Source organism: Passer domesticus, chromosome 3 (assembly GCF_036417665.1).
Source record: "Passer domesticus isolate bPasDom1 chromosome 3, bPasDom1.hap1, whole genome shotgun sequence".
Taxonomy (NCBI): Eukaryota; Metazoa; Chordata; class Aves; order Passeriformes; family Passeridae; genus Passer; species Passer domesticus.
The window spans coordinates 73,088,858-73,149,805 of record NC_087476.1 but is presented as its reverse complement, the minus strand read 5'-3'; the positions used below and the strand labels follow the sequence as shown (position 1 = coordinate 73,149,805).

Below are 60,948 nucleotides of genomic sequence, written 5' to 3'. Positions count from 1 at the left end.
TCAAAAAGTGTTGGGGGTTTTTTTCTGTCATACTGCTTTTCTGTTCTGTGATCTTAGGTCAGATTTATGCCGACAGGCAAATACACTGTCACTAACCCACGGAGGGACAGCTATCCTGCAGCAAACATCTTACACCCAATCTCAGTGCAGCTGAAGGACGCCTACTCTAATTTCAGGCTTTCGTGGTGAAAGGCGCTTCACCCGGCCTACCAAGCCCTCCCCTCAGCCCGCCCGCCGCGCTCTCGCGATACCGGGGGCGTGGCCGTGCCCGGGGCGGTACCGCCGGCGTTCGGGGGCGGCGCGGCGCCTCCACCCGCCCCCAGCGACTGCCGCCGCGCCGCCGCGGGCCGGGCTCGGCCGGGCGCTCCGAGCGGCTCCCGGGGCGCGCAGGGGGAGCGGCGTTCCGCCCCGCGAGCCGTCTCCTCGGCGCCGGCCTGCTCTCGGTCGCCGCGCTGCTCCGAGGCCCGGCCCGGGGAGGGGCTTTCCCGCGGCGCCCCGGCCGCGCTGCGCTGCCGCACGTCCGCGAGTCCCCGCTGCTCTTCCTCGCCGTGGCAGCGGCCTTGCCGGAGCCGGAGCCCCGCGGCAGGTCGGAGGTGAGCCGAGCCCCAGCCTCCGGCCGGCGGGGCGACACCGGCCCGACGCGGCCACCCGGCGGGGGTCCCTTCCGCGGGGAGGCGGGGGCGAACCGGGGCGGGCAGAGCTCCTCGTTCGTGGCTCTGTCCAAGGTCTCTTGGAATCGCTTCTCCTCCAGAGCGCTGGGCCAGCGCCTCGATGCTTTCGTTCTTTCCTAGATAACTTCAGTTATTTTCTGGTCAGATGTGGAGCTCCTCCTGTGGCTCCGCTCGGCTTTTTCATCACTCCTTGGATGGACAAGTGACAGTCAGCTCCCTCTTACGGTCGAGACAAAAGACTGTTTTTTAATGTGGTTGTAGAGGGAGTTCTGTCAGTCTGGCAGGTTCAGCAAATGCTGCACCTCGTTGTTTTGTGCTGTCTTTGCAGAATTTTGACCTTGAAGTAGAAAGGCCTCTGGGGCAGAAAACGTCAAACTACGGAAACAGCTGGACATTATTTTCTATTTTTTTTTCCCTAGGATCCATTCAGTTGTAGAACTTCTAACATTTAAGTGACATCTCAGTGGAGGGAATGCAGTTTGCTTTGATGCTAGCACGAGTTACATGCAGCTTTCTGGTTTCAGATAATTGTAGTGTCCTTTTGGAAGGAATGAGGGGATGAGAATCTTCCTCTTAAACATGAAGGTGTTCAGGCTTGTGGCTCATGTGATTTGCATGTCAAATTCAGTCAGCTGTATGCTTTGGAAGCCTTCAGCAAGGTTTGGAAGTTGCTGCTTTGCGCACAGAGACTTAGCACAGCTATTCAGAGGGCTGGAGTGTGGCAGGCATGCTCAGGCTGCCCGACTGGGAGCATGGAGGAAGGAGGGAATAGACTTTGAGAGCCTTGATCTTGGAGCAGTCTTTTCCATCTTCCCCTTGTCCGGTACTTCAGCCTTATCTTCTGTATGTAAGTGCTGTAAAGAGCTGAGTGTTTGTACTGTAACAAAACCTTCTTGAAAGTAAATGCATTTTTTTCAGGGAAAATGTGCCAAATTTGGTCCTAGAAACAAGCCATACATCAGGATCATGAATTAAAGTATTACCTTATTAGATGATTTGTTTTTATTTATAACTCCATCCCAATGCAAGCTGGAATGCAAGCAGTAGCTTCAAGTCCACATCCAGATTTGCACCTTTACTGTCTTTTGAAGTTGAGAGGATGAGGATGGGAGAACAAATAGTTTGCCCTAATTACCTCATATAAAGTTAAGCATCTTCAAGCATGCAAAAGCCTTCCTTTCCTTAACTTTTTTGGGTTTTTTAAAGTGAAACTAAAATCATTATTGGGTTTCATCCCTTCTGGGTGACTGTCAAGTTTGGCATGCAGGCAGGTAGAATGAAACTAAAGTTCTTTGTCAGTTCTGTTGAAAGAACACTGGCTTGATTAATTTGTTTAACTTTGAAAAAATGTAAGCCATTTTATTCTGACAAAGTTTTGAATCTTAGCACTGGTTTCTGTGACTATTAAAAAATACAAGTTACTGAACACAATTGAAGTTAAATTTGTACAGACTAGAGAGGATTTATAAGAATTACCAAATTAAAAAAAAATAGATTACTTCCAAGAAGGGAATATACTAAAATCTGAATTTTGCTTTATATTCTTAAGGTAGTACACAGACAAAGGAAGAATCCAAATACAACTGAAGACCATGGCAACACACTGGAGAAGAATCCTGACAGTATTTGTGATAGCTCAAGTACTATTTGTGGTAAATGCTTTTGAGGAAGAGGATGTACCCGAGGAATGGATTCTTCTTCATGTTGTCCAAGGTCAGATTGGAGCAGGAAACTACAGCTATTTGAGACTAAATCATGAGGGAAAGATTGTTCTTCAAATGCAGAGTTTAAAAGGTGACGCAGACTTGTACGTGTCTGATGTGACACTTCACCCCAGCTTTGACGAGTACGAGTTACAGTCTGTGACTTGCGGCCAGGACATCGTCCACGTGCCTGCACACTTTCGCCGCCCTGTGGGAATAGGGATTTATGGCCACCCCTCTCACCTGGAGAGCGAGTTTGAAATGAAGGTGTACTACGATCGAACAGTTGTACAGTACCCATTTGGAGAGGCTTCTTACAACCCTGAGGAGATGGAGGCAAACCAGAAATACTCACAGTCTACAGAAGATGAATCTCAGGATGAGGAGTCTGTTTTCTGGACTATACTTATTGGAATCTTGAAATTAATACTTGAAATCCTTTTTTAAATTGATACACACTGGACTTAAGTCACACTTTATCCTGTGAAATTGGTTTGAATGAATTGCTGTAATGCTCACTATGTTTCCTGAAGAGATATCCAGGTTACATTTCCAAAACCAGAAAGGAAGTGGGGAGAAAAAGCCATATTTAATTTTTTTATTGTAATTCCTCCCCAATATGTAAAATGAGCAACCAGGACAGTATTTGCAGTGCTCTTCAGAGATCAGGGCTTAAAAATGAATGTATAGTTGGGATCTAGTTAAATTCCCTTAAAATAGGTGCTTAGGAAAATCAATTCCAATTCAGTATTTTCTATTGTTTTTTTATAAAGAAAAATTAATAAACTACTGCACTTCAGCCCCCCTGTCAATTTCGAGCATATTTAAAAATAAAACCTGCTTGTTTTCTGAGCAAGCATCTTCAGTAAAACTGATCAGCAACATGTTTGAGTGTATTCATGAAGTTGAGAGCTAGCTTAGGGTGAAGGAAGGAGAAAACAATCAGCCACGTAAGGTAATAGATAGTCTGTTATTTTGACTGTGTGTGCTCTACATCACACCAGCCATCTGTCAAGCAGAGGTTGGTCCAGTCACTCATCACCACTACAAATTCATGACCTGAATCAAGTGCATGTTGCTTCTTTGCTATTAGTGCAGGGGGAGGGAGCCTTCAGCTGTTGTTACTTATCAATATGACATTTTCATCTCATTAAAAACAACGCAGCATATAGGTATCTCAAACTTGAGAGGTGCTTTCTTACACTTCCCTTGATAGCTTTTTGTGGGGTTTTTTTCAAGCACATATTTATCAATAAGGCTTGCACAGAAAGTTTCTGCTGAAAGGGATTTGCAGTATCTTGTAAGAAGGTAATCTCATACCTACTATTCCTTAGAAGTTACTTTTACCAGGAATACTTTTTGCTTTGGTTATTTCAGAATAATCAGTTGCTATGCAGATAAAGTACATTAAATTGCTCTGTAATTTTCTTTTCACAGAGCTTACTGATAAGTGCACTGAAATAAAAAAGTATGTTGCTATAATTTTATACAAATGCATGTATAATTTAAATTTCATTACCGAAAAACTTTTCTTTTTTGAGTGGTAATTTGGCTTGCCTCTCTCAACACCTGACAGGACATTAGTGACTTGTATCACAAAAAATCACTATATAGACAAAGTTTATTTAGTAAAAAGAAAAAAGTGGTATTGCTCCTCTTATAGAGTGGTTGATTAAATAGCACCAGAGTATCACTTTAATTTGTGCAGTTAAGTTTTGGACAGCAAATGTTTGGGGCTTTCTTAGCCCTCCTTGCTGTTTTTCCCCCTTCTTCCTCCTCTTCTGGGTACAGGAGGGTCTTTCTGACAACAATCACAAATCCAGCGACCTAAGAAAAGAAAGTTATCAATTATTGGGAAACTAAGTTTGTTACTATCTTACCTATTTAGGCAGCCCTTCACCATTCTGTTAGGTGCTTATCTATTTGCAGTATTTCCTTTAATGTGAACAACAAATGCTTTTAAAATTGAGCATCTTTTCTGTAAAGCAGCACATACAATTCATGCTCCCTTGCAGACTCATCATGTGTAACCACTGGCTACACCAATCTTCATGGACCTCAAGAAGTGCCAAGGAGGTGGTTATTAGGTAAGAGCTTTACAAACAGTGCTCGAGTTTGCCAGTCATATTTTTAGGTGAATGACTACAGTTCAAGGTTGTGAAGTTACCCAGTGCAGAAATCAATGGCAGCTGGTGAAGCATTTAACTTTTTATTACAACAGCTGGAATCAAAGGCTGTTTTGGTAATTTTGCAGATTTGTAGATATATAATCTATTTTGATTATATTCTTAGGTCAGCCTCAAAGTGAAATCAGCCACAGAACCTGTAGGAAAGTGACAGCTAGCTGCAGTGCTTCCCAAAATGGGGCAGTTCAGTGTGTTTTAAGTACTGTCAGGGAATACTGTCACTACCACTGAATACGTATTCATGAACTTACCATGAACATAGAATTACATGTAAAGCAACAGTACCACCTGCTATTTTCTTTCTACTGCCCCGAGTTGGCCACATGATGAGTGACTTGACAATTGAAAGCTACTGGCTTGCCTACCTACCTATGGAGGTACTTATGTTGCAGTTTTGATGTTTAAGAATAAAAAAGGGAATGAAAGGGCTTAAAGATATTTACAAATATTGAGATTACTATTTCTTTTAAAAGTTAAAACAGCACAATTAATGTGAAAGCTATACTCTAGCAATATGCAGCAATACAGTTTCTTTTACAGGTTTCTTCAATGAAAAGAGGTAATTATTGTCAGTATTCTGTGGATATGGAGAAAGCATAGTTCTGAGTGAGCCTGTTTGGGTTATGCTGTAAAAGCCAATTATATTTCCTGCACAGGAATTGCGAGGTTTAACTCTGCACAACCAAATATACAGAAATAAAGCTTAGTAAAAAAATTGGGTCCTGTAGTGTAAATGCTTTCCTATAGTGTTTCTTACCCTTCACACTTGTTTTAAACTATTCTTTCAAAAGAATATGTATTAATTCATTGTTCATGTATTAACTCTGAGAATCAGCCCAGGACTCACAGGAAGTGGGAAGGGAACAAGTAACTCTTACTTTATTACCTGAAGGGATAGCATCAAGCCCCACACAAAAAGTGTGATAACCACGGTCACATACATCACAGAACATCATTTCTTCTTCATGGTGAGGCTGCCCACATATAATGCACGTTTTACACTCCATACATTGCCAAGGGTAAGTCTTAATCATAGCAACAAGCTCCGGGGTCATATCAAGGCAAGAAGGGTGGCCTAGATTAAAATCAGTATTATTACTTTTATGCCTGAAATGAAATTTAAAAGTAGTTAGACTGTTTACTTTTACCAAATATGAAGCTTAGCTCACCTCCTGGTGAGATCCCACATTGTGAGCACAGAGAACACGAAAGAGAGATAGGGTTGTAACAAAGGAAAGAAAAGGCAACTGAACTTTTGCTACACATGGAGTATACTAAATATGTTCACAAACAGATCTGGATCCTAGGAATCGACTTAGTGGATGTAGATACTCACCACTGTTGTCACACTGGGAGCAATGTATAAGAGCTTCAGGTTTTCCTTTCTTGTTGGACTCCTTACCCTTCAGACAAATTCCACATATAGCATTTGGAATGACCTTTGGCTGGAAGGGTAGAAGAGGGCTATAAATTCATTCCAGAAGAATTTACAGATTCAACAGGAAATGTCATCTATCTCCTTAACTATTAAAATCAATAAACTATCTGTCAGGATGTGCGAACCCTAAAACATGTGACAATCAATGACAAGCAGCAGCACTGAAAAAATCATAGATTTATCTACATGAAATTTTGCATTTGTCATATATAGTGAGTTATATGTAAATCCAATTGGATCGAAAGCACGTACTTGCCTCTTCCTATTAATTCATCAGCTAACATTCTTCTCATGGCAAACTAAATGAGACATAGGGTGAAAAATTTCAGGAAGATTCTTCCAATATAGAATACTCTTTATGAACTTCTGTATGGATTTCCTGTTTATGAAGGAAATATATATATTTTTGCATTACATTTGTCCCTATATATAGAAAATTAATTATAAAAGCAATAAACTTGATATTTTCTATCTTCAGTTTCAAATTATCTGGTTAGTTATGCAGGGCTGTATTTCTTTTACCGTTCCTTCTTGTATCAAGTCATAATCATTTAAGAAACAAAAGCCTTGCATTTGACTAGAGATTTGCATTTATAATTTTTCTAAGTTATCAATCTAGAGTGTGTCTGGGTCCATGAGATCCATTTAAAGGGTAAGGGAAATAGTAGGCTGTTCAAATGTGGAATATCTGCCTGGGTATTCTGTGTGTCAACTCTGTAGCTACAACAAGAGTTTCATCCTGATGAGGCCTGAGGAAGAATTACAGCATTCTGAATTTCAGAAACATGGCAGTAGTTACACTGTTGAGCTTTGACTGCTGCATAATGAAATTAGTGAGAAATGTAGTCTACAATTAAAGTAGTACTCACTGATGTTAAACTGACTAGTGCCAGTTTTAAAAAACAGTGTATCTGCGAAGACCCAGCTAGCAGAGGAAGCTGAAGGCTCTAAAAAGCTTGTCAGTAAGAATACCAGTCAACTACCAACCACTCGCAGGGAGAAGAATGAGGTTTAATTTTACAACAAATTTAAAAAGTGAAAACACTAATTAAATAAATAAATAAAATTACAAAGATCTTTTGCAATACAACTTAGCTTCAAGTGTGTTTATTTCCCCAGGCAGTTTTTGACAGCACCTAGCAAGGTAATTAGTATTTTGATTCATTTTTAAAGTATCAGGATGCATTGCTTTAAGTTTTCTGAAGTTTTCAATGTGCTTTTCATGTCAAAACATGGCTACAGCCCGCTTCAAATTGTTCGGTCTAAGGAGTTTTATTCAAGAAAGCAAAACACCACACCAAATATTTAGAGGTAACTTCCTTCAAAAGATGACAGAGGCATTCAAAGACATTTTTTGCTTATTTATTTTAAAAAAGCAAAGTCAACCTGTTTTATACATAAATATAATAAAACAGTAAAAGAAGTCTAGCACACAAACATCTCTACAAAATAATAAATATAATGGAAGGAAAACCACGCATAAACTCTTTTACTGTTAACTATACTACGTGTCCTACATGTATACCTTTATACCCTGCTCCTCTCAACAAAAGTGGCACATGCTTAAACCTTGTCAGTGTGGCAGCATTTACCCTTCCATTGTTTAGGCTATTTTTTATTTTTAAATTGTACTGTCATCTAAGAAACCTAGCCTTTCTAGAATAGCAAGCAAATTTTTCTAATCAGACTTCTGGCTTGTTACAGATATGTATTTTACTCCCTTTAATACAAAACAACACACTCCCCAGTACTCCAGCCAAAGTGAGTTGCTTTTTGGACACATCCAGGCATTATAGGTGTGCGCAGTTCACATTCTGATACACATAAGTCTCAAGGTAGACATTGTTACAGATGCATTTATTAACAATGCTGCCATCTAGTCTTAGTTCACTAACCTGTTTTCATTAGAAACAGTGCATATTGAGCGGGGGGTGAGAATCACAGTCTTTTAAGAATGAAGTTCCAACAGTATGGAAGTATTTTTACAAAAACAAAACAAAATTTTTTTTTTTTTAAATCAAGATTATTCACATTTTAATCCAGTTCCATTCTACCACCATAAATGGCTTTTAGAAATACTATTAAAAATCTGTCAATTCCAAATGGGAAGTCACAATATCCTATCTAATTAGAAGTAAATTTTGCTTTCTATATCCCCATCTCATTGGGATAAGATACGAGAGAAAATAAATGCAGGGTCAAAATGACGACTGTGCTGTGTAGGTTTTCAGTTCCATGCTGCTGCACTGCAGCTCTCAAAGTAAGCTTTCCAACTACACCATTTTTATAACATCCTATTCTGAATGCAAAGTGTTACATTTTCATATACAGTGACCCAAAACAGAAGTGTTGCAAAATAAAGATACTGAATACATTTCAGTTTTATGTGCAAAAAAATCTCTTGTACTTTTAACAGTACCCTGTGTGTGCAATTGTAGCAGTCAGTCCTGCAGCAACAGACTCACTACTTGTAACATGACAAAATGTAAAATACATGCTAATCGTTCTTTGTTAAAGAACTGACAATAAAAAAGACGCCATATAATATACAGTATTTCTTCTACTTGAAAATAACTCAGTGGAAATGTATGGAATCCTGTAATACTCATAACGTGGCTATACATGTATATATGCTGATGCCATAGCAATTATCCCTCAATTTTAACTACATGTAACCAAAAGATTAGTGTTCTACAAAAATAGTCCAATATTAGAGAATAATATAGAACAAAAGTATTATAAAGATTTCACAGGGAAAACATTTTGAGTCAGTTAAGCCTTCGGCTCAAAGTGCCTTAACATGTAGGCACATATGTTAGGTATATTGTTATCTGATGTTTTCATAGACTCACAAACAAGAATCATTCCGTCTTGCCAGTTAAAACAGCTCATGTAATTTGTCTTATTGCAGTATTTCAAACGTTCCCACAAACAAGAAAGCCAATCCTCTCACCCTCCTAACACATCACCATCCCTGACCTAGCAACAGCTGGATGGTTGATGCAGGCAATCAGTGCCACATCTTTACAATTTGACATTGTAAAGATGTGGCACTGCAAGTTATAGTAAGACCTTGTTAGTGTCAGAATCAGTGATTTTGACCCAGTAAGTAATTGCTGTGGGAATCCGTTTTCAAAATGCAGTGCTGTATACTACTATGGCTCTTATACAATTTTAAGTTCCAACCAAAGTTCTGCTCCACCAGTTCTCTCTCAATGCATTCATAATTCATATGGCCATTAAATAGATTCAACTAACCAAACACTTGGGCATCTTGCAGGTAAGTGAAGCTTCTGTAAACTAGTGGCACACAATTTCTAATGTCAAGTTAAACAAAGTTAAAGCAAAATTTCAGCCTTCATCTTTGGATTTCATGTTCATGGGAATACTGAAATGCATTCTATTATCTACAACTTCTTGCAAAGTTACATATAAAAATATATATATATGTGGTAATCACATTCTAAATCTACACAGTTCACACATTTCCTAATAAATTCCTCAAAACAGAAAATGCAACTGGAGCTTGCTGTCTGTTATGAACTTGTACAGATACTGTATGTAGAGGAAATTTATCAAAGCTGTCCAATTGTTGCTGGCAATTAGCTTCGTATTGTAAGTTATAGTTTATTTACTATTAACTTGGTAAACAGAGATAGTAAATATTTATAAACATAGAATGCAAGCCATCAACAGCTCACTTTTGCTGACACAGATTCTCAGTATATACAAACTTGTCACTGACAAAAACGTTCCCTGTCCCGTAATTGCCAATAAGCATTCCTGACTGGTTAACACTCAACCCTATCATAACTTAGTGTTTTCCCTCTTTAAAGATCTATTCCTGCTCCCATTTTAGTCAATGGAAAATTCTCATTCCCCTCAGCGGAACAGGACTAGACAATTACCTGCTTTATATGTGTTACAGTTTATTCAGATTCTCTCTCAGTATGCAGAATAGTAACATCTAAACAATGCATGTCAATTCCCACTTCTTCTGAAAAGTATTTTTATAATAACTCTTGAAATTATTATATAGAAATACTGAAGACTGGGGTCTTAGGTTCGGCAATCACTACGTGATAGCTGAAATGCCTTAACATCCTCACCAAGTTTCTAGTTTAGATAAAAGCATATTGCCACAAACGTACTACATGGTATGAACTACACAAAAAGCTATTTTCCAAATACTATTACAGGAGTTACATAGTGTGGCCTATACAGCTGTAGTAAGCTTTTTGCCTTCCATCCTATACATCATAACATCGCAGGATAAAAGGCTGTATTTAAAATTAATGTTGTAACAATATGCTCAGCCATACAGCTGCACTTTATAGGACTGATCTCTTGGTATGCTGCCATACAAATAGGAAAAAAAGTAACAGTGAATGCTAGCTTCAAACTGGCACATATTTCTGACTGCTATGTTAAAGCAGACAGAAAGATGTTGAGTTCCAATGATAAATCCACAATGGATTCTTCTAGCGTTACTGCCTATGAATCTAAGAAGTTAACCCAACAGGAGGCCACTGTACAGCCAGGGTAAAGAAAAGCCCCACGCAAAATACAAGCAAAAAGGAAATAAGGAAGCAAACAGATGGAGCACACAACAGGAGAACAGCTGGTGAAGTACAGCAAGCAGAAGTTCCACATTATTAAAAAAACCAAATACTTCAGGAAGAAGATGGTGAGTAAAATTCAGTCAGGGGCTTTTTTCTTCTACCTTGTACCCAGGAACTGATTTGGGTAATACAGAACGTTTGGAACCATCTTTTCTTGGAGTAGCACTTTTGTCTCTTGTTTTTTGTCTTCCCTGAAAAGAATCCTCCTGGTTGTCTGTGACGCAATCACCTTCAGATACATTGCCAGATGAATTGTCCTATAATAAAAATACCATAGCTATATTTTTTTTTTTTTGATAGACAGACAAGTCTTTCCTATGCCCCTTAGAGTCAACTAAGGTAAGAGAAGGATATGTCATTCCTTCTGGAAGAGCACGGGGTTTATCACAATCTAGAACACCACTGTTCACAACACTCATCATCTGTTTTTTCTAGTTTAAGAGACTGGCATCAGCAGTCATATTTTTGCAGTTGGTCTTGGTACCAGTGTGAGGAGCACAACACTGTAATTCTCTGAAGTGTTTTCATTAGAAGTCAGCAAGAAATCAACTAAATGTAATATGCTGTTTACAATGTAAAGGGCCAGCAAAACGTTAAAAGTGCCCTTGTCATACATTTAAAGCATACAAGTACTGCCATGAATTAAACACATGAAGGTTTTTTTCTGCCACCCTCATCTACTGTTTTCACCAGGAGCACTCTAAGTATTTAATTTGGACTGCAGCAGAAGAATACCATCAATGGCAGAACATACTTCCATATTTAATACAGGACCAAACAACAGAATTTATTTTGCAGTAAAAGCTTTTTGCATTTTTTTTTTGAGGAATAAGGAGGCAAGAAAGAGGGGAAGAGGTTCAAAGATGGTGAGAGATCAATGTAGGCATAATTAAGAGCAGCAGCACAAGACTTTTCTCAGAAAAGTGTTAATAAAGGCTTCCAAAAAGCTCCAGAAGGAAGCAGTGTGATTACTCACATTTATTACAATAAAACCAAGAGGCCAAATAACAATGGTCCCCTACATTAAAACATACTCTGTAAAAACAGAATAGTAATCAGCCTGTGCCCTAGGATCTGAAATCAAAACAGACAAAACAGACATAGAGCAAATGGCGGAGTGTAACACAAAAGCAGATCGAACTATGTGGCAACAAGAAATGGTATATTTCACCAATATTTTAGGGGAAGGGTTATTTAGGTCAGACCCACTAAAACACTACAGAAAACTGCTACCAAATCCAACAATGGAGCGGGAGGAGGTGTGAAAAAGGAGAAGTTATAAAGCGTATTATGGCATTCACCAGGGAGATCTGACAAATGGTAGTAGGTAGGTAGTCCAAATCTGACCATGTCCCATCTCTGTGTTTTTTTCTGAACTATATGCCCCCCTCAATGACTACCTAGCTAAGAACCCCTGATCCCATAGCCAAAACCACTTCAGAGTAATCTAATTATCAATCTTCCATACTTCTCTATGCTATTCAAACTCAGAGACATTTTTCCTTCTGCATTCTGTCACAAAAAAAAAAAAAAGATTTCCGAGCCTCTGTGAAAAATCAAAAGGACAGTCTGCTTGGTCCAGTTACTTTTCTTTACCATTAATGAGATTGGAAGTCAATGGAAAAGGAAACTGGGAAAAAATGGTTAAAGACCAAATGACCAACTGTAAAAAAGCTGTAGTGTGATTAAACCGAAAATCTGAGCTGACATTTAGCATGCTATGCTTATATGATTTCTTCTTCTTAAAAAAAATGCAAGCAGAAACAGTGTATTAAACACCTCTCTTTCCTTTTGTTAACCTACAAGCTGACCTTTTCCTTTCTTCAATTATAAGTATCTTAAAAAATTCAAAGATCAATATTTACATGACAAAATTTAGAATTGTACATACCCATTGTCAAACATGTTCATCAATCATGCTAGAAATTGCTAAATGCACTGTGACATTGCACTGCTGTTAAAATTAGCGTTAAACTTCTGGAAAGAGATTGTCACCAACATACAAACTGTACCAATACAACAACGGTACTTAGCTAATTTGAATCTCAGCTGGCTCTTGAGCATTTAAAGCACTATCAAGGTACATACCTGAAAGGTTCCCTTAAGTTTCAGCTAGCAGTTAATTTTGAATTTGCATAAGTGGAGAGAACATAAATATTTTTTTAAAGATGTAAAGTAAAAAAACACAGTGCTTTCTACCTTCTTTTAAAATTGGAATGAAGTTACTGTTTCTATACTTAGCACTTGCTGCTTCCACATCACAAAAAAAAAAGTTATGAGGTTATCAGCACCTTTGTTCTGGGGACAGATTCTGTGGGACTTCCAACAGCAAAATATATTTTGACCTGAACTATAATATTCACTTCCCTCAGAAATGCCAGCAACTTCCCCTTGGGAAAAAGGCTATAATGAAGAGCTGCATTAGGAAGTGTCTTCAAAATTTCTTTAAACAAAACAAAACAAAGAAAATTTTAAAAAAGGAAGAAAAGGCCTGAAATGTCAAATATCTGTTCACCTTACTCTGAAAATGGACCAAAACCAGAAAGCAATAGAGAGCAATGTTATAAAATAAACAGAAGTACTAAAAAAAGTCTTCCCTTCATTTTGCAAATATTAAAAGATTCTAAGAAACTAATTAACCTAACAAAAGTCAAGGAACAGGATTTTTTTGTTCAAGAATACTTTCAATTTGTCTCACCGAATTGCCTTTGGTTTTTCTTTTTTCATCACCTCGCCCTTCCTCTGCATCATCTGAATCTCCATCACTGTCCAGTGTAAGCAGCTCCGGATCCAAAGGAGGTTCATAAAGAGCTGTGTTTAACGGCAAGTAACGAAGTTCATCTGGAGAATATCTGAAGTTAAATAAAATGCATTCATTCATGTGTACTTTATGCATAAGTATTAAGTCATACAGTACACAGGGACTTTAATAGGAAACAGTTTCCTTTTTTCAGGAAGGCAGATAAAAACATACAGCTCTGAAAACAAAGGAAACACACTCTCCTCCCAAATGCGATGCCATGTATACTACTTGTCTTCTTTGTAGAGCAGACACTCATGGAACATAATTTGCTAAGTTTTACCCAATCCATGTTACTATGCCAAACAGACCATACACTTTTTTAATCAATGTACAGTTCCCCACTAACCCAGAGCACACAAACATGTCCAAAGCAAACAACAGAGCTGTTTAGCTGATTACTGAGAACAAAAAAAATGCAAGAAAAGAAGAAAATGTAATTTCGGATGAATGTAAAGGTGTAGTCTCACTGCTTATAGCCAGATACAGCTCAACATGCATAATCCACCCTTATTTTTAACCTTAAACACTAAGAAAAAAGTGGAAGTCTTCTGACTGCTGAGGACAAGCATTGTAAGGAACAAGATATTATTGTGCTGCATATTATGAAAGGTCATGTCCTTCACTGAGATGGAAAAGCAGTTTCACTAGCAGCTTACAAGTGCAAAATAAACATAACATGAAGTAATTTTAAGTCAATTGATTTAATAAAATTGAAGTCCTTTAGGAACATCCTGTAACATGCAAATTTGGGGTGGGCGTATGAACACGCACTAGAATGAGCCAGGCACATGCAGAGGAAGAGCTTCTCTACAGAAAACCAAGCACATATAGCATGAATACCATCTCTATTGTACAACAATAAGACTTCAGAAAAATCTTCAAATCTTTACAGATTTGTTCAACGGTAGCATGCTGCTAGTAAAATCTTAAATTTAGGTCAACAGTCAAGTAACATGTTTTTCATGAAATGTAAAGGTCCAGTTTGCAATGTCTTTTTCTCTCACTTACAAATCCACCATCAAACTTAAACCACAAGACCAAACTATTAAAGAGTTTCTAAAAATTGAAAATAGAGCAGCAAGACTCGTGATCAGAAGCCAGCATAACAACACTTTGATACAAAAACATTAATTTTAGCACACATGCAGAGGTAGATGATAAGTAAACAGGAGGGTGGCAGGAGTGAAATCAATGTCCCTTTTTACCGTGGCAAATACTTGAGCAGGCCACATCTCAGGCACTGCAATAGATCAGCAGAGACAGTGCTCTTGCAGTCAGTACTGTTTTCTTAACAACAGCTGTCACACTATGCATCTTTGAAGACTATCAAGTGTCTAAAATTAAAATTAATTTGAAACCTTAAAGCAAAGACAGTGAAATGTTTTCCACCTGCTAGATGGAGACAAAAGAGATCAGTGCAACAGAATTGGCAGTTGGAATGCTTTTAAAATACCTTTTGTAGTACTCCTGGAACTGGCCGGGTATGAGAGCCACTGGATAAGGACTAACCTTTGTTCTCTCTGTAGGCAAGACTTTGTATTTTCCTTGAGGCACCTGGATAATCTACATTGTTTAATATAAAACAATGACATTTTTGTTTCACATACAAACAGTTAAGCCTTCCTCACCAAATACTCTTCCAAGTATTTTTTTAACTTGCTAGTTTTACTGAACTGGATCATCTACCAGAGTTCTCCCACGAGAAATCCAATGCATTAAAACTCTAAGACATACCAAAACAGTATCATGGATTAAATCCAATCCCTAAGTATCTAGTGGATTGAACAAAGATTAAGTAAGACCTCTTTAAACAGTACACTATGAAAAATAATATTGAAATTAAAATCTAGCAATTGAAACAGTAAACATTAACCTTTGTAACTGGCGTCTTTAGCAAGAACTATCACTGTTGTTCCATATTGCTTTAGAGTAGAAAGAACGTATTAACCTATTTCTGAAACCAATCTGTACTATAAAAAAATCCATTAATAATACAAATACATAATACAATGGAAAGGAGAAGCTTACACAATAAGCCTTCTTTTCTTACAAGGAAATAGAAGTAATTATCCACTATCTTGTCTCTAACAACATGGTCAATACCAGAAAAATGAAAACTTTCCATAATTGTCTGCCATGTAACAATTTGCAGAGAAAATTTTTGCTTTACTGCCTTTATAGAAGCAGAACAGCACTGCTTCAAAATGCCAGATAATTTTTTTTTGATCAAGCACAGAGGTATTTAACATATGCAATACAAAAATAATATAACACCCAACAAAAAGCAAGGGCATAGTATTGACAAGCACACTTTTAGGTGTAGAATAGTTTTCTTTTTTACTTCAGGTATTGTCAGGCAAAATTTTGGAGGTATTCAAAAGAAGAATTAGCCATTTATATGAATAAACAACAGTCTCAGTTTTATACTACTGCTATCAGAATAAAGACATGATAACAAAATAACAGTGAGATTTTTAGAGCTTTCTGAGACAAGTATTTTCAAGTTTAAAAAGTCTACAGGTTAAATATATTTAGATTATTATTTTTAGCAGTATTGCCCATTAATCACCCCCCTGAAAATAGTTAAAATGGTAACAAAACCAACTTCACTAAAACAAGTAAGGAGCTCCTTCCTCACAATTGGTAAGAAATTTAAATCTACCTACATGTGTCTGTAAATCAAAATAGGCTCTTCTTTCTTCCATCCGCTCTCGGTTTAAATTGCTGTTGAATTCTGCAGCTTTCTTGGCAGCTTTTTTAATATATTCTGGAACTTTACTGGCTTCTACCTTCTGTGTATTCTGCTGCTGCATTTGCTGGAATAAAAACAATTATATTAATTCACATACATTTGACTATCAGTTCGAGAAGAACCTTTTCTCACACTCCCATTGCAGATTTGGTTCACTTAAGTGGTAATTACTTACAGAATACTCTTTGTAATGATCTGTTATTCGCTGCCGTTCTTTCTCTTGCAGTATAACAGAATACTCAGCATGTTTGGCAGGGTATTCTTTAATCATAAGATCAATTACTTCATCACTACGCAAAGCTGTTAGACCTAAAATAAATAAAGTAGTAATGATGCTATCTGGCAAAAGTAACTGTAGGTTATTTATATCTCACAATGACCAACTCAAAGTTTTTGAGTATCTAAAGACAACAACCTGCTGTGCACAAGCTTTTCTTTTCCAAGTAGCAACAAACTTGTGCCATTTAGCTTTCAAGGCTGACTAGGACTTTGCGTGTACCCAAGGCTCGTGTCATTACTTACAGCTACAGACCCCTTCACATTGACTCAATCACCTACTTAAACTCACTGGTGAGGCAGAACCTTTGTTCTAGGTGGGACCGCGTGTACTGTTAGTTTCAGTTTCCAGTGCTGCTGAGGCTTCGTTACCCTGAAATTTCGTTTACTGAAATTAAGAGGTTTACATAAAGTCTCAACACAAATCACGAAGAATCATTAGGAGAGCAATTCAGAGCAGCAAGCTGCACATAAGACTCCTGACTCCCAATTAAAGCATTTAATGCTCAGAAGTCAGAATGCCTCCGTTTGCAGCTACAATGCAGATCTCCTTCCCTGAAAGTTCCTACACAACTAATCTCCAGACATGGACAATAACATAGAATGATTTATGTCACTACCACTGATTATAATTTTAAAAACAGGGGAAGTTAGCACACATCTCTAATGGATAGATTAGGTAACATTTTACCTCCATATATAAAAATTACATACAGTTCTCTTATGCATAGTTAAGTTAAAAAAAATAGACAGCTCACAGGTGAGAAATAAAGATGGTATACTAAAGATTGTTAGCATATAAAATGACATTACATTTTCACAGACCCATGATACACAGAAAAAAACCCATGGCAGCATAATTTAAACTCTAACATGTCCAAATCACATACATCAGAAGAGCAAGAAAAAAAAAACCCTTCAATATAAGCCTCAGAAATTACATCAATTCATTTCAAGTATATTCAAGTGATGTAAAACACACTCTTCTAATTTCTAACATAGAAGTTGAACCATTTAAGATACAGTGATGTCTGCTGGCCTCCAATGCAATGCAGCAAAATAAGACTAACATATATAGACACCCTGTATATATATATGCAATATATACCACCATGCATATATGTACATATAATGTATATATATGAGACCACACTATTATGGTGGTCTCTTTTCTAAGAGAAAAAGATTCTACAAGTTAATTTAGAATACAGCAAAATCCCCTCTAAGTAATTAGAATACATCCAGAATATATTTGTTAATAATATGTCTGGAATACTGAAACATTATGGCCAATTTACTAAGCCAAAAAAACCCCAGTTTTAATTTCAGAACTTTTGTTTCCAGTTGAGAGGGATGCAATTCTTTTCTAGCAAACTGAACCCCCCTTTTCAGAGTGCCATATTTTTTATACTGTAATAAGAAGTCTAACCATTTGTTTTCTTACCTAGTGTGCATTGAGTCTCTGTGATAACATTTAGTTCTCTGAGGTAGAGTTTCTCCTTGTGAGATAAATCTCGCCTTTCTAAATCTCAAAAAAAAAAACCAAAAAAAAACCAAAAAAGAAGAAATAAAAATGTGTGCAGTAACTGAAACCCCCCCATAAATACTGTCAAAGTATTTCAACAGTTTTGTTTCCAGGCAGCTAGAGCCTGTATTATATTGCTGTTCCAAAAAACATGACTTTATACATTAATTTTGAATTTAACAAACAATGTAGGGACATGGTAAATTTTCTTGACCTACAGTAGGACAAGACCCTGCCTATAGTTATGATTTACAGAAAAACTAAAGAAGCCTTATGTATAAGTTCAGATACAGAAAATTTTACCAAGCACTGAAAGTGCAGTATTTTTTCTTTTATCATGACTCTTAAAAATAAATTCCCCAAGGAAAGAGCCAGATTTGACAATTCTGAATAACAGAGGCTCAAATACTAGAACCTCCACAAACATCTTTTTTAGTATTTTCCACAGTGTAAGAATGTTGCCACAATTAGGAAACGGAATACAGAGATCCAGTTGTCTAGTAACAAATCATCAACAAATCACGAAAAATAAAATTGACATCAGTTTTCAAACTGTACTTGTTGATCTAACCCTCAAATCAGACTTGTTTGCAAATTTTCAGTGGCAATACCACAATGCCTTCTATTACTTTAAAAACCAGTGGATACATTATATTTCCAGTAATGAAAATATGAAGTACAAGTATAATCCAGGTCTACATTTCCTGGGTCCTTTTTTTTAACAGTTAGCTCATCCTATAACCAAAGAAGCACGGACTACATCCAAACTGTTCAAGGACACAAGCTTTTAGAACAAAAACTTTAAAAATAAATACCTGGATATTTTCTTTTAAAGGAAGTCACACCTAAATATTCACTGACTTGCTCCTGAAGCATATAGTATTCTCCTGTTTCATCAGGCGGCCATTTGTATTCTATCAAATTTTCAGCAGGAAAATAACTATACCTAAACATAAGAACAATGTTACAACAAATCACAACAATCCTTAATACTACTACTTACATCTCTAGAAATTCAGTAATTCCCATTTATATGTCAATGAACAGTAACTACAAAGTTGGACAAGCACTTTAAAACACTGCATCCTGTTAACCCATTTCAAGTCACTTTGTTGTACCCAACCTCACATATATTTCTCTAAATCTCCATTTATCAACATGCAAAGGGACAGAATCTGAAGACTCTGATATCCATCATAATGGAGAGGACACCAGAAAAAGCAACTACTACAGAGTCAAAATTCATTCAAGTATGCAATGTCTTAAAAACACATAAACTGTGCTTCTGATTGTAACTTTTTGTGGCATTCTAAAATAAAATGCCTTAAAATATGCTGGGAGCAATAGACACCTAGCTACTTATATGACATCACCTCAATTTGTAAAGACGTATGACGAATACACAAGTAATAAATAAAGAGCTAATACTTAAGCATGCTGAACAATAAAGTCAGACTTACAATAAAAAGTAGGAATTATAAAAAACAGTATTACCCAAGGTCTTGACTGGAAGTTTCACAGCTCCGAGAACTGTCCCCTGAGCCCATACGCCGTCTCTTGGATGGCTGGCTGCCATCATTGGAATTTTCTTCTGTGTCATCCTGAAATGAAAATAAATATTAAAAAAATTAGACTACTCCAAAGATAATGTAAAACACCAAAAACATTGCAAGGCAATCCACAATTTAAATATACCTGAACTTCTAAGCCATTCTATGATGGTCTTAAACAACTCACAAAACAGTCCACATAACAAGTTATTCTTTGTTATAAACTATCTGCATGACATGTGGTAGGCCAGTAGGAGAACTGGGCAGCTTCTCACCTGTGGCACTGGCAGAGCTCTGAACAGACAGAGCTGTAGCTCTGACCACCAAGTTCATAATTCCTGACGTAAACTACTTCTGGCACTTGACCAGACTAGCACTCCACACCAAAAGCAAGTGCAAAGCAAAAACCCCAACTCCTTGCTGACAGCTGATGCTTACAAAATCAGGGAAAATTATTACTGAAAAAAACACAGGAGTTTATGCGTATACAGTTAAAATAAAAGGACTATCATTGCAAGCAAGTAGCAAAGACCTGTGTCTTGAGATGAAAAAATATACAGAAGAAAAAACCCAAGTTGGTATTACAACAGATACAAAAGAGAATTAGGTTCTTACAGGGGAACATTCAGACAGGTGTCATTATTCAGATTTCATGTGATCAATATAAAGAAAGGGAATAAAGAATGAAGAGGAGGAAAAAAGACCAAAGCAAAACAGAGTTCTGTAAAATCTAGAAGACAGTGACTCAGTTTATGTTGCATTTTTCACTGCTCTGTTGTCCCATAATGCTGTGCAACTCCTACCTGCATCATTAACAATCTCAAAGCATATAGTGACCAACCCTGTCTGATCATAACTGAGATACAGAAAGCAGAAATCTTTAGGTGAATTGCCTACAGTGACCAGTAGTTGAGTCAAGAACAAAACAATTCTTCAAGTAATTGAATTTCTAAAGTGGAGCAGAGTGACAGAATTAATTTCTTAACTTCTGTGAAAAGTTTAAACAAGAGGAATTAACCTGTCAGAAATAAATGGCTCAAGCCCAACTATGCTTACACATTTAAAAATTACAACAATGATTATTAGGTCTACCTTTGCTAATGTCTTTCATCCAGGTTTTACTTAACATATGACTTGAAATATCAATTTAAAAATATTCCAGCAAACAAGAATACATTACTTTTACTAAGTAACATTTCACAATGTTATAATCAAGACAGGCCATAGATAAAAAGCATTTTTCTCTGGGAGTTTTGGCTTATTTCTTCTTCAACTTTTTACAAGTATTTTTCTTCTCTTTAAGGAGCAAGAACATCTTTCACACAGTAGTAAAAACTGAAAAGCAAATTTTAATGAAACTGTGTTTTCTTAGCCCAGCCATCCTCAAAAAAAAGCAGTATGCAGCATCTCCACCACATTGCCAGTAACGTCACTTCTTAGTATTGCTGAGACTCTCCTGCGTGAACTCAGACAAATGAAGCAACAGCCCCAGTCAAAACAACATTGCATTATTTTGTGACACAGCTGTCTCATCAGTAGTTCATTTCTACTTCCCACAAGAATATTCATGCGCTCCAAATTTTTTAACTGCTAGACAAACACCTGAACAGGGCCAAAGCAACGCTCTGGTATACCAAAACTTCCAAGAGACTTCAAAATGTCATTAAAAGACAGACCTCAACCTGACAGTTTGGTGGAAGTGCCGGATATCAGTTTCTCATTTCACTTTGTAATTTTTCATTGATTATACCCGCTACTGTTACAAAGTTTGAGTATCCACAACAAAGAGATCTCTATTTCCATACTTCTTCCTTATTTGCTTAAAATTTCACGAAATTCAATGACAGTTGTTTGTTGCAGACGACTTAGTATATGAAGGGAAAACATCTGCCATCTAAAGGCACAATGCTGTTCAACCACCTTTACTGTTCAAAAACAGAAAAAAAGGGGATAGCTCTGTGGCTCTCTTTACATGAAAAGTCAAGCACTGTCCAAAAAAGCCCCTTTCTCCCTGAAAACGCATGTTTCTGTAAAAAGATTGTTAGTCCTTACGAAACATGGTGACGTTACAAACTTCTGGTAAGTCTGTCACTGTAAGATCGACGTAACATTGCTTTACTAAGCGATCGAGAAGCCTGAACTGCCCGAGACGTATTTCAAAGGGCGACTGCCGATCTGCGCTGGGAGTCTTTGGCGCCACAAGTGCCCGCAATGCCTGGGATGCGCGGGAGCAGCGGGCAGGGCCAACGCGGAACTGTCCGCCGCCAGACCTAAACTTTCCCGGCAGCGGCGCTGCCGCCGTGAGGACTCAACGGCCGCGCCGCCCCCGGGAAGACGCAGAGGGACTTTTGGGAAGGAGGACGGCCCCGGGCACCCAGCCCCGGACCCGCGCTCAAAGTTCGGCCCAGGGCGCGGGAGGCCGCCCGCCGCAGCCCGGCTCCGCCAGCGGGCGCGAGGTGAGCCCGGGGCGGACGGGTCGGGTCGGGTCGGGTCGGGTGAGAGGCGCGGGGGCCGCGCGAGGCCTCCCGCCGGGGCGGCTGTTGCGCCGCAGCTCCGCGGCCGCCGCCACCCGCTCTCACCTTGAGGGACTGCGCGCCGGGCGTGGCCGGGTCGCTGTCGCAGAGCCGCGGGGACAGCACGGCCGCCATGGCCGCCGCCGGCTGAGCCAACAGGAGCGACGCCGCCGCCGCCGCCGCGCGACCGGGCCTAGCGCCGCGCCCGCCGGCCCCGCCCCCCCGCGCCCTGCGGGGAGCGGCAGCGGCCCCTACCGGCCAGCGCGCGCACGGGCGCGGCGGCTCCTGCTCCGCCCCCCTCCGGGCAGCCCGCGGCGACCCCGGCCCGCGCCGCCGGACCGGCGTCCGCACCGACCCGGCGCCGCCCCGCGGGACCAGCGCCGGGCATCCGTCGCCGCCGGTGCCGCCGCCGCGCCCTTCTCCTCCTCCTGCCGCCGCCGCTCGGGCGGCCGCGCGGCCCGGCCGCGAGCGCGGAGCCGAGCCGCCGCGGTAGCGCTTGGGCAGTAGCGCGGGACGGAGGGGCAGCATCCCCCCGGCAGGGTGGTCAGCGCCGAGCGCGGGAGCTGGCACCCTGCAGGGCCGGGCTGCTCCGCTCCGCCGGCAGGCTCCCGTCTCCGGGAACGTCAGCCGGGGACGAGCTACGTTTGTGAACCATCAGCCCCCGCAGGAGGGGGGTTCGGGGGGCGGGGGGCGCACTCGGAGGAGCCGCCACGAACGCGCTCGCCCCTGCGGCGGCGGGAGAGCGCGTGCGGCCGCTCCCCGCTGCTGCGCGGTCGCGCCGAGCCCGCTGCGCGCCGGACCGCGCCGCCTCCCGGTGCCGGTGCCGCCGGTACGGGCGGGCGGAGCTGAGGCGCAGCCCTCCCCCTCTCCCTCCCTCCCCGCCACGGGAACGACCCTCGTCCCGGGGAGCGGGGCGGCGCGCGCTCCCGCCCGCACGCAGCCGGGCCCCGTGGGCGCGCACGGCCCCGCGCCGGCGAACAAAGCACACGGCCGCGCCGCAGCCCCGGCACCGCCCCCGGCCAGGGACTCCCCCGGCCGAGCTTGTGCGCCCACCCGCGGCCCCGGCTGCTCACCGCCCCTCGAGGTTTGTCCGGCCGCGGCTCCAAAGGCGCTCAGACCAAAGCTGGCCACGGGGCGCTGGGAAGCACCGCCGCCCCGTCCCCGTTTGTTTTCAGCTCCCAACAATAGAACAGACGTGGCAAAGACACCAGCGCTAGATTTCCACGCACAGCAGATCCAAAAGCTGATGTCTACACACTTCACAGATCTGCGAGTCTCATTTAAAAAAAGACAATCGGTGCTGCCCTTGCCAGTTACTGACCAATTCTCAATAGCCTTACGATTGATGCCATCGTCCTCTTGCCACTGCCACCAGAAGCCCCTAGACCAAAGTGACCTAACTGGCTCAATTCAGTATTTGTCCACCAACCAGACCCTCGGCAATACTTAACCTAAGGTTGAGACCCGGGGAACCTAATAACTGAATTTACACTTCATTCAAGGCAAACAGCTGGAAATGTGCACAAGTTTCTAGGACTGCAAAACACAGCTTCCCTCCCAGCCAAGTTTCTAGGCAGACTAGCATTTTATATCATAGATAGCAACTATGAAAATGAAAAATGAACACTGCTTTTTCTTACAAAAAGCATACTTTTAAGAAAACTGATACCTGCAACTGCATATAAGCATTGGTGAACAGTCCTAGGCACTCAAGAGACACGCAACATTCAAAATTTTGCAATGTTTGGCCTTACACCAGCTGCTCCCACTTCCACAGCAGAGCACTACAACAGATGAAGCCCATATGTACTCAACCATAAACATTTCCAAAGCAGTTTTGTTTGTTGTTTTATTTTAAACAGAGCAAAACCGAGCTAAATTATCTCCTGTATGTCAGTTTGAATGTGTAAACACCAATAGGACAAATAAGAATATTAAAATTGTGATGTTTTGAAAATTTTCAAATATACCATGTATTATGATGCACTAATGCAGCTGTGACTTTCAGAGTTTTAGTCGTAATAACAAGCCATTACCAAAGCCAGTGCAATAAATGTATCAGTTTCACATTTAGCTGAAACCCAAGTGTCTCTTTGAGCATCCCAGAGGCATCTGCTGGCAACCTGAAGAGATAAAAGAGAAAAAGTTACAAGTGAATCTATATACTGGCAGTTTTATTATTTATTTTTAAAGAACACCCAACATTATCTAAATGCTAATTAATCATATTAGGAGAGTTACAACTATCAACAACAACCTAAAAGTTGAATAAAATTAACAATTCCTATTCAATGTTAAATACATGTTCTTGCTTCACAGTAAAGCTCCCACACAGATCAAAAAATCTCAGCACCAAATCCCCAATTCTCTCTTCACTTGTTACAATTTAACGTAAAGTAAGAGCACCCCTTCAAAAGCAACTGAATGTCAGTGTGAATAGACATCAGTTTTGGGAACATATACAACCAAGAAGTCACATCCCCCACTCCTCCACCTCCAGCTTACTCCAACCTACTTGTAAATTTATTGGACTCTCAGCCTTTTTGATAAAATTGTTTTCAAAGCTAAACTGTGTGAATTGGTGGCTGGAATAAACATATTCCTTGGGAGAAAAATGTTAACTTGGACCACTTCACCAATCTATCTGCACCTACAGCTCCTCAGTCAAAGCACCCCTTAAGAGACAGCGCACTCTGAGATGGCACCAGAAAAACACATAGATGCAGACACCTCACAAACTGGATTTGGTACTGAAGCTGAACCCTTCAAACATTGTTTCATGTAACTCACTAAACACAGGCTGGTTTCAATCAGACTTTAACAACTGATGATGAACACTCCAAAGCAGAAGTATTCTTTGACACTCTACTAGACAGATAAAAGCATTCTAAATGCCAATGGGAGCTCCAAGCTAGTTGGAATACTAAACTTACACACCAATACAGCAAAATCTAGAATCCTTTTATTTTAGGTGTTCCAAGTTCAGATGACTGGTGTTAATTTGAAGTCCCAGGAGCATGTCTGGTGGCAGCTGCAGTTACCATCCCTTTCCTTGCCACCCTTCTGTTCCATGACACCCCACACTATAACTGCATATCATTTTGCATGGAATGTGAGAACCCAAATGGAGATCCAAGTACACCGGACAAAGAAAAACAAAATTCACTGAACTCATGCAATTGTACTGGCACAGCAGGCAGTGGAAACAAGTGGGAGACAGGAAAGTGCAGTTGGAGATGTTCACCACTTACTGAACACATGAAGACAACAACCTTCAGAGAGTTAGGCAGAATCATAGCAGCACCTTGAATTGTCACCTCGGGATACTATTACCCATAAAGAACATAAAAGCTTCAGGAGCACCTCAAACAAGTCAAGCTGCTGAAAGTAAAAGAACACCTAGGAAATAACACACAGTTCTAAAAGTTGTTTTTAATTTTCAAAAGGTGTAACATATGTTTGCTTACAATCATTGCCTGATTTGCCTTTTCCACAATTAGCACTGATACCACATACTTATAACGGTCATAGTCCAATTCCTTCACAGCATTTAATATTTCTTCTGAGATTGAAGCACACAAGAAGGGACTAGAAGCTCCATCATATGTGGCTTCTTGTAGTTTATTCTATCAAAAACAATTTTGAAATATCTTAGTTTTCATACTAGTAGTCTTTTGCATAAAACACGCGTAACAGCCATTTTCATTACAAGAACATGAGAAGAACTGGTGAGTTGAATAGTCAGTACAGATGATGGTCTCAAACAGCAAAGGATGCACTTCCTTTATTCTGAAATGTTTTCTCTGTCTTTTCAAAAGGTGACACACAACCAATCTTCATTGGATTGGCCCAGCCAATCTCCATTTAACAATCAGGAGCGTACTCTTCATTGTTTGGGCTCAGTTCACTGGAAAACAGTGCTACAAATATCTGTTCCAAATACCCAAGATATGTCTTCCAGACAACAAAATTAAAAAGATCTGGTTATAACTGTTCAAAATACCACTAACAGCTTTGGATTGCCTCAACAAATTGTTTTCTTTCATATTTGCTTGATTTGTGTATGCACCAGTCTGACTGTCAAGGATACCAAGTAATTTTATGCAAGTCCTGTGGTATTAGCAGAATTAATAGAAATCCACAAATTTGATGTAATGATCTTTTGCTAACTGGACATTTTGTGGATTGTGGTACTTTGAACTGTGCTGTAGCTCAATTTGATTTAAAAAATACAAGGGTTTATGAAGCTTTAGCTCCACTTAAAGAGCACATGCTCAGCAGTGAACTTGCAGAGGCCTTTCTGCACTTTGCAAAACAGAGTACATTCATATTACATTCAGGTGCCAAAACTCAAAAGACTGCAGAGATTTATGTGTGTTTAAGTTTATGCAATATTCACTATTCCGTAAATACTTCTGCAAGACAAGCTGCTTTTGCAATGAGACAAGTAACTTAAATAATACTATACCGTTAGTATTGCTTGAGCTTTGTCTCTTAATAAACCATCCTGAACTTTAGTACGTGGCTCCAGTCTGTATGTGTTACGGTTTTTCGGCTTTGCCTTTCCTTCTGTTGGAGCCGTGCCTGAAGCATCCTGAGGTGTTTTTTTTCCTTTTGACTGTACAAAATAGTAAGAAAAAATCCATATCACATGTCAATATTTTAGAATTTAAAGACTCTAAATAATACTTTATGGTGTACAGCTAAGAGAAAAAAACCCCCAACAATTAGTCCAGGAATATGTTAACAAAAACCACAGAAAGCTAGAAGCTGGTTATCATCTTGTGGCTGTTTTAACACTACTGTTTTGCCTGAAATAGGAGAAATGGTTGACTTACACTCAATTTTAAATTCTTTTCCAGCAAAATCCAACTGAACTTTTCATTTAAGCTTGTCAATCAGATACACCATATTACCACCCTAAATCCATTCCCTTTTCGAAGGAAAAATACACAGATATTAATGTACCCATTCAAGACTGTTAGCCACAAGTTCAAGCTTCTCATTCAAATAGCCTACACAATACCCAAAATATAGACTTGGTTCATTTACTACTTCATCTCACTCATCCTTGCTCTTTGTTACTAAAAATAGTAGTTTATGTAATGATGATTTAATTTGCTCATTAAAAAAAAAAAAGGAAAAAGTAAGCTCCAGTGTGCAAAGCTTTGTAATTTTGCTTTGAATTTAAAACCAGATCTCTGAAGATCACGTTTTCTTCCCATCCAGCTGTGTACTCTATCTCTTCAACACACATCACAAAACTTGTCCCTCTATGAATGCAAGAAGTCTAATGTTGCAAAAAAAATGTCACTTGCTGTCCACCATGATGGCTTAACAGAACTGTAAAATAGTAACAAAGACAGAAACAGAAAAATACAAGGTACCAATGAGATCATAACAAATGCCACAGGCAATGGTCTTCCATACCAGCTACTTCCTAACAAACCACTTCCAAGTTTCACCGATTTTTTAGTCTCGGTTCCACTTCCTGACTACTGCTAGAACCTAACACTGAGAGAAAATCATTGCTTCCTTTCCAGGAGAGCAGAAAAGAACTCAGAGGTGAAATAACATCACAATGCAAGGCTTATGCTAAAAAGTACAGAAAAAAAGTGGATAATATGGATATATCCATATATTATATGGATAATATAAAAGTCTAATGAGAATTATTTTAGAAAATGCACTACTCAAGGGCTCACAACTCTTTCCATCTGAGGAGTTTTAAGAACCAGGGAAGAAATGCAGTTTCTTTATGAAATCACTGGCACATTAGTTCTGTCAACAACTGTGGACATTACCTAAAAGTGTTCTCTAATTCCTTAACAGCAGTGATGTTGGCAGCCTTAGTGCAAATTGCCTGATGGTGTTTGTTGAACTCTGAATAGCACTTACTCTAAATCACAAGGACCAAACACATTTGCACTTAGCCTGTGGATACTCATTATCTACTAACTGCAAACTCAGATCTCAAAAGACTAAAGCCCTGACATGTTCATCACAAGTCGCCTAACAGAAGAAAAGCCACCTCAAGTCTTGCAGCTGAGGTCTTCAAATGAGCATCTCCATCCATGTGAGTAATAATGAACTTGTGAAAAAGGGTGCAGTCCAAACAGCGATAATTTGCTGACATGGTTCAGCTTGAGCCACACTACCTTCAACCTCTATCACTAATGATGGAATAAAATTCATGGCTATAGCATACAACTTCTAACAATGGTGATACTTAAAAATTTACCTGCTATTTTTAGTGACAGGAGTTTTCATAATCACTTGCAAAAAGTCATTGCATTAACTAGTGAGGCAACTAAAAACCTTGATTTCTCTATAGATGTGGCTAGTAAATAAAACTTCTTCTGCTAAATAAACCTTTATCTGCTAAAACCCCAAGTTGTAGCACAATGTTGCAATTACGATTCTGTAAAATATTTGCACTCTCTGTGAATAAAACTCTCAGAAGTTCAAGAACTGACTAGATTTGAGCACTTGGCCAAAAATGCCTGTTCTTAGGCTACTCAACTTGAGTACACTGGCTTATCTTTGGGCATATGGAAGTATGGTAAGAGAAAAAAAAAAAAAGCATTTGCTATTTAAATGAAATTCTGTTTGTTAGTAAGTCCATTTTAACAACCAATAGGTTTCAGTTGTTAAAACAAACAGGAGAAAGTTCTTGTTTATTGCCTCAGAAGAGGGTATGGCTTCTAGTTTAGAGCAGCACCCCGCGTTGGAGAGTGCCCCATCAAAGGCAGGATGCCCCTTCTCTTTACCATCACAGCTGCTCGGCCTCCCAGCGCCTGAGCCAGCCCACCAGCCGCAGGGCACGAGTAACATCACACCTGACCAAGCAGAAAGAGCGCGAGTTATCCCAAACCGGCCGCTAAGCAAGAAGGAACAGCAATCCTAATACCAATTTTCACAAGATCACACGCGCCTTTTAACCCATCTTCTCCACGCCCCATCCTTCCCTCCCAGCTGAAGCGCCGCAGGCCCGGACCGCCACCCCCGCCTCAGTCGGGTACCACACATCCCCGCGCCGGAGCCGCTGCCCCGCTCCCGGCGGTGCCCCAGCCCCGTCCAGCTCAGCCCCCTGGAGCTGCCCCTGGCCCTGGCGGCCGCTCACCGTGTCTTTATCCTGGCGCTTTTTCCCTCCCTCCATGGCTGTGGCGGCCGTCCTGGTGGGCGGCGTGCGGCGGCCGGGGCCCCGCGCGCGAGCCGGCCCGCGCGGGCAGCGGTAACGGAGGCGGCGGCGGCCATGGCGGGAGCGGGGCCGGGCCGGGCCGGGCCGCGGGGAAGGGCCGGCGCTGCGGGCGGCGCGGCGGGGACGGGGGACGGGGGAGGGGGGTCAGCCCTGCCCTGCTTCTGCCAGTGCCAGCCTGCTCTCCCTGCTAAGGTCACCGCCCTGCCCCTGCCTGGCCCGTTTCACGTAAGTGATAGTAGTAAAGGACGGCAGCGGTCATGCAGGTTTTGGCCTTCTGTCTCTGACGCTGAAACGGCGAACGGGAAGAGGAAGAGACACAAATTAAGATGGACTGAATGATATGTCTCAGGAGCACTGCAGATTTTTAATTTTTTTTCTTCAAATAGCAGGTAGGTACTCCCGATGGCAGTTAATAGCAGTTTCCGATAGGAACTGTTACCTTTGCTTAGTGCTGATAGCTATATAAATATTTCCTCTCTCCTTGAAGCCATGAATTCAGAAAGTACATATGTGAGGGTCAATTCTGTCACCTAATCAGAGAGGAAAAATGTTTTTCATTCAAATTTAATGGCATATTTATCATTATTGTTAGTTGTGGTACTTCATTATCAAACAATTTCTTGTCTCTCTAATGAATGAAAAAGTGTGACTCTTTTAACTAAATCAGAAGCATTTTCATCCTTGTTAACATAGGCAGTTTTATCTGTGCAATTTTTAAAATTTAAATATGTGCTTCTGAATCAGTTCATTTTTTCTGTTTAGACTAATGTGCAAATAGCATGAATGCTTAAATTACACTAACATTGATAGAGAATTCACACGTTCTTCCCCTGCCTCCCTCCAAGGATCTTGCTGGTTTTAAGGACTGATGCTCTTGGTTTACTTGAAGTAGCATCAGTTTCTCTGCAAGCTCAGATTAGACAGAACATTTATGTACAAACTGGGATCTTTTGCTTCAGTCTATATTGTCATGGTTTCAGTAGATATAACCAATCTGAAATAAACCATCCTGACCCTGTGAAAACAGAGCAATGCTTTCCCTCAGCTTTATTAAGGTGATTCTGGTAGAGAGTTCCTTTCATCACATATGTGAATGAAACTTGCATTGCAAACCCAAACAGTTTGTTTACAGACACTGTATTACTGTCTGTGTAGCTGTGCTGATGGGTATGTTTTTTAATTTTTTTGTTTTTGTTTTTGTTCTCATGTTCTTTCTTTTTACAAGGATTCTTTTTGTGTATGTGTTTGTTCTAGATGGCATTGCCAGATTCGGTCACTACTTGCCTTTCTCAACCTGTGCATTATGCAATTTGTAAACTTGGATTTGAGAAGAAAGACACCTATGATATTAATAATATTTTATCTGGAAATGAGGAAGTATGTTGGCAAGCTGTTACAGAGCATGTGTGTTACCTTGAATCAGGTTGGTGTTTACCTGCTGTAGTAATGATGATGCATGTAAGACTGATGCAGAATTTCTGTATAGGCCATAGCAATCCTAGCTGAGTTGTGACAGTTTGTTACAGTACACTATTAGCTCTGCTTTAGATTAGAGTATGTAGAGTTCATATCTACAAAGAGCTTTAAATTTTTCATCTGTGTTTGGTATTTGGCTTTTGCTGGCTCCTAAGTTTTGTGTAATCTCTGCTACCTGAGTAGCTCCTACTTTGCCTTCATCTTGGTTTCCAGCTTAATGTGCCTGTAACATAAGGGGTTCAGTTCTGCTTTTCTCCAACCCCATAACTGTCTTGTTCTCTGTTCTTTATATTCCTTTTGTACTAAATTTAAAAGCCTGGGGCCATCAATATTGCTACTGTTTCTTCTGTTTGTGTTTCTCAACTTTAGGTTGTACAGAAGTATGGTCTTGTTTCCCTTCTATGTGGAATATTTTGTAGTTGGTTTTTAACCAAAACAAAGTATTTATGTCCTGATGAATTAATTGAATTTTAATTTGCCAAATTTCATCATGCAAACTCTGTTATTAATTTCCAGAGGTGGTAGAAATATCTTTCAGTAAACCATAAGAATTTATTTTCCTAGAAAAAATGTCCCACAAAAAAGAGGCAGTGGTACCACTCTGTAAGATACCACATCCATCTGCCTTCTTTAAAGAACATAAGTGGTGCAATTTGACTCTTGCTAAGCCTGCACTAACTTCCAGCTTGATATATGGAATTTCTGTAGAAATTCTAGTGGGTTCTTCACATTTCAACAAAAGCAGAACATGATGATCCTATTTACTTTCATATTTTCTTGTGTTAAGTTTTTATTGGGGTAGAATTTTTGGGTTTTTGTTCTATTCAGAGAAGGTGCTTGATCTTACCTAGTTTTGCATTGCTGTTTTACTTTTCAATACCTTTTCTGTGTGGTGTTTTGGACAGTAAATTGTATTGCATTCATTGTGCTAAAATAGTCAGGATAAAACTGTCTATGCAAAATATGTACACAAACTGCAGCAGGTTTTATCCCTAGTGAGGTTTAAAATATTAGACCTTCAGGAAGGTTGGTACCCTAATCACCTTCTGTTTTTCAATTTAAGATCAAAGCGTGGATTATATCAAAAGCATACGATCATTTGGACCAGTCTGTGAATCTGTTAATTCGTACTTCAAATCTCTGACCAAGGAGCAGTTTGTAATTCAGTATGTGTCATGTTTTCACTGGACAAACTGCACAGAGGTATGGAAATTTCTGTTAAGTTAGCATTTTGGCACCTGAACTCTTTGTGGAAGTTTAAGTGAGAACACATCCATGAGCCAAAATGCTTAGAATTTGTAACTAGTTGTCCTTATATGTTACCTCATGATAGATGGTTGCTTGTAATTTTTGTGACTTTGTAATTTGATTTTGTGTTAGACAACATGAGGAGCTTTGGGCCTGTTCTAACATTAGTTTGTAGGATTTTGTTTTTCTAATATTCTGTGCCTAATGTCAAGTTTTACCTTGTAAAGTTATTATGGAAAATTTTAAATATGTAAGGCACTAAATATCAAGAGGTACTCTAGGGAAATTTCTCTCCAGGTAACTACACTTTCATTTCTTTGGCATTGTTTTCTTTCTACATTTGCATAGCAACTATCACAGAGGAATATTTACGTTTCTCTTGAATATTGAACAACATTCTTCCTCTCCCCCATGTGCAGGTTTTTCTGGACATGTTTGATGTTTTGCAATCTACACAAGCTACAGAAGTTGCTCTTGGCTTAATGAAACTAACATCATGCTTGGAGCGAGCCTTGGGTGACGTAAGTGTCAGCATGAGGAGTCTATCTTGGCTTTATAAGATGGGAATGAGCTCTTGGATTTAATTGTACATTGAAAAAAGTGATATCACCCTGTTCTGTAGCAGTACACTAATAGCCCACATGCATTTTGAGTTGGACAGAGGTTCTTTCCTGGATCCAGTTGTGCTGATGGAAACATATGTGGGGCTCCTTCACCAGTGCTTGTGGAGTTGCTTGTTCATGTGCTGTTACTAACTAATTTAATTGGGAAAGAAAAATGTTTGATTGATCACTGTACACAGTAGGTCTTTATTAGTTTGATTTACTTACTGAAGTAGGATAGCATAGCTTCCACAGAAGATCTGATGAGCCCTTCTGTGAGGGTTGCATGCAGTTGGAAAAACAGTCTACTGTGTAACTGCTTTCCTAGGGAGAAACAGCTACTTAAACAGTTTTTGCTCCTGGGCTGTTTTACAGGCAGGTAAATTAAAATGGCTAGTTGATCAATATCTGTGGGGAGCTCTGGAGAAGGAAATTACAGAGAAAGAGCAGTGGGCTAATTCACAAACCAATTTGCCCAATTGTGGGGCATGGTAAATTTTTCAGTAAAACAAATCACCCAAGATTGGAAAAAAATGTCAGGTAGAGTACAAAGAATAGAAGGTGTGATAGCAGTTGAAACTTGAGATGCTAATATTGTGCAACAAGGATAAGATGCCATTTAAATAACAGTCTGAATCAGAAGATGAACCACAAATCTTCTCCCTTTCAGAGTGACAGACCCTATATATTTGTATTGTAAAATCAAAATACACTGTAGAGCTCTTGGTAGAGCTTATTCCCTTAACTAGGTGTTCTTGTTGTGCCTAATTGTTTTTTGTGGGATTTTTTTGAAGAGAAAAGCAGTATTAGTACAGACTCTGCGAAAAGCCTCACTATGGTCACATTAAGGAAAGTATCCACTCTTTCCTGATACGTTGTCTGAATTTTAATTTGTTGTGAAATTACAGAATTTAAAGTATTTTTAAGGATTTGGTGGGTTTTGTTTGATTAGTTTTTTTACAATAATGAAAATGCTTATTGGGTAAAACAGTCAAGGCATATATTTGAAATACAAAGAAGTATTCTAAATTATTTATTATCTGTTCTGCTCTTTTTTTCTTAATAGGTGTACTTACTTAAGGGTAACGATTGTCCTTTCCTTCTAAGAGACTTGCTTGCGTCTGAGCAGCTTGCAGATGTCTTTGGACAAGCTGTAGTAAGTACATAGTTTTGAAATAAGGAATAACTACTGGGCTGGTTTTCTTCCTACTGAATGTACCTCATGTTAATTTGCATTAAATTACACTGAATTTATACTACAAGAACTAAGAGCTAAACTTGATCTCATTTTTTTGCCTGTCATAACTGTTTGGGATGTCTAATAACTAGTTTGATTATATTCTATATTATATTCTATATCCTGTACAAGTAGGCTGAGAGATTCTCCTTCAGAGAATACTGGGAATTGCAAATTATGAGTTTCTGTTACTGTGACAAGTGGTGGCCAGTCATCTTGAGAGTAGACATTGTAGTTTCTCAATAACTTCTAAACTTTTTTGCCAGGGAAAGGTAATAAAAGTAAGAAGGGTAAGAAAGGCAAAAAATAATAGATTTCTTCATGCAGTAATTGCTTTGTTTATTAATAGATGAATGTACTAAGGGTATTCATTGGATCTCCACATGGTCTGAACCTTCGTAATGTTTTGTGGCATGGGTTTGTGTCACCACAAGAAATTCCTACCAAGTAAGTTACCAAAGGAAAAGAACACTCCTTTTCTTACCGGTCCGACTTGTGAGTTCTTGGAGGGTGGTTAGTAACCATTTACTTCTCTTATGGGGAAAAAAAATTCCTTGCTGCTTCTTCTGCTTCTTTTGGAAATGGATTTTCACAGAATATTCAGCCATTACAAAGATGGCCAGTATTAGGTCCAGCAGGTTTTGTACTATCAGGGAAAACACGAAAATTTAACTTTTTTTTTTTTTTTAAGTCAGGACAGTAAGGAGTAACTTGGAACAAAAGAGAGAGGAATAGGGTAGAAGGAGGAGCAACAGCAGCCAATGTACAATGCAGTGATGCTTTTTTATCTAATTCTACGCTTTTATTTTTTTTCATGCTTGTGAATGCAATTCATTATTCAGTGCTCCTACTGAGATGGGGAGTGTATTTTCTGGGTGTTCTTTAAAAAAGTGAAAGAACCCCTTTGTTCCTAACTCACAAATTTTTGTTCTTTGCCAAAAAGAATTCTTTTTAAATAAGCTTTTCTAATATATTGTGGTATTCTCCCTAGATACTGTGCTATGCTGCTCTTTTTAACTGCAGGATTGGGTCAATTGTTACAGACCTATCTTCTGCAAACAAAAGGTGTTTTAGTACATCGATCTTATTTGATCTTCAGTAGCTTAGAGGAGTTTGATGCATTTCCAGGCAAGTATTTAACCACTAGCAAATTTTTTTTATCCTGTATTTGCTATTGTTTCCTTTTCCAAAAGTGCTGTTGAAAATAATGCATTTCCCAGAGTTCAAAGATTAAATCTTAACCAGGATGCCTGTATACACTGTCATGAGGTGAACCAATCATGCTTGTGGGGCAGCTTCTTAATATGTAGACTCTGACTATTGAGTAAAGAACTACTGCATTCTAAAATAATTGTAACACATTGAAACATGAAATACGGATGCTTCTAGAAGACTTCAACTGTATGTTACATTTTTTGATTATGAGAATTAATTTCATGTAACAGTCAATCTAGTTTGCCTTTATGAAATCTAACTTCTTTCAGAATCAATGGATTACAGCTGCAAGGGTCCCAGCAGGAGTGCCCTCAGTCTTACAGGGAAGGTAGTGTTGAAACAGAGTAAAAGATGGTGACACATCTTTATTACAGTAATGCTCTTTTCAGGGAAGGATTTGGGAAGGATTTGAAGTGTCAGATTAAAATCTTCTCCCTGTCCACAGACCTTGTTTGGATTATTCCCACTATTTTAAGGCAGTAATAGCATATAGGGAATCTTGGTGTCAGTGGTGATCATGGTCAATTTGTTTTGCATAATCAGTGGAATGTCTGTCCAAGAAATTGAGACAGGGCTTTTGGGAACCAAATTAAGTTGATAACATTCCAATATCAATGTGGTAGAAATCCTATAGCTGTTGATTTGCTTTGAAAAAACACCTACTGCAATCAAGTTACACTTATCATTTCAAGTTTTCTCTTGGATAAGACATTTATAATGTGAATTTATAAGTGTGGCTTTCATTACATGGTAGCATTGAAGTATGAAGTGTTAGTTTATTATGCTGTATTTTCAACAAAGAAAATTGATAAAATAGGAACAACATGCTCATGTTCAAGTGTTCATTCTACTGTACTGATTTTGGCTGAAGAGAAATGATTCATTAATGTTATACTTTTTTAAAGTTATCTGAAGTATATGAAGAACAACTCAACAGAAGCTGGGTCCAGTTGCTATGTACTCTTTCAATAAAAAGCAAACATGACTTCTTTAACTGGTTTTATTCTCGAATTTTATATTATCACCACAAATGCAATCTTACATATTTAAATTCTGATCTTAAATATGGCTACTGTTGTGCTTGCATAGTTAAAATAAATTGGATGACTTTTAAATCTCCCTTTAAAAATATTTAAATAATATAATTTTAATGAAATAGTTAAAATTCATTTGTAAAATGTAGATTATATGTAATTTTTCAATGTTAGTTTTTTTAACTTGCAGATCTTAATAATGAAATCCTTTCCATAGCTGAAGAACTAGTAAAACTGTCCCATTTTGTATTAAAAATTATGGTACCATTTTGGATTGCTGCTTTAACAGCTTTCAAGCAAAGCAGGTAAGATTTTCTAATTTTTTTAATAGAATCTAAAACTATATATATTTTTTTTATTATTTTTATAACTGCATTTCCAGATTCCAAGCCTTTGTACTCAATTACTTTACAGCATATAATTATCCTTTGTTATGGTGATCTCTTGGAAAGTTTGAGTTATGGCTTTGTTTTGTGCCAACTAAGATTATAAACCGTATTTTGAAGCCCAAAAAGAGCTGTTGGAGATGTAGCAAAAAAGGAGAGGTTTACAAAGCAAGTGGAAATAAATCACCATATGTTAAATGACACATATTTTGGATTTTTAAAAAAAGTGTATTGTTTTGTTTTCCTCTCACATGCTCCATCCTTTTGTGAGTTATTATCATCTCTGAGCTTGAATTCAGTGGTCAGTTTCTATTTGACACAGGTAGTCATTTATTGTTTGTTTACAAAGTGCATTACAAAGTAATTTTGTCAGGTTGTTTGGTCCGAGACTGTAGATCTAAAATGGTTTATATTTATAAGGAATAAAAACACCCTTTGGATATCTCTGTTACTTTTTCAGGTATGCTGACAGTGTGATTCTCTTACTTCCTCAGCTGGAAGCTGGGCTTAGATTGCTTTTCACTACAACTAATAAATGTCCAAATAGGTTGCTAACAGCAGAGGTAAACTTTTGTCTAAAGTCAATTATGGTTTAGTGCTTACTATATTTGCAAAAGAGTTATTCTAGAAGTGTAGTGTCTGTAACAATTTACAGATTTACCCCACAGAATTTGTCAATTTTGGAACATTATTTACAAATCACCAGTTGAGATTCATTAATGCCTTTAATATTTTTTTAAATATCTGCCTCTAAAAAGTACTGAAAATGTAGTAGAAGATTAAAGTTCAGAAACAGTAGTTTAGGGTGAAAAGTGGGACATGGTATATTTGTTTTAAAAAACTCAACATAAAATCCCAAAGTGCCTTTTTTTCATTCATAAGGGGACTTTTTTGCTATTCATGCACCTCTGGTGTCCCATGCAAATGAATAAACTTAAGTTTTATATACATGACTGGTTAATTGATTTTGTTTGTAAACCAAATAATATTGTTTGTTTTTTGTTCTAGTCTTCTGCTCTCTACACCACTTTCGATGAGGTACTGTGATTTTTTTAAAATATATATCAGTGTCAAAATTTAAACCATGCATATTTCCTATTACTAAGAATTCACTTTCTTTTGTTGAATATGGTATTATTTCTAATTTTTTTTTCCAAATAAAAGATGGCAGGCAGTAAACACTTTAAATTTGGAATGCTCCAGCAAATATCAAAATTCATACAAATTGTAATGCAGAGACAATTTTTTCTAAATGTTTTTATCTTGAAATTCATCACTCCTCAGAAACAAACATTCTGCTATATTTCCTAGATTCAGTTATTCAAAATAAATACAAATAAATATTGCCAGCATAAATCCTCAATTTTACAAGTTGATTGGATTATTTCAAGTTGTTTGTCAGTAATAATTAGGCATCTTGATTCTAGAACGGCAGAAGTAATATCAGATTAGGAAAACTACTTTAGTTGGTGTTTCTTCTTTGATTGTATGTCTTCAATAATTTAATAAGTTTCTATTCAAATTTTTTCTAGATGCTAGCAAAGCATTTGGATAATGAAGAAGTCAACCATCTACCTGTAGTTCTTGAGGAGCCTGCCATGGAAAGTGTTTTGAAAGTGTTCTAGGGTTTTGTCATCATTGTCTTTTGATTGTTTGTTTCACTTAATAATAATCTTATGATATGCCTAATGCTCCCTTATTTCATATAGCTTATGTCCAGCAGCTTAGAACCTTAGAAGGTTGCTAGCTTTTTTTAGTGTTGAGGATAAAAAGTTATACCTGACAAGCTATATTGCATTAGGCTATGGGACTAGTTTTCTTTCTGAAATATAAGTGTCTCAGAGATATTTGTCTTTAGACTCCTGAAGTTCAGCTGAATGGAGCAGGAGAAGAACTGATGCCTCATGCAGGGAAATTTCAAAACTTATTTCTGATTGCTTGTGAGACAGGCCTTACACTCTCTGGGCAGATAGCACAAAAATGTGGCTCACACCTACCAGAGCACATTCTGCATCTTACTACCCAAAGAGATTGTGAGCAGGAAAACTAGGGGGGCTGAGTTTAGAGGTCTTTTGAGAGTATAGGGGACATCTGAGGTTACTGTCCTGTTGCCAGAGGCAGTGGGGCTGTGAAGGGCCTGGGACACAAAGCTGATGGAAATCTGTTGTTAACTGTCACAGTATAGAATGTATGTTACATGTTTAGTTTGCACTGGTTTTTTTTGTGAATGTCTGAACATCCATATAATTTAGACATGGTCACATACTTGTCTTTCAGAGATACTCTATACACTGAATATGTTCAATTCTGTATGAATGCACATAGAATAGAATTCTGTATAGTTGGTGTGTGCTTCCACAGGACTTCCTTTGGGATTTCTTGAACCACCAGGAGGGCCCACGTATAAGAGATCGTTTAAGCCATGGAGAGATCAATCTAGAAACATTTCCCAGAGAAATAGCTAACCAAATATTTGGATTTGCTATTACTATTCTCTGCAGATTCTCAGATAAGGATATATTTTCTCTTAAGGTAGGGACCAATATTTTGTTCTTAGATTTCTTTTTTTGGTTATTTTGGATATCAAATATGATTTTAGATAGAGTTTTATGACTGTTTCTTGACAACTGCTTTTTGCATAAATGAAATATTCCTCTAAGTAAAAAATTGTGAAAGTATCGTTTTGCCTAGTTGTGTAGTGAAATAAGTATAGAAAGTTTTCAAAAATGTTACCCTTTCTTGCTGTACCTTAATTTGTTGGCTTAACCAGTCCTTATTCAAAAGGTCAATCCATAAATTATAATGATTCCACTTAATTTTGTCAAATTGTATTGATGAACTAGCCTGTTTATCTGCAGAATTATCTGAAAGGTATGTAGAACATCTATGGCTCACCCACTGAGGTATATAGTGTGTAGTTACTGAGATTTTATTTTCCCGAGACACTGTAAGTAATAGTGCCTTGCTAATGGAAGTGTTATTTGTATCTATACTTACACTATGAATTTGTAAACACTTTTTGCCTAGCACTATGTTTCTCAAAATCAGAAATTATTTTGTTTGCTTTCCCCAGTTTCCTGTTTCTATTTGAGATTCCTTCTTTCAATATCATGCAGCAACCTATGAGATAAACCTTCCATTTATTAGTTGCAGCTTTTTTTTAGTTTCTCAAGATGTATTGTGTGCTGCTGCTTTATTAGAATACTTGGTTGCTTTTCTGTCAGCTGCTGTCAGGCTTCGTAGTTAAAATATGTGAAATTAAGCTTTAACCACTCACTGTGCTGATTACTTCTTTCAGCCCTTGGACATTTTGAAGTGTTTAACATCAGTGATATCAGTGCTATAGGTGGCATGCATAAAATGAAGTCTAAGTCTGTATATGATTAGGACAGCTTAGAGAAACTGTTGTGTATTGTCTGTGATATTGTAAATCAGGAACACATGGTCATAAAACCACTGATGAACTGTGCAAGTTGCTACCAGTCTCGATTTCATCCAATTTCCCGACTCAAGAAACAGGTAGGTACTTCCATCTGTGACACCACTGTGGTCTTTAAAATTGTCAATCCTCAAAAATTATCTAATTAGTTTCTTTATGCTTTGATTGTCCTAAAAAAGTTCAGATCTTACTTTCTTTTTTTCTGGTTTATTTTTCAAAATATAAAGGAAATCACAGTTGCTAAAATGAGATATAATTATGCACACTCCTGTTAATGCAATTAATACCATATTTGTGTTCTAGATCAGTAAATAGCTTTATTCTTACCTGAGTGTTTGCTTTTCTGTAGTTTTCTTAATCTCTGTATGCTTTTTTATGTCAGGAACACTGTTAGGTCCTGTCTCCAGTATTAGACTATTACTAAGTTTTTTTACAGCATTTTTTTTCAGAAGGTCAGCTGATTAATCTGCTTTCCAATGTCATAGTAGTTCTCTGCCAATCAGTTTAATGAACTGCTTCAGGATGCTTCTCTATTGATTTGAGATTGAAGTAGACATACCTAGTTCTTTTACTTTTCAACAGCATGCAAACTATTACAAAAGACATGTTAGTTAATTTTTTTATATTTTAAAAAAACATAGAATACTAAATTAGTTTGTTCAGATAATGTTTTAGCATGGAAGTGTACATCCAGACGTTTTGCCCTAACCTAACCCTTAACAAATGAAGTTGGCTTACACAGTTATGACTAGTGAACAAATAACTTACTGCCTGTTGCAGTTTTTTTCTAAATGGGCCACTAAGAAAAGTGTGTCAAAGTGTGTACAAAACATTTTTCATTATATGTTTTTGAGGTGCTGGAATGTATGAAGAGTATCTGTTTGTGGCCTGAATTGGAAACAGTGCCTGAGGAACAAGTACAAAATATTAAAGGGTATGTATGTGCTGTATAAGATCACCAGATATAAAAAAAGCAAATAATTTCTTATTCTGAAAAGGACTTGGTAACCAGTGGGAAACTTTATATAAGATATTAGTTAGAAAAAGAGTGTAGCATTCTATCATCATTTGAAAAGGAGGAAGTCATTAATATCATCACTGGAGGATATATCGAACTTGTTTAGAGCTGAGAGAAGAAAATTTAATGCATCTATCATATAATAAGTATACTGTGGGTTTTTTATGAATGGAGGATTAAGAGGGGTTCTGAATATTGCTAACAATGAGAAAAGGTTGCTTTAGTTGGAGAAAGAAAATCATGCTTGTAAGGTAGAGGGAAAAGAAATTACATGAGAGCATAATAGTGAATGCTGAATACACTACTATCCAAAAAAATCTGCATCTTGATCTATGCCATTTAAGAAATAATGAGTACTAAACCATTTTATAGTGTCAAATATTATTTTTTTCTCTCTTGTTTTTAAGGTTGGAAGGAAATGCTGAAGCTAATACTTTAATTTTGATGATATCTGAAATTATATCTCAGTTGCAGCATTATATGCCCCAGAATTGCTGTAGTTCAGATGATCCTATCAATGGTGTCCTAACAGAGAGGTGAGTTTGATGCCCTCCTGGTTCCTGCTGTCAGCTTCTACTTGCAGCCCAATGTAAGAATTCTCAAACCTAAATTATCCTGTCCCTGTTTGCAGGGAAATGCTTGAAATGTTGTATGCACTTATCTAGTGTTGTTGCTGATTTAATCTGAAAATTTTAGGATTGCAGCTGAACATCATCTTCAAAATAAGGACGTATATTTTGGAATTACAGTAGAGATATTACTTGGAAATTAGACTAAAAAAACCCCTTTTTTTCAGACCACAAAAGCAAAAGACTTTAAATATTTGTGTACTTACTAGATTAGGTTGGTTTTAGCCTGGTTTGTGCTAAAACTGCATCAGAAAATCATTTAGTGTGCTTGGTGTCACATCTATGTGTGGTGTTCAAAATGGCAATATGCTGCTATGTAATTCTATTCTTCCTGCTTTAATATAAAGATTCAGAAAGAGAAAATGTCTTGTTATACTTGGTGTCAGACTTGGAGGTATGTTAATTCCAATTATGTCTGATTTGGAATAATAATCAAAATAATTTGAGTTTTAATTGCCACTCTTAGAGCAGCTTTAAGAGTCCCATGACTGAATGAATATGTTGGAACAAAACACTCCTAATCAAACCCATTAGGCATGGGTGGCAGAGAGCAAAGAGGATTCTACGTGTTGCTTTACTTATATAATGTGTGGGTCTTCTGCTTCCTTCCCATCAGTCTGCAGATTTATTATTTGGGAGAAAGAAGCCTAATTATTGATGTGTGTGTTAGACCTTTTCTTAGAGTTTTCTGCCTTTATCACTCCAAGTCATTAATGTTTTGCTATCTCAGGGATAAACTGAGCATGAGGGAGATTAAGAAACACTTTTATAAGAACGGAGTGTTTCAAGTGATGTGTGACACATTAGTGTAGCAGATATGACAGCAGGAAGATATTTGTGAACTTCAACAAAGCATGATCTGGTGTGGTGTTGATTTAAAAAATGGCCTCACCACCTGCATTTTACGCAATGTTAAGTCTGCTTCTTGTTCTGCCCAAAAGAAAGACCACACACTAATGGGAGTACTAATTAATAGCATTTGTTTCAGTGAGTTTTATTATGGTTGAGGTTAATTCATTGTGAGTTGAGCTATGATGGGAGGCTTCAACCACAGCCCTGCTGTGATTTGATGTGTTCAGTGTATCATTTCAGCCAGGCAGTTTTGTTTATTGTGGTTGTGTTTCTTTGATCTGAAATGAGAAACATATTCATCATAACCAGTTTTGCATTTATATTCAATAAAGTGATATAAAACACAATCACTACTCCTACTACACAGATCCTTGCTTTTTTTCAGTCATGAGGTAAGGGCAGTTTGTTTCCAGGTTTTCTGAATTAAAACATGATGAGTCGAACCGTACTTAATATGAAATGTATCCGATGTTAAATCCAGCTAACAAAAGATTGACGTTAAAAAATCCTTTCCTGTTTTGGAGGCTGCTGGTCGAACTTTGTGATACACGCATTTGCACGCTGTATTCCCCACGACCTGTCCTGGAAGTAGTGGTGGTACTCCGCAAAATAAGCACGCAGTGCCATCAAGTGTCCCAACAGGTTATTGCCGGCGCTGGGCTGAGATACGCGCAGTGGCTTAACAAGACTCTGCGTTCTCGCCAGAGGCACAACTATCGGCGAATGCTGAACAGGTTGGCTGCTGGTTTTGCTTTACTCTGTGGTTAGATTTGTGAGAGAATGGCTGCACGCTGCTCTTGCTGCCTTTCCGTGGGTTCACTTGGAAGTTTAAAGTCAACAGTGTTCACGTGCTCTTGTTAACCATTTCAGAGTCAAGTGTCAACCAGAATTTCTATTAAGTAGCAATATTGAAATAACAAGAAAATCTCAAACTGGAGAATAATTTAAGGGACATTGCTAGATTATGCCACTGTAAATTGCAAGCTTTCAAATTAAGTATTGCTTCAATGTTAAATTGTATTTTTTTCTAATTTCTGGCTTTTCCTATTTAGATGTATAAATGCCATTCAAGTTTTATCTGACTGCAATAGGTTTAATGGATTTGAAGATTTTATCTACTTTATTTTACTGGTTTTTATCACTACACCTGAATCAGGTCTTTATAGATAGAAGAGATTTTAATATTCCATTATTTTTTTAGTAATCATAGGGGCTTTCCAGAGTTATAAGTATTGTGTTACTGGCAAGGTAATGTTCCTAAAAATGTTAACCATATTATTTAAGAAATATAGCTTAAACTGACACCTGATGATACACATTTGTGATTCAGTTGAACTGTAGTTTATTATCTATGGATTAATGGGTGCTCACAAGTTTTTCTTTGCAATCTTAGATGTTTGCCTTCTCTTCCCCCTTCATTTTCAGTTTATAGTCTTTTTATTTTTCTGGGATTTGCACTGCCTTTTGCTGAGGGACATTTCATAGTCTTTTTTCCTCCCTGACTCTGCAATATCCAGAAATTTAGATTGGGTGCAGAAGTCTTAATATTTTTTTAAATAATAATGATTTCTTCTTGATTTGGTTTTAGTTTGTTTTTTAAATATTTTTATTTTATTTCTAGCATTAAATTTTTGTCACCAGTGTTGCGGCTCATCTTACTATTGATTACACTGGAACTAATCGGCATTCATTCAGTTTGTAAGAAGAATCCTTTTGATTATCAGCAGTATCTAAAGTGAGTACATAAATTTACTTTATGAAAATAGGAATTGCCCTACAATTCCATTTTGATCTGTACTGTAGAAATTTTCATCATTATAGTCATAATTTTCCCTTGGACAATGTTCACTCAGGAGCTAAAATAACTTTCTTGAAGTGTAGATAGGGAATATTAATACGTAACAGTTGCATTCAGTATGTTGCTGACTTTACTCTTTGTGTGTTAATTAACAGCTGGTTGGATATCACATACATTGTGAAACATTTGATCAAGAAAGCAAAGGAAGCCATTTGGGGAAAACTCTTTCACACATTTGGTCACTGTGTTCGTTTTATGGTGGTGTTAATTGCAGTTCTGAAGATCTTCCCATCTTAGTGTGAGAGGGAGGGAGTGGTTCTCCAAAAGTAGAACAAACTTAATGTACTGATCATCCAATCCTCTTGAGGGAGATTTGGAAACTTGAAGATGTTTGCAGCTTTAAGTCAGGCATTGCAATTTTCTTCTCTTCTTTTTTTATTTTTTTTTTTTTCTTTTTAAATCCTTAAAGGAGTTTTTTCTCTAATGTTATTTCTCATAGGTTTTTGAAGTCAGTCTTGCAGTATACTGAGAACTTGGTGACATACACAAGCCCTGACAAAAACAAGTGGGATGAAACCGTGGAACTTACAAAGAAGACTTTGATAAAAATAAGGAAAATCAGTGACAGAAAGCTAATGTTGATGCATCTAGCTACATGAATGAAATAGGCTTACGATTGTCTGGGCATTGTTATATCTAAACAGTTACAGAGACTTCATAGACAAATTTCATAAGTTATTTTCAAATTTTGGATGCAAAATTTACTCTTTTTATCAGAAGGTATTTGCTGATACTGGAGATGAATTATCAAGGCTCCAGAGAATGGATTGTTTGTCAAATCCACTGAAAAAGATTTACTGTGAACTAAATCAGGATGATACAAGTTCTACTGTAAATATACTTTGTGTTTTGTACATTGATTTTTAAATTTTTTTTGTATTTTTTTTGTTTCTTACTGTACTGAAAAATACCTAAGAAAAAAGTGTGAATAAAAGCTCTGGAAATTTTTAAATCAGAAAAGTAATTTTTTATTTTGGAATACATCAGCTATTATGTCAGAAACTGTGATCAACAGGCTAAGAAATTAGGAACTTTTAACATAAAATAGTGCTCATTGGCATCTGTGGTTGTTATTAGTTGTAAACAGTCTGATCTTGCTCTGAACTCTGAGGCAGAGCAGGTAACACAGTAGCAGTTGTTGATAGATGAGGATTTAAAGGAACAGGATGGATACAGAAGGATACTTTTGCAGGGTGTTTGTTTTGTTAAATTTCATCTTCTCGTTCCAAAACATATTTAGTTAGTTAATTTCATACAGAATGAATGTGAACACAGGTGCCTATGCTCACAGACATGTATTCGCTGTGGTTTAGAAAGTTACCCTCTTATTGCTCACAATATTAATTTGAATATTTTAGTTTTTCAAAATAAATTCTCCCCCTTTTTCATCACCAAAGAGTAGAACTTCAAAGGAATGCATAGGCTGAAGAACAGATTCACAGAAGACCACCAGTATCTCTCCATTTGCTTTCTCCTATGGAGAGTAAAATCAGAGGGTAATGTCTGGAGAATGTTTGGCTCTACAAAGGATTCAAGTTACATTTTAATAAGCTTCTTTGCAGTGTTTCTTGACTGGAAATCACAGCTTGAGAATTACTTGTTTGTTTTGTTCATTGTAGGGGATGGATATAAACTAAGATCATCTTGCTTCCTTTGTGCTACTCTTGAAATATATTGTGTGTGTTTGAAATTTAGCTTTGTCACTTCCCAAAAATTCTTTTGTTGCCATGAAAATAAACTATGTCAAGAAGTTTGAATTAGATAAAATAGGTTAAATCTAGAAATGGAGAATAATTAGTCTAATGTAGTGTATAAGCCTAAAAGTTCAGCTTTTTTAAAAGCCTGAGTCAGCAGATCCTAATTGTATTTTTGGAGGCTTATTTTGTACCCACTGACTTTGCTTGGATATATTAACTTCTGCTAAGTGTGTCTTGGTAGTCACACTTACGATGACACATGCTTTGATGTTGATAAGTATTCTAAGACAAAAATAATTTAAGTTTTATATAGTCATTGTAGGAACAAGATCAAGAAATTACCACACAGTCATGTTTTGAAAGTACATGAATGGCTGGCACACTTTCTCCTTTTGAAAGTGCATTCATGTACTAAAAGGCACCTAATAGACTGCAGAAGTATATTTTCAACAACATAAGTTCTCTTTTTGTTGCTATATTTAAACTTTGGTTAAATGATCTTGCATTCAGTTTACTGCATTTGCTTTACCTAACATTGACAGTTTCTTCTTTCCTAATTAGTGCCACAGATTTGATTTGCTGCTCTAAGTTTGTGACAACAAGCATGAAGGATTTCTGGCAATTCTGTCAAAAATGCTTTTTCAGTTTGTTTTCCTACCTCTGAAGCTCTCTGATGGAAACACTGCTACCATCTATTGTTAAACAAATCTGCAACAGGCTGGGACAATCCAGTTAGTTATTCTGACTCGATGCTGTCATTTACCAGAAGGGCTTATGCATGCAGGGCTTATGGCTTATGACAGCCCTGCATGTCATTTGCATGCAGGGCTTACGGATTTTTCCTGCTGTTAAAAGACTTGTGGAATAGAGCTGTAGAATAAGTGTATATCCTACAATGCACATTGAAGAACAAATGGCAAGAGATGTTGTGGAGGTCATTTGGTTTGTCCTTTATCAGTTACTCATTTTTCCACTTCAGTTACTCATCTTTGCCATCTCTTTAGAATCACTTTTAGAATGTAAGAGTCTAAACTCTGAACAATCAGCATTCCTGAGAGCAAAAGAAGCTTGGAATTACTATGTATCTAGATATATCTAGAATTGTACCAAAAAATGTTTTCTTCCAAGTGTGGTATTTCATCCAAGTATTAGTTGGATCTGATTTAATTGTTGGCCTTGCTCCCCAGGGTCTGTGTTTTCCTTGAGGCATTCACACAGTAAATCTAAATATCTATAAATCTATATAAAGATTTGGAAGCTGCAGCACCCCATGAGGAAAAGTGTTGAATTATTTTGTTTACCTAGATAATGCTAATGAGGGAGTGATGACTCATAAGTTAGTCCAAGTTCAATTCATCAATTTATCAGAATATACCAAGTTGGAAGGGACCCATAATGATAGCTGAGTCCAAGGTTAACTCCAGGCCTTGCACAGAACCATCCCCACGAGTCACACCATGTACCTGAGAACACTGTCCAAAAGCTTCTTGAACTCTGTCAGGCTGGTTCTGTGACCACTTCCCTGGGGAGCCCATTCCGATACCCAAAAACCTGGATGGAGAACATTTTTCTAATATCCAGCCTAAACCTCTCCTGGCATAGCTTCAAGCCATTTCAGTGTTTGTGATTTTTGGTGCCTTCTAGGGAGCAACAGGATCGACTACAAGTTCTCTGAGGTGGGCATTGCACAATGAAATATCTTTTATGGTTAGACATCTGTGTGCGAAAACAAAGCTTGTTCTTTATGTTCTTTGTCATTCTCCAGGATGTGCTCTCCTCAATGGTGATAGGAAGGGTTAGAAACAGAACCATGTGTTCTTATTCAAACATAACACCAGCAACTAAAAGTAATTTAAACCTTAGGGTTGTCATCACTACTGCATTATACAGAAACGTTTACGTAAGAGATAGAGCCACAAATGTAATTTACTTCATCTTTTAATACATCCCATCTAGCGGTTTTCAAGCAGCCTGATGGCTTTTGAAGTGAACACATGGTGGCAGTGTTTGGTAATTCAAAATAGCACTCCATGCTGACATTCACTTTCTTATCTCTTTTCTTAGGCTGTGTATAAAAAAATAAACTTTTCTTCTGATTTCATCAGTTTTGTTTATATGTTTCTTTAATGTGTCTTCTGTAGAAACTTGTTTTCTCATTTGTTTCAGATCACTTTTGGAGAAATTGAATGCATCTGAAAAAAAAATTTTCGGCAAACATTTTAATAGTTAAATAGTGGTTCATCACATTTTCCACACTACTTGCTGAGGAGTTTTGGAATTTGTCAGAAGTCCATCAGCTTCCCCTCTCCTTATGTAATGTAAAAGAATGAGTTATTCAAATTTAATAAATAATTTAACAAAATATTGGTTTTTACATAAGTATTAATATTCCTAAAATAAAAAGTATGAGAGCACCAAAAAAGTTTTTTTTTTCTCAAAAGCAATATATATCTTTCAAACAAAAATCATAATTGTCAAGAAATATGTTTATAGGGAAAATTTCACTAAGGTCTCAGCCTTATTGCTGTGGTAATGATTTTTCAGTCTGTTGTAACTGAAATGTGCTACTCATATGCTGCCCTGTGAAGAAGAGCTACTTGAGCAATGCTTGTTGGGTGGCCTTAGAAAACCTTGTCCATGGTAGCAATTTCAAACCATACAGAGAGGTTGCAGTTAGAAAAGATTTTCATTCACATGATGTGATTTTTGTACACTGTGAAATCTTGTGTAGAAATGTTGGAACATCCCCAGCAGAGCTTTTTTTTGCCTACACTTCATAAGTGCATCTGGTCCATGTGTGGTGTATCACCTTTTTTTTCATAAACTGGTCAGCAGATGCAGAGCAGATTCCTGGCTGGTGTAAACAGTTCCTGTTCTATCTTCTTTGGGGCAGATCCTTTACTCTGGTAAGGATCCTCCCCACGCTGTTTCAGTTTCCCTTGAAGGGGGTTGGTTTCTAGCTGTACATCTTTTTTCAACCTGTGTATTTTCAGGGGACTGGAAGAAAGAGCCACACAGTTCCGATAAATTTGCCATATAACAGAATTTTGTGAATTTAGTGGTTTACATTGCAGGGAAGTGAGGATCATGTGTGGGACTTCACAGCTACAAAGCAAATAACTACATTCTTTAATATCTTTGTGTTTCTGGAAGAACTTTGCCTAGAGTAGAAATTAGTTTTCTTTTTGAGGTTTTTTCAGGACAGCACTGTAAGTTAGAACAACTGATATTTGCTTTTTAAAAAATTTCAAGGATCAATAAGGATCTCTTATTTAAGAAGTCTTTTAAGCCATATAGATTTTCAGACAGAAATTGAAAGGAAAATGCCTGTTGTTTGTCTTCCCTGGGCCTCAGGCAATAGGATATAAATATGGGTAGTGAATACTATGTGAGATCAAACTGGCATTTTTTCTGAAGGTGAGAATCCAAGACAATACATACAATTAAAGCCAACAGCCTTGCCTACCAAAAGGAGTCCATGCCTTCTGGCATTCTCCACTGAATACCTCCTCTGTTCCTCTCCCATGTATATGCATCTCACAGTTTCTCAAAAAAAAAAAAAGCATAGTAGAACCAGCCAGTGCCAGTTTGTTTCCAATGTTTTCTTTTCTCTTTAAGGGATTAGTTGTAGTAACAGATTTCATGTGCCAGAAAGTGGGTGAACATTAACTATTTTGTCATGCACTGATCCTTCCCACAGCCCTGCAAAATTTGAAATGCGGGAATGGTTATTCATTAACATTTCTTTGTGTCTACAGGAAGTACATTTACTATGTAAACATGTTTTATATAGAACATACAGCTGTTTTGAACGAGCACTCAATGAAACATAAGAGTACAGTGCCTACACTGCCACTTCAGAAACTCTGAGATACCACAGCATTGTGTTTTAGAAGAGTGAACACACAAACATTTGGTGGAAGTTTCTTTAAAAAGCCAAAAATCTTTGATTTGCTTGATTGTTTTTGTAGCTAAACTGTATCTGCACACTGAACTATTAATGTGCAATTTTTAGAAGTGGGGAGAAGGGGGGGAATGTGTTTCTTTGTGCTGATTTTTGTGGAGATCTCATTAAAGAAAGAATAATCAAGCACCATCAGATAGTCCATTTTTCATAGACTGTGGAGAATATTGCCACCAGAAAAAAAAAAAACTTATAGCATCCAGAAAATGTGCCTAGAATATCTAGAAGAATCACAGGCTGTTTGTTCTGAGAATGTCAATTGTAAATCTGTGAGGAACTTGACTAGTAAAGATACAACCGTGGGTAATAGGTGGAATTGTCCCAGATACACCTCTCTGCAAGCAGCTCCACTGGCTGAACTTGGCTTTAAGAGCATTTTATGGAATTGGGATGTTTTCTGAAATGGTGAGGAATGCTTCCGTTTCCCAGGCAGTTAGAGTGTTTTGGCTGTGCTGCTGCCTCTAGGTGGCTGAAGCTGTTTTGCCTGTTCAGATCTGCAGGATGGTGCATGAACCAAGGTACTTCCCAAGCTGTATATTGTAATCATGGGCTGTACACATCGGCCCTCCAACATCAAGGCCACCATTCCTGAAGGACTCTAAGGTCGAGAAGCACAGGTGTGCTGAAGAGAGGGGTTGTGAACAGCAGGCCAAGCACTTGGACAGCTCTCTCCTGCAGAGGACAGATGTTGAGGCACCAAGTTAGCCAATATTCGGACCATGGGTTGCTATACTGTGGGTTTGTTTGGCTTTTAGGTGTGAGAATCACTGAGGCTGGAAAGGACCTCTATGATCATTGAGTTCAACATTACCTTGTTCAACACTAAACCATATCTTCAAGTGCCACATCCACATATTTTATTTGAACAATTCCAGGGATGGTGAATCTATCACTTCCCTGGACAGCCTGTTACAATGCCTGACTATTTTGGTGAACAAGTCTTTCCTAATATCCAGCCTAAACCATCCCTGGTGCATCTTCAGGCCAATTTCTTTTTGTCTAATTGCTTGTTACTTGGGAGAGAAGATCAAGTCCCACCTGGTTACAATCTCCTTTCAGGTAGTTGCAGAGAGCAATAACGTTCCTCCTAATCCTTGCTCAGAAGAGCCCAAGATGGAAGAATGGAGTTCTGGTTGTCTAGCCAGTCCTACGTGCACCTTTTATTAAATGTTAGGAAGGGGAGGGTTTCTAGTCGTATTAAGGGGAAATAATACTGCCCTTAAACTGGCAGGATAGTACAGTGATAGGAGATGACAATTAGATGAGCTCATAAATTTTGAACTAATGGCATCTATGCAAAAGCAGAAGGATAATGCTTCACAGTTGATAAGAAAGAAGTGCAGGGAAAAAAAAAAGACAAAAAACTGCAGTTGACCCTTCAGGATATAATGCACTTGTGTCAACATGGACTCTGCCCAAATATTGTCCTGCTGTGGAAGCAGCTGGTTGCCCTGCCCACTGGTTTATATAGCGCCAAAGGGAAGGGGTAGGGAGAGATGATGTGAGGGAAGAGGGAGGAGAAAAAGAGGGAAGAGGGAAGATAAAGCAAACCCAGCTCACGTCTTCAACACCATGCTCTGAACAGAAAATGTTCTCCAGCTCACCCTCCCAGCACTCATTTCTTGATATTTAGGAACCTGCATCAGCAGAGAGTCTGCCTCAAAGTCACAGACACTGTGACAAGCTGCTTCCTTTACAAATATTTTTCTCTGGGAGGGTATGCACTGATGAGAAAGGAGCAGGGGAGAGAGTAATGGCTATTCCTTTCTGGCCTCTAATATTCAAGGTCTAATTTATAGTATTTCATGTAGCATGATGGTGTCATTTTAATGGTGTATTAACACTGAAGTCTGGAATATTTATTTGGTGTAGAAAATGCATCTGATACTAAATATACCTCTGGGGACATGGCTGTGGGATGATTACAGAACTGATGCCCATCTAATTGATAGCATTTCTCTGTCCTCCTGAGTCTTCTGCTGTAAAAGTGGGGCAGGGTGTTTTCTGGTTAAGAATAATGGTCTCTGTGCTACCCTTGGGGCCAGATGTGTCCCAGCACCTGTGCTCTGGATCCAGGATACAGAGCTTCTACACAATTATCTTTCAGTTTGGTGTTAATTTCTATTCAAATTAATCAGTAGTTACTTGACATGAGGAATTACATTGTGAGCTTTAAAGCTTTATTACACACCATTGTTGTTTCTTTATTTATAGTCTATTATTCATGCTAGAAATACTGAACAATTTAACCTGATTTTTAACGTTGGTTTCTTGGTTTTTTTTGCTTTAGTCTCCCATGTGATTTACATATGTATAATGAAGTAGGGTGGGGGGGATAAGGGAGGTTACTGTGGGACTGGATTTTTTTTGTTGTTGTTCATTATCTATACTGGGTAATATGAGATAGTGCCTAACAGAGTTTCTTAGCATCCCTTACTTTTACACAGGTGAACGTACTAAAGCAAGACAGACACTGATCTCAGGAAAGAGCAACCACATATGCAAATTCTTGTACTTGATTCATGGAGTTTAATTTAACATGAACTGTGTCAAACCTATGCTGTGGATATTTTGAGAGTTTGTTTTCATTAACATTCAAGCAAGGTGCTGTCCTGTCTGCGGGAACGACAGGCTGTGTGATGGAGGGAGTCCTGCAGCCCAGAATTTGCAGCCTAGTGATCTATAGCCGTGGCTTCTGCAGGCTCAGAGCAGAGTGGGTGTGAGCGTGAGTGCCCCAGCAGTGTACATCGGTGGGTCGGTGACAGTGGGGATTCTCTTGCCAACAGCCTTTCTGGATGGCAGGCATTGCAGCTGTTAGCAATCAAGAGGAAGCCTTTGTTTCCTTTTGACTTTTACAAACTGGCCTAATATAAGTTCTATTTATTCAGGTGTTTTTATACAAATTTTCCAAAGATATCGAGTTTGACCTTTGTGTACGTAGTTTCCCCTCCAATTAGTGAAAACCATTTAGAAATGTCAAGGATGGGACTAGAAGGGACCTCCTAGGTGCTGTCTGCTGTGGTTCAGTCAACCAGATTGCACATGATTTTTTTCAGCTCTGTCAAATACCAGAAATAATCTGTCTCTCCTACTCATCTGTTTGCTGTACTGCTGTACCAGAACTTTGTCCATGTTGCTTAGAAACCCCCTTCTAGTATCCAAGTTTCTTTTCACAGCCCATTCATATTAATTTGTTCTTGTGCCAATATTGTCCCCTAGTTGGGTGGCTCTGCTCTCTATCTAATGTTTGCATATCACTTCAATGTATTTATAATAAGGAACTGTATCCTTTCTCAGACTTCATTTTTTTTCATGTTAAACAAGCACAGCTTTTTTAGTGTCCACTCATAAAATAGGTTTGTTATTTCATGGACATGCCCAGTAACATTTCCCTGCACCTGCTCTTGTTTTAGTTCCTCATCTATAGGACCAGACTTGCCTAGGATTGAGGTCAGATTAACTGAAATAATTCCCGCTTTGGTGGCACATGCTCTCAATTCTAACATGACTTTTTCACATCCTAATCCCAGTTTCTAGTATTTATGTGATCTTTGTTTAACTCAATATACTTTTTGAGGTGAGCACTCATCCACATGCCACCCTCATAGAGTTGTCCATTTGGCCAGAGGTTTGACATTTCATGTCTATTTTATCTTGAAAGATATTACAGGTTTCATCTGAAATCCCAGTTAATGAGATTTTGAACCCAGTTCACTAGACTACCACAACCCACTGAAGCGCTCAAATTTCATCAGATTCCCAAATTTAATTCCTATCACTTTATTCCATAAGCAGAAGCACAAAATGAGGAGTTTCTGTTGTTTCTGTAAATGCCTGCAGAGTGTTTTTGATCTCAGCCCGGCATCCTTGTTGTGGGTGACATGGATGGGCGATGGAGCTTGCGTGCTGCTGCCATGGGCTAGTGCCCCAGGACAGGCAGGTGTTCCCACCTGAGACAGGATGTGCAGATACAGAGATGGGAGCTGGCTTCAAGAGAGATGGACACCCACCCTAGGCTCCAGCCCACTCCTGCAGCGGCATGTTTGAACAAGAAGAAAGAATGCGGTTGGCAATGGAATGAGTAAAGTTTTACAAGGAGAGCAGGTGTGCCTGCTTGAAAGATAAACTCTTCCCCCATGTGACGATAAGATAAATGATCCAAACTTGTGATTTAGTTAATGTTTCTGTCTTTAGCCTGCTGTGTACACAGCACCCTGCTGGATAAGCTGCCCAGAACTGCATGCCTCTGTATGCACAGAGATATAATAGTCTGCAATATCATTCTCTCACCCTGTGTCCTTAACTAAACAGCCTTTAATCATTATACATCGTTATTATACGTTCTTTATTATACAATGCAGCAGCTACCTTGCATTAAAAAAGCCAGCGCCTATATTAAATATCATCATTGGCTGTGTCCTGAGGATCTTGTTTCACTGCTATTTCAGGCTGTCACGGTTCTCCAGAGCAGTATTTAAACTATGTCTGAATTTAGGCAAATGTTTTTTGTTCATGTGCCTTGAGAATTAGAGCTAATCCATCTTTCTCACCAAGGGAAAATTCCTCCAGAGGCATCTTGCTCTTGTTTCACTGCTTATTGATTATCACTCCCAGTTTGCTTGTTACTGGCTGTGGTGTTCCAGCTGCATTTGAATGAGCAAAAGAAAAGCCAGCTGGTGCTCTGTTGTTCTGATTTTTATATCAGTATTTTGGTTTCAAAGACATTTATCTAATCTTATTAACTGGCTTTACCAAGAGGATTTCCTCACAGACTTAACTGGGAAAAAACAAATAGGCAGCAAGGGGGTGGTGGTGAAGGATGTGCACAGAAGCACATTCTTACCTACTGGGAGAAAAAATAAATCAGGTATGCCATTGACTCAGACAAAGGCAAAGCTCTTTATTTTCCCTCATGTGAATGGCCTGTAAGAAGACAAGGCGATGGGCATTTTCTTTCCGTGTAAGTGTAGTGAACAGGCCAGAAGGCACAACCTGCTCCAGGAAAAATGCAGGCAATGAGCCCATGCTCCCACTCAGAGGAATGAGGCCAGGGGACTGGGAAATGGAGACTGTGGCCATGTCCCCAGCATCTCTCTGTTCTCCCTTTTGGGTGAGAGCTCACTTGTTTTGTATGGAGCTTTCTTGCAAGAAAAGCATGACTAAAAGCCATGTGTGCAGAGTGCAAAAATGGAACAGATTTGGGGAAATTAGTTCTAATGGTGCCTACATATTTGGAATCTCTAAGTTTGAGGGTAGGAAGAATGAAGCCTAAGGTCCAAATTCCCAGTGAGACACATGGGTTAAGCAACGGTATTCATAAATTCAGAGTCATGTTCAACATAAAGTAAAATACAGTGAATATACAAGCATTACAAGAGTGTGTAGCAACAGGACAAGGGGGAATGGCTACCAGCTGAAACACAGTAGATTTAGAAGACAAACTGAGGGAGAGCGAGCTTCACTTTCTCATTAATAAAATGCAAACAATTGTACCTGTCCTTATGTTTTATAATCAGTATAGTCAAGGATCCTGGTGTTGGGCATGGGCTTTCTTGCTTCCCTTCCTTTCTTCTTTTCCTTATCACTCCCTGTTTTGCTGTGTACAAATCCCATGTTTACATTAAAAACTTCTGTTGATTCCTAAGGAATCTTTTTAGATTTACATGTGTTAGCCTTTAAGTTAAAAGCTCTGTTTGGGTTAGCACTGGTGGAGCATAAAGCATGGTCCTGGGCTGAGTCAAGAGAGTCGTCGAAGGCTTTTCTCCTGGGAACAAAAGGGAGTTTCCAGGGAGTTATTGCCCTAAAGTCCCATGAAGAGCAAGACTGGCAAGAGCTACTAGCTTTCCCTAGCTCTCTCTACATGCTGGGAATTGTCCACAAAGGAGACTGTATTATCCTGTCTAGAGGGAAAGCTGTGAAATGATGCATTCACATCCCATGCCCATCACAGGTATTGCCATCTATGACCAGGCACAAAAGCCTATCCAATCGATTCAGAAGTATTTGAGATCACCTGAAGATCAAGTCCATTCAGTCATCCTCACTGCTTAGAATGTCTGTCCAGCTCACCTTTAGGTGTGGCTGGGCAAATCTTATTGCAGCTTCCAGTCTGTTCCAGCCACCTTCAGCTTCCAGCCACCAAGACTGTGAGGCAGTGGATTGCACAGGCATAAGCTAGAAGTTCTGTGTTACACACTAGCCTCTCTGGGAGATGAAGGACGGCATGCTGGAGGGCACACACCTCCTTCCGGTCTGCAAAGCCATCCTGCCCTGTCACAGTAAGCTTGCCCTGCCTCTTGCTCAAGTGTTTTGTCAAATAACATATAGCAAGGAGTCCTGTCTGAGAGCACATCAGATAAAATGTCCTCAGTAAAGGAGCGAAATAGAGGGCATCAGTGTATCTGCCATGATGAAAAGCTACATGTTTTTCCCCAGTGAACAGATATCCAGTAGCACCTACATTTCTGTAATCTCAGCACCTGTCCCCATGGGGAGGCAAAATAAGTGTGTGCGTGGGGGTGAATTTAAAACAATGCTCTGAATCATCTCCTTAAACAGATGCCTTTGTTTGTCACAAAAGAACATCTCTTGGTTGCTCCACTCAACTCACCTCCAGAATCCTCTAAATGTAGGCAGAGCTCCAGAGAAAATAAGTCCATGCTGGAAGTTAACAGAGTAGCCACTCTGGATTATGTCCCTATTGCAGCCGTGCTCTGAGATAAGAACAGCTTCTTGGTACTCCAAGCCTTGCATTGCGCATCCCAAGTGGAGGATTTTATTTATTATGTGAATAGATTTTTTTCCTTCTCTACTCTAATTTAAAACATATTTAATCAAACAGGGATATTTTGAAAATCTCAAAATTTTCTCAGTGTAGTGATGACTTCTAATTTTAAGATGTGAGTCATTGTCCCCATGGTCTGAACCCAGACTATCAGATAGAGCCTAGCTGAATAAAGCAGCCAGTGGTCTTCTTTTTCCAACAAAATTCCATTCCCTGTGCTAATAACAAAGCTTGATTGTTCAATAAGTGAAGCTTTGATGGGGCATCCTCCAAGGATGTGATAAAGTCCATGTGAAATTTTTAGTTCATCACTAAGTAAGAAGCAATGTTTCCCACCTGTGAGAAATGTTTTTGTGTTTGTTCAGTATCAGTCAAAAGTGAGCCAAAATAGTCTTTAATCAGAATTTTAATCATGGGATCTCTCACAGCCCAGTATGGGGTCTCAGGAAAGGGTCTTGTCTTTGTGCTGTGAGCTGGGGACTCACGCTGCTGCACATCCAGCCCTTTCCAAAACAGTGTCCTCTGGAGCTGCAGACACAGTATAAGCATACAAAGGCACAGACAGGCTTTGTGCCAGATTCTAACATAGTGTTACAAACTGCTTAGAAGAACATGAGGGAAAGATCTGAAGAAATAGTAAGCATGCAAACACACACACACACACACACACACAATATGTCTTAATTTTATTTCTTATCCTTCAGAGGAGTTGGGAAGGGGTAAAATTCTCCAAGTTTTTAAACTTCTTTTCCATTTGGTAGCTGTCGTTCAGGATCATGGTTAGGTAAATTTGTTCTTTCTGTCCCTAGAGGGTCCCCTGATTCAACTGAAATCCTCCAAGAATGTGTCCCTCTTATTTCCTCTTTTTCACCTGGAGCTTATTATTTAGTTCCTCTTAAAGCAGTTTTACATCCTCCTTCTTACTGACAGTAGCACTGCTGTAAATTTGCCTCTGTATAGCTCTTGAACTGTTTCCTTGCTTAGGCAATCTCTAAATAGCCACACTTTTGGATCAGTGCATATTTAGTAAGTGACTGACAACAGCAGAGAAATGCTTCAGTTTCCAAAAGAAAAGAAAAGAGGGATATTCCATCACAATATTTTATGGCTTGAGAGGACCATATGAATTCCCTAACTCCTACCATAGTTCTTGAATTGCACATAGATAAATAGAAGTGTTATCTTGTGCCACCTGCAATGCTAAATTTTTTTTTTCCCCACTGATAAAAATAGATATAAATATATGTTACATATATAAATGTCACACTCACTTAGTGTAGAATGAAGCCCACAAGAAAGATTTCCCACTTCAAATTGCACTTCAAAAAATATCAGTTAATTTTTAATAAATTAAAAAATCTTAAATTTGAAGAGCTTTTATCTTGTAGTGTCCTAGTTTCTTAATTAATTGCCATATGGTACCAGGTGAAATGCTTTGTGGAAGAAATCTAAGTCTCCTGTGTCATTATTTTGCCCTTATTAATCAAATGTATGGCCCAACAGCTGTTGAGCATCCTGCATGCAACACTTCTTCTATATTTAATCATTGCAAAGTATCCACCTCCAGGCTTGAAACAACTACAGGAGTCAGAGCTTAGAAGGCGTTTTCAAGGTTTGCACACTAGACATATTTCTGTTCACACTTTTTGTGTGTATTTAATCAGTTTTGTGCAAGTATCCAAGCAAGGTGAGTGTAGTATATTTGTAAGGAATTAATTCAAAGTTTGCCAGTCACTTAGGAAACAGTGACAAGATGACTTTGCTACCAAAGTTTACAGGGATCTGTCTGTGTAGTAGTTTGGAAGAAGCACATGGTTATGACTCTTCCTTTTTTTTGCCATGAAATATTGTACAAAATGATGACTTGATATAGATGAATGCTTATGCTCCACAGCTGGGATGTGACTGATTTAATGAAGTGTTTTAATTAGTTCAAGTTCTGTGGACTTGACTGTATATCTAGACCCCATATTTAATCTCATCTAGCAAATAAGTATTGCCAGAATTCAAGTCCAGTTTCACTTATGAATAAATCTACCTTTGGTTCCAACTTAAATATCAAGTGTTGACTCAATTCTGAAGTTGACGATTCCTGTGAGTTTCTTTCTAAGCTGTGGATATTTATAGTGCCTTTCCTTTTCTGTTAAAGAGACCTAAAGCCACGCTAGTTTCCCCCATGTGTATTCCCTTCCTTTTTCTTCCGCTTGTTCTCTATTCCCACCCCTCCTGTCAAGCAGATACCACAGGAGTATGGGCTGTGGTCTCCACCGGAGGGAGTTGCAGGATGAGCTGGCTCCCACCCTGAAGCACCATCATCCTTCCCCTGGGGCTGGATCGGAGGAACAAGCCCTTCACCCTACCGCCCATGCTTCCTTTGGTTATTGAACTTGTGGGGAAGACAAAACCTGGAAACCAACTGGCCAAAGAACATACATTGTTGGATCAAAATTAATGAATAAGAGCAATAAATCTTTCCAGAATTTTTTCTTGGCTATATCTCTCAATGCATCTCTTCTCTGTATATCTCTAGAGATTTTCTTCATCCTTTAACCTCTTTTTTGATGCCAAGTAAATCATTGTCCCATCTCCTTCAGTTACTCCTTTGAAAAGCCATGTCTTAGGTTGGAAATGCAAGATGTGGCTGGGAGTGTGTATTCTATTGCCATCTGTTAGAGGTAGGGCAGTTATCTTCTGTTAATTGGGCCACCTGTTAAAACCAGGTGGGGCAGTCTCTTCCACAACCAGTACTTCCTCCAGAAAATATTTTCTGTTAATGGGTCACTGAGTCTCACTGCATGACTGATAAAATCACATCATCCCATTGTGAGATGCTCTGTCCAAGGGGAGGAGCCAAGCATTCCTACCTGGATATAATCTGAGATTTGGAAAACCAGAGTGAGTGTTTCCACTGGATTCACAGAGGAAGACCAGGCCCATCTATACCACCACTGGATCTTCAGAAGAAGACTTTACCCTTCTACAGGATCACTGCTTTAACAGAACCACACCTGATACCTCAGGAGGACTGCAGCCACCATTCAATCAGACTGCTACCACCACCGTGACCCACAGGGTTATTCTGACTCTGTCAGTGTTGTTTTGTATTACTGCATTTTTATTTTACTTTTATTTTTTCCCTAATAAAGAACTGTTATTCCTACTCCCATATCTTTGCCTGAGAGCCCCTTATAAAATTCAGATGGAGGAGGTTTACATTCTCCATCTCAAGGGAAGCTTCTGCCTTCCTTAGCAGACAACTGTCTTTTCAAACCAAGACATGCCATCATCTTGGGAGAATCTGAGGACAGCCATTTGCCATAAGGTGAGACAAGGACTATCACATGATGGATGGGTTAAGAGGCACTCAATCAAAACCTACCCTTGAGACAGTACCAGTCTTCTCAGGTTATAGCATCCTTCAGCTCTAACGCAGAAGCTGCAGCTTTAAGGTGTTTGTTGGAGCCAGTTTACCCAGCTGCCTGTAGGTGATGTTTTATACTCAAAGAGAAGTGGCTATTACTTCTCTAGGCAACTCTTGTCCATCATCAATGCGTTACCCAAGCATGGCTATCACCCTGAATGAGCATTGAGAAATTTGACCCTATTTTACTGAAGTATTTGCCTGCTGCTCTATATTTCCCAGCAGGTGGAAAACTACAGATGCAGTTTGCTTGAAGAAAACATGCAGGAACAAGCAGCTATTTTGCATAATAAGGACCCATCATTTCTGGAAATGACTGGTCACCTGAACTTGGTTTTACAGGTCACTAAAAGATGAAAAGGTTTATGTGCAAGGACGCACCTGGAATACAAGTGATTTTGAGTATGGTGGTGGATTTATGGCCTTCTGTGAAGAAAAAGATTAAACTGCATCTATTTATAGATGTGCACTCATAATTTGTATAAACCCAGATGTTAAAACACTTGCATATCCCTGCATAAATAAATAGCAAATAAGGACAAGATTTCTGAATTTAGGATGCCTTTTTAGTGCATGTTCTTGAAGGATTTTTCTTTTCTGAGTATAAAGCACAATTTCCTTTGAAAAAAAGAAAACCAACATGCACCATAAATGACAACTTGTTATGGATGTAAATATTAATTATACATTGAAATTCTGGAACTGTTTTTACTAGAAGCTTGTTAGCTTGTTAATTATCATAATTATCATACAAGGGGAAAGGGAAGAGAGAGAGAGAGAGACTGATTAGTGTTGGTAATTTGCCTCATCCTTTCTGTTCTGTTGCCTTTTTTTTTTTAATTTTGGGA

The 60,948-nt window shown here is 38.7% G+C and overlaps 4 protein-coding genes across 13 annotated transcripts; 2 read left to right on the top strand and 2 right to left on the bottom strand.

The window, feature by feature from the left end:
- The first annotated feature begins 272 nt into the window (after window positions 1-272).
- Window positions 273-8,008, top strand: C3H6orf120 (chromosome 3 C6orf120 homolog). Of its 2 annotated transcripts, none has more exons than XM_064413948.1 (2): window positions 273-593; window positions 2,221-8,008. In XM_064413948.1, exon 2 carries the CDS (start codon window positions 2,264-2,266, stop codon window positions 2,819-2,821), a length of 558 nt encoding a protein of 185 aa, XP_064270018.1. In that variant the 5' UTR covers window positions 273-593; window positions 2,221-2,263; the 3' UTR covers window positions 2,822-8,008. The 2 variants fall into 2 exon arrangements, with proteins under 2 accessions (XP_064270018.1, XP_064270019.1); XM_064413949.1 differs by lacking the exon at window positions 273-593 and adding an exon at window positions 653-1,518.
- PHF10 (PHD finger protein 10) lies at window positions 3,592-22,709 on the bottom strand. 4 transcript variants are annotated; one of them, XM_064413944.1, is made up of 12 exons: window positions 22,106-22,709; window positions 19,471-19,577; window positions 18,792-18,922; window positions 17,896-17,979; window positions 16,351-16,484; window positions 16,090-16,239; window positions 14,877-14,986; window positions 13,319-13,472; window positions 10,722-10,877; window positions 5,897-6,005; window positions 5,447-5,635; window positions 3,592-4,201 (listed from the first exon to the last, which is right to left on the bottom strand). In XM_064413944.1, the coding sequence occupies exons 1-12, from the start codon at window positions 22,565-22,567 to the stop codon at window positions 4,116-4,118; spliced, it is 1,872 nt and encodes a 623-aa protein (XP_064270014.1). In that variant the 5' UTR covers window positions 22,568-22,709; the 3' UTR covers window positions 3,592-4,115. The 4 variants fall into 4 exon arrangements, with proteins under 4 accessions (XP_064270014.1, XP_064270015.1, XP_064270016.1 ...); XM_064413945.1 differs by having other exon boundaries at window positions 17,896-17,973; XM_064413946.1 differs by lacking the exon at window positions 10,722-10,877.
- ERMARD (ER membrane associated RNA degradation) lies at window positions 21,826-48,032 on the top strand. 5 transcript variants are annotated; one of them, XM_064413941.1, is made up of 18 exons: window positions 21,826-21,982; window positions 30,495-30,663; window positions 31,780-31,919; window positions 32,384-32,485; window positions 33,633-33,722; window positions 34,153-34,250; window positions 34,795-34,931; window positions 36,243-36,357; window positions 36,899-37,001; window positions 37,447-37,476; window positions 37,971-38,041; window positions 38,802-38,970; window positions 39,874-39,957; window positions 40,732-40,811; window positions 41,303-41,431; window positions 42,901-43,110; window positions 43,998-44,111; window positions 44,674-48,032. In XM_064413941.1, exons 2-18 carry the CDS (start codon window positions 30,495-30,497, stop codon window positions 44,831-44,833), a joined length of 2,001 nt encoding a protein of 666 aa, XP_064270011.1. In that variant the 5' UTR covers window positions 21,826-21,982; the 3' UTR covers window positions 44,834-48,032. The 5 variants fall into 5 exon arrangements, with proteins under 5 accessions (XP_064270011.1, XP_064270008.1, XP_064270012.1 ...); XM_064413938.1 differs by lacking the exon at window positions 21,826-21,982 and adding an exon at window positions 26,652-28,115; XM_064413939.1 differs by lacking the exon at window positions 21,826-21,982 and adding an exon at window positions 29,395-29,629.
- DYNLT2 (dynein light chain Tctex-type 2) lies at window positions 23,872-29,320 on the bottom strand. 2 transcript variants are annotated; one of them, XM_064413951.1, is made up of 4 exons: window positions 29,163-29,320; window positions 26,508-26,657; window positions 25,507-25,665; window positions 23,872-24,162 (listed from the first exon to the last, which is right to left on the bottom strand). In XM_064413951.1, the coding sequence occupies exons 1-4, from the start codon at window positions 29,196-29,198 to the stop codon at window positions 24,052-24,054; spliced, it is 456 nt and encodes a 151-aa protein (XP_064270021.1). In that variant the 5' UTR covers window positions 29,199-29,320; the 3' UTR covers window positions 23,872-24,051. The 2 variants fall into 2 exon arrangements, with proteins under 2 accessions (XP_064270021.1, XP_064270022.1); XM_064413952.1 differs by lacking the exon at window positions 29,163-29,320 and adding an exon at window positions 28,810-28,934.
- Window positions 48,033-60,948: the final 12,916 nt, after the last annotated feature.

Coding starts and splice junctions, on each gene's coding strand:
- C3H6orf120 (XM_064413948.1), top strand. CDS start 2,264: ATGGCAACACACTGGAGAAGAATCCTGACAGTATTTGTGATAGCTCAA.
- PHF10 (XM_064413944.1), bottom strand. CDS start 22,567: ATGCTGCCCCTCCGTCCCGCGCTACTGCCCAAGCGCTACCGCGGCGGC. Junction 19,578..22,105: donor CCGGCGCGCAGTCCCTCAAG/GTGAGAGCGGGT, acceptor TTTTCATTTCAG/GATGACACAGAAGAAAATTC. Junction 6,006..10,721: donor AATCAGTTCCTGGGTACAAG/GTAGAAGAAAAA, acceptor CTACCCTTCCAG/CCAAAGGTCATTCCAAATGC.
- ERMARD (XM_064413938.1), top strand. Junction 38,042..38,801: donor CTTGAGGAGCCTGCCATGGA/AAGTGTTTTGAA, acceptor GCTTCCACAGGA/CTTCCTTTGGGATTTCTTGA. Junction 40,812..41,302: donor CAAGTACAAAATATTAAAGG/GTATGTATGTGC, acceptor CTTGTTTTTAAG/GTTGGAAGGAAATGCTGAAG.
- DYNLT2 (XM_064413951.1), bottom strand. CDS start 29,198: ATGGAGGGAGGGAAAAAGCGCCAGGATAAAGACACG. Junction 25,666..26,507: donor AAGCTCAAGCAATACTAACG/GTATAGTATTAT, acceptor TGTTTTTGATAG/AATAAACTACAAGAAGCCAC. Junction 24,163..25,506: donor AGGCAAATCAGGCAATGATT/GTAAGCAAACAT, acceptor TTATCTCTTCAG/GTTGCCAGCAGATGCCTCTG.